This window comes from Pelobates fuscus, chromosome 2 (assembly GCF_036172605.1).
Source record: "Pelobates fuscus isolate aPelFus1 chromosome 2, aPelFus1.pri, whole genome shotgun sequence".
Lineage (NCBI taxonomy): Eukaryota > Metazoa > Chordata > Amphibia > Anura > Pelobatidae > Pelobates > Pelobates fuscus.
Window position 1 is genome coordinate 56,126,097 of NC_086318.1, and position 72,089 is coordinate 56,198,185.

At 39.4% G+C, this 72,089-nt stretch overlaps 1 protein-coding gene across 2 annotated transcripts; it reads right to left on the reverse strand.

Moving 5' to 3' along the window:
- Window positions 1-19,629: 19,629 nt before the first annotated feature.
- Window positions 19,630-54,670, reverse strand: GRHL1 (grainyhead like transcription factor 1). 2 transcript variants are annotated; one of them, XM_063442183.1, is made up of 16 exons: window positions 54,553-54,670; window positions 47,882-48,068; window positions 47,368-47,438; window positions 45,896-46,283; window positions 44,906-44,982; window positions 43,912-44,068; window positions 43,267-43,378; window positions 42,083-42,177; window positions 30,894-31,052; window positions 29,151-29,202; window positions 27,246-27,385; window positions 26,412-26,446; window positions 26,199-26,287; window positions 23,923-24,008; window positions 21,866-21,930; window positions 19,630-20,244 (listed from the first exon to the last, which is right to left on the reverse strand). In XM_063442183.1, the coding sequence occupies exons 1-16, from the start codon at window positions 54,570-54,572 to the stop codon at window positions 20,130-20,132; spliced, it is 1,848 nt and encodes a 615-aa protein (XP_063298253.1). In that variant the 5' UTR covers window positions 54,573-54,670; the 3' UTR covers window positions 19,630-20,129. The 2 variants fall into 2 exon arrangements, with proteins under 2 accessions (XP_063298253.1, XP_063298252.1); XM_063442182.1 differs by having other exon boundaries at window positions 29,115-29,202.
- Window positions 54,671-72,089: the final 17,419 nt, after the last annotated feature.

Sequence of the window (72,089 nt, forward strand, 5' to 3'; positions counted from 1 at the left end):
GGAACGAGTTTGATTTTTTTGTTTTCAGACGGTTCCATTTAGAGTGTATATACCAGAAAGGTATGTGCTAAAGCCAAGCTAGAGCCCACAGTATTGAAATAAAAAAACGGAACTTTACCCCTAAATAGCTGAACTCATATTGACACCAATGAACTTACATAATAGCAGACTCCTACTGGCTGACCAATGGCATATTGGCTGAAAAGAGCACGTTCTACTGGGACAATGAGATGTTCCACAGAATAAGTCAGGATATGCCAAACGCTATTGGAATAAAGTAAGTACTTTGACATCTAATTAATAAGGGGGTGTTGTATTAAATAGTAACAAACACAGTTTGCATGTATATAGCATATTAAAGTGGAACTATTGCATTGCTGTTTTTACCATTTTATAGTTTATTCAGCTCAATAAACATAACTGAAATGTTTAATTTTTGAGATAGGAGGTAGAAGCTAAGTAAAACATACTTGCCATTGGTGCCTAAACCCACTAGTAGAGAGAGACATTTTTTATTTTTTTTTATTTTGTATTTTTGCAGTGCATAAAATTATTACAGGCAGGCATGAGGTACCCCAAAGGCATTCCTCATGCGTATTGTCATTCTTACAATAGGGGTATCTGGTATTACATGCACCATTTTCTATTTTATAGCGAAGAAGGAAACAAGTTGCAGGTTAGGTAGATGAACATTTAAAGATATAAACAGGCTTATGGTAGGGTTCTTTTCTAACCTATGTGCGGATTTGTAGACATATGTGGTGGTTATCAGGTTGGAACAAGGCTTAGGTGTACTGTATATGTATGCAGTGTGAGATGTGTGAGATGTCTGCTGGTTTGGAGAGTTTGTTATGGTTAGTGCTGTAACGCTATTGCCTTTAGGAGCAGGGGATTGGATAGGTGGATATAAAGATGAGGGAAAACATTTGAGTTGAGTACTGAACATACTGGACAGGGTTCATATGCAATCAAAAACATTTCTAAGTCCCCAGAGATTACAGTGCCCGTTTGTGGCATCAAGACACTTTGAGGGTGCAAGTCCAGGGCTGTGTATTGCTATGTTATGGAGTCATAGTGCGAGGAAAATCTCCAGTTCCGGGTCGGTTGTTTGGGGCTGTATGTGGTTCCGTGTGGATCTGGGCCCGAGCATGGATGCTTGTTTTCAACCCATTCCGCAGGGTGGGAAAGCATGGAGGCCCCGGGAGATCTGGTCATCCAGTCGCGTGGGGGGGCTGTGTCTGACCCGTGTGTGAGTATGGGTCAGCGGTGTTTCTCCAGACAGTCCTTCCGTGGCAGGGGATCTGTTAGCTGACCTGGGTGTTGGTCTTTTCCAGTTGTTCCCGGCCCCGCGGTGTCTGCGTGCTACACACCTTCGGCCTGAAGCCTTAAGGGGCACTTGTGCCGTCCTGCCATCAGTCCCCTTTGGAGGGTCGGGGGCCCAGAGTTTCTCCCGCTTGCGGATATCTCCCCGGGTGTTTGGCTGGCTTAGGAGAGGTGTCTCCAGATGAGTGCCCGCTCAGAAGAAGGGATGGTTGCTGTCTGTAGCTGCAAGGTAGGGGTGGTATGCGGTTGCGTCTGCTCTGCGCGGGCTGCAATCCTGCGCCAGAACGCTGCACATATCCTATCGAATTAGGCGTTAAAGTTGGTTTCCCAGGTTGCTGCATCGTGTTTCCCTGCTCCGTCAGCCATGTTGGTTGCGGCCCGGGAGTGGGAAGCAGCGGTGTGGCTAGATGGGTTGCTCTCTGCTGCTGTTTCCCCAGCAGGGACCGGGATGACCCCCACCGGTCCAGAGGGGGGGGAACGGGTCGCTTGCATTAGCCCGGTGGCCCCAGGTTGGGGGATCGGCCGTTTCCTCCCCCCGGGAGCCCCTCCGTACGTGTAGGCCTCAGACGCATATCTTGGCTCCAGTTCGGCGGGCGAGTTTCTGGAGTAGTCTGTGGGTGACCCCCATCGCATAGGTACAGTGTGCCGACCGTTTGGTTGCTGTTTTTGGGGTTGCATCCCATTTTGCTTTAGTTTAAGCTTGGTTTGTGAGAGGAGCTCTCTGCATACACGTCTGTCGGCCATGCTGGTCAGGCCCCGCTCCCGAGAGAGCCATTTTGAGTGGAAGTTACAATTACAAACCGGCTCATCAATGAAGTCAATGGAGAGTCAAAATGTAATCTAACTTGTGGGAACTCAGGTTAGATTATCTGTCTGCACACAACTAAACACTTGCTTTTGGTTGTGAATGCAAAAATTCCCCAATCACAGAGGCTGATTTGCCATGACGGCATGATACACAATAACGATAAGTCTTAACATTTTAGATGCATAGGTTTATTTTGGTTTTGAATTAAAATAAGAAAAAAAAAGACAGCTTTGTGACCTCTACTATGCAAGAAAGCAATTTGTTGGACGGAAGCAACGAGTCTTTATTGTACAACCGACAACGCGCGTATATACTCACAGATATTGTACGATGTTTTAATCCATTGCCTTATGTTCCTTATTGATCATTGACTCTATATGTCAAATGTCTTACCTGTATACCATCTGTTATTTTGAAATAAATAAAGAATTTACGTTAAAAAAAAGTTTTTTTTAAATGCCCTAATCACAAAAAAAGCAGTTTCTTTTTAAATTAGCAATAAAGAAGTTCAAAAAGCAAGAAACAAAAGTATCCTAGACCACAATAAATACACACGTGAATCAGCAAATCCATTTCAACCAACTGTTCTTGCAAACAAACAGAACTAAAGGCCATGTACAAATGCAATGTGCTGGAACGCGTGCTGTTACTCTAAATGCCCTAGTCTCAGCCTCTTTTACCATTTAATCTTCCTCTGCAAATATGCGGGATTCTGTGAAAGGCCTGATAGGGTGCAATGTGTTCGTTTTCCTTTGTTATCTGTTTGCATTCCTAGAATACAGGTTTACCTTTTATCAGTGAAGGTTACAGTTTAACAGTGAATTTATTTCTTTTTTTCTTTTTTTTTGGGCATAGTGCATTTTTTTTCTGAGATGTCACAACCTTGTGATGTGGAAGTTGAGATAAAGAAATTCAGGGGTAGATTCACTAAATCGCACCTGAACGGCAGGTGAATGCTGTTTGGCTTTATCATTTTGGCTTTTTTTTTTTTTTTTTAACTAAATGAATTCCATGAATATATTCACACAAAATGCTAATTCACTTATTTCAACAAAATTAGCATCTCCTTTCGGCAGTTTGATTGTTTGTTGAGATGTATAACTTGGCACGGTTTTCTATTCACAACCAGCCAAATTGCAACAAAATGAGCTTTATTGAGCGGATTCAATTCCCCAGGAGAATTGCAACATTTGCATCCACCCCAGCATTTCAAATGGTCAAAAAGTGACACTTTCATTTCACGGGTGTGAGTGGGGGTGTGGCTAGGGGTCAGGCTTTTCTGAGAAGTTTTATGTAACTTATTAATAACAATGTATGCAATTAACCTGCACTGACTGCAGACCACACATTGGTAACTTTACAAGTTGCTACTTTTGGACGAGTTGGTCTTGCAAGAAACGCAAGATTTAGGTACTTTAAGGAAAATGCCTCAGACGAGGTAGAGCTTCTTGTTTCCTGGAAAGCCCCTGAATGCATCCTTAGGGGCCATGCTTTAGAAGACATGACCAGCCATGATTCAGTCCTAAATAGGCAATACGCAAAGTGAAATCAGCTCATGACTCCAACCACTTTCTAAGATGAGCTATGTCTAACTATTGAACGCCGCATACTACAAGGTCCACCTTGCATTAAAATCCCTTTTCCATGTTAACAGCCTTACTGGCGCAAATGATCGAGAAGAAGCAATCGTTCACTTACAAAACTAAGATGCGAGATAGTCTGGATATAATTCACCAACTCTCTACTGTGATTGCGGAGGTGTTGTGACAATATTTCTCTTACCTTTACATTTTGTTGTGGACTGACTCTTCGATTGACCTGGGGGCATACGGCTTGGGGATCCTTGTCGTAGCATGTTTATAATCGACTGTTGGTAGAAGACACGAGAGGCTCGAGAGGCCCATATCAGAGGAGGAGTTGGCCCTAGCAGTTACATATATAAAGGCTGAATATTATAATCATTTTAGTAAAAACCAAAGAAAAAAAGTTACCTGCACTCTCTCCTTAATCCCTATGTATATGTAAACAAATGGAGGTCATTTAGTTACTCCAATGGCCATTGGAGGGAATGCCCGCCTGCCAACGTCAAGGCAGACCTCCCTAGACGGGTCCTACTCTCATCCTTCAACTTGCTTCCTTGAGCTTCTGGCAAAAATATCTCTAATGAGACAGAGAGGGGTATTTTTTATATACATCCCTACATGCTTATTAACCCTTAATAGGGAACACATGGGATGGGTGGCAGCATTGTAACCTAAGTGTGTGATACAAAAAGTGAATACAAATACAAAAAGAAAAGTCCTGCGCTCACTCCCATCACTCCTGGGCAGCCGCAATGACTATAGTACACATCAGCTCCAATTTTGTATTTGTATTCACTTTTTGTATCACACAGCCTGGTTACAATGCTGCCGCCCATCCCATGTGTTCCCTATTAAGGGTTAATAAGTATATAGGGGTGTATATAAAAAATACCCCTCTCTGTCTCATTAGAGATATCTTTGCCAGAAGCTCAAGGAAGCAAGTCGAAGGGTGAGAGTAGGACCCGTCTAGGGAGGTCTGCCTTGACGTTAGCAGGCGGGCATTCCCTCCAGTGGCCATTGGAGTAAATATACATAGGGATTAAGGAGAGAGTGCATGTAACTTTTTTTCTTTGGTTTTTACTATATGTATTAGTTGATGTGTACTGTAGTCGTTGCTGCCACCCAGGAGTGATGGGAGTGAGCGCAGGACTTTTCTTTTTGTATTATAATCATTTTGCTCAAATTCTTTACCCGCCTTACGTTAAAGGCATACGTAAGGAAGGTATCATCCCCAGCCAGACTCTCTTTGCCAATATAACAATACTACCAAAGGAAGGCAAAGATGCTTTTCAATTGTGACCTTAAATTATTAGCGAAAATTAATGCAATGAGACTACAAAAATTCCTCCAGGATGGAGAACTTCAGGGCAAGGATTGCACACTTGGACCTCTGATAGACAGCCACTAGAGGTGGACTTGACCCTTCAATGTAAACAATGCAGTTTCTCTGAATCTACAATGTTTTACATTGCAGGGTTAAGAGGCAGGAGCACTGCACCGGGATCACTTCAATGAGATGAACTGGTATGGGTGCCTATAGTGTCCCTTTAAGGAATGAGTTACTGAGCTAATGGTATTATTAAAAATGGGTGACCACTGATTTTCTGACACATCCGTTCCCCACTTCCTCTACTGCTATGGTACTGACCTCATCTTTGACTATGAACAGTTTATATGTTGAGTTGAAGTCTTACCAACCATTGTTTATTGTTTTACTACCTTGTTTACTCTGTGAGTCATTCTTCGGTAAAACATGAAATATTCAACATTTTACGTCTATGCTTGACTTATACCTCAATTAAAAATGATGAAAAAGCATGTCCCCTCCTCACTACTTCCCACAATATAACTGCCATTGGCAGTATGAGAGTAGTTCCATCATAGCTTATTCAGATGTTCCTCATGGTCATTGGAAACACCACTCTATTCACTATACGGGAAAATGCTGATCTTTAATTATGCCCCTTGAGGTGTGACACATGTTTATCAATCATGCCACCAAAGATGCTCGATGAAATTATCTGATCTACAATAATTCTTTAACTAACCACCAGTCTTAAAGTTCTCATATCTTCACATTAAAGCTCTTTTCACACATACAACAGAAAACAAAGGAATTACAAAGGTCTCACAATTTGGGAAGAGATGACTCCACTGACTACAATTGTCTTTATGTCATAACTATGTGAATCAATAAACGCCCACTCCTCGATAGGGGTTTGTCCAGGCCTTGCACAAAGATCTGGGACACTCCATTAAACCAGCAAACTGGTCACATGCCTATAAAGCTCCTAAAGGTTGCCCACCATGTGCTACACATTTAGAATAATTCAGAACATTCTTTACAGATGGTACTCAGTACCAGCAAAATTAGCACATATGTTCCCTACTTCTAGGAATCTCTGTTAGAAATGACGCACAGACGTAGGAACTATGCTCCATGACTGGTGGTATTGCCATTCAATAACCTCTTTCAGGAAAGATGTCGCTAAACTGATTACAGCAGTAGTGAAGATCCCGAACCATCAGTAGAAATGAAATCATGGTGGCATACTCCAGGCTGTTAGTGCGGAGTCGTAGGAACGCAAAGCCATATATAAGCCCTGAAGATCAATCTCAGGCAACTCCTTTTCAGAATGTGAGTCAAACTTATTTGTTTTATTTCAATAAATTAATATTATTAAACCTACTATGCAATGAACAATTCTATTTTCTACTCTCTTCCCCTTTTTTGCCTTTTTATATTTATGAATTAGATCCAACACAGAGGATTGGAGATACCAACCAGTGTTTTAGCTATTATAACCTATTGGCTATATAGGGGTAACCTAGTGGCTATATAGGGGTTGTTCCAATTCCTGATTTATTTTACAGTATGTATTTTTTTCACCCGCAGCGCGCTTTCCATTTGTCACTAGTGTTTTGCATTATAGTAATAGGTTTGAGGTCTAATCATAACACAGAATGCTGCCCCTAGTGGATTTATAAAGAACACCGTGTCTGGATCTTTCCTGTTATCCTGTTTTTTTATAGACATTTTGCAGGCTTTTTATTTTAAATAGTTTTTTTTTATTACTATAAATCCTAGTGGTGGTTTGAGGTTTAGAATGTAAAATTTAGTGACTTTTATCAACTGTTTTCCCCACTTATAACCTGCACTCCTATGTTTTTAAGGTATCTCTACACTGCAAGGAAACAAGTAGCAAAGTTTGAATAGATAGATCCAGCTGGCATGAGAATGTCTGTTTCAATAATCAGACTGGGAAATGGTTCCAGTGAATTAAACTTTACGTTTGGTCAAAGTCCAAATAAAACCTTTCCTGCAACACACAGTAATACTCCTATTAATACTTTGCAGGGATGGACAAACCGGTGTGCTTTTCAAACTGATGGTTAACGTTCTAATTAATTTGAGATTTTGGAGGTAATTCACTAAGCAGTGAGCTGCAGAAACTCGACAGACAACTTCCTAAAGTTTCCTAAAGTTTGACCAAAAGAGTCAGGATGGAAAATTCTCCAAGTTTTGGTCTTGATTTGATTGATTGTCCACCGGGAATAAAAAAAAATCAAAACTGTCCAGCAGAGTTTCGCTAGCACAAAGACATATTAGGATTGTTCTAAATTAAATTTTCTGTTCCGTTAGCCACTACACTACAGGACTCATGTATACACAAACAATTCCCAAGGTGTGCACCTATACTCCAGAATCATGTAAACACGGTTTTTAATATTGCAATTGCAATTTGTCATTTGTGGTCCCAGACAGCAGAGCCTGTTATAGCTTTAGCTCTCCAGAGCCACCTTGCAGCTGATTTATAGATCTCCTTGCCCTGCTCTGCTCACCTCCGGCTGAGTGCAGCCCTCTTGCTCTCTCCTGAGACTGAAAGGGAGCATTCAGATGGGTCTGCACTGAGCCAGAGGTGCAGACTTGCTTCGAGGCTCACCAGACAACCAGGCAGCCCACTGAACAAGCAAAAATAAACAGTTGCACCCCTTCCATACCTAAAAGACAATCAAGGGGCAGGCAACAAAAAAAACTGCTGGTCAGTGTTTGGAAATTCTGGACACAGAAACTCTGCCTTCTCACACACAGTTACCCACCCAACCCTCTATCACTCATCCCCTACAGCATTTCTCTGTTATATGCCTGAGTGTGCATGCACTCACTGAAGGAATCAAGGGGCAATTGAGAACTCACACTGACCAATCAGGGCCAGATTTACATGTCAGGCACCTATAGGCATAATAATCTGTGAGTGCAGTGAGTGTATGCAGCTGTGTAAATTAATGCAGGGTTAAAGGAACACTATAGTCACCTAAATTACTTTAGCTAAATAAAGCAGTTTTAGTGTATAGATCATTCCCCTGCAATTTCACTGCTCAATTCACTGTCATTTAGGAGTTAAATCACTTTGTTTCTGTTTATGCAGCACTAGCCACACCTCCCCTGGCTATGATTGACAGAGCCTGCATGGAAAAAAACTGGTTTCACTTTCAAACAGATGTAATTTACCTTAAATAATTGTATCTCAATCTCTAAATTGAACTTTAATCACATACAGGAGGCTCTTGCAGGGTCTAGCAAGCTATTAACATAGCAGGGGATAAGAAAATCTTAATTAAACAGAACTTGGAATAAAGAAAGCCTAAATAGGGCTCTCTTTACAAGAAGTGTTTATGGAAAATGCAGGGAGGTGTGACTAGGGTTCATAAACAAAGAGATTTAACTCCTAAATGGCAGAGGATTGAGCAGTGAGGCTGCAGGGGCAAGTTCTATACACCAAAACTGCTTCATTAAGCTAAAGTTGTTCAGGTGACTATAGCGTCCCTTTAAAGAATATCAGAAGTATATTGGGTGCACTGGGTGTGCCAGGGGTGCCCACACCCTAATGAAGCCGGAGTGCTGGCTTTAGCACAAATGGTTCCTTTGACCTTTCTTTTTCATTTAGCTTGGCCCGATCGGATGTGAGCTGCCAGTGAGATTTTTTTAAAACATTTGGCTCTTTAAAACTCCATCCCTAGTGGCCAGTGGTGCCGCACCTCGTTGTTCTGTGAGGGAGTCAGAACGTAGGCTCCAGGTTTCCCAATCTGCACTCTGACATCATCACAGAGCTCCAGACTGGGAGGATTGCAGTCGCACAAGCTGCCCATTGGTTGCTAAGTTAATGTTACAATTAGATTGCATGGGGTGTTTAGTGTTAAGAAATGAACAGCTCGAGAGGGGTTGAAGTTGTACTATTAAGGACATGTATGGTTATTGAGTTTAGGGCTAGAGTTCGGTTAAATTTAGTATTGGGGTACATGAGGTTTTTAGTTTTTAAGAGGAATTAAAAATAGTATTGAGGTAAAGGGTTTAATTTCATGTTTAGGCTTTGAGTGCTGGAGATTGAAGGGTTATTTGCAAAGTACTCCCCTCCTATGTCTTCTGTAGACCAGTCAGATTGATGATATCAGAGCTGCAGGAGTGGTTATACAGTGTGTATCATATAAAGCTTCCCCCTTCTCCTCCTTTAAGGCATTTCTTGTGTGAAAGGCCGCTGGTCTGAAGATGAGGAGAAATTCTTTCCTTTTCCATTCTAGCCCCCCACAGACATACACTGGAGGAGCTGGGACTAGGGTTGCCCCCTGGCTGGTATTCAATGCTGTGTGGCCGTATAGCAAAAGTACTGACAATGCAAATACTTTGTGTAGCTAACTGGACTGAAGAGCACACCGTCCAAGACTCAAACCATAAGCTCAAAACAGGGTCCATTATGAGTGCTAAAATCAGGGGCCCCCTAGTGGTCAGGCACCTGTATGCATGTGCCTACTCTGCCTAATGGAAAATCCGACCCGATAACCAACTTTATTTTCTCTTTGTGGAGGTTTTACATCATCAGTTTTTAACCAGGGCTTCAGGGATAAAGAATGAGGAGAAAGAAAATAGGAACTGTTCTGTTGGATTTCGATATAATTTCTTGAACACTTGATTAATCTAAACTAGCCCAGGGATCTTCCCATCATCTTAATGAGTACAGTGCGTTTTAATTGTTTCATAAGTTCTCCAGAAAACAGGTGTAACCAAAATACATCTGGCGTAATAAGTTCCATGGAAGACGGACTAAACTCTGGCAAACTCCATCCCAGATGTTGTGAAAAAAAAAAGCTTTGTGCAGGTGTACACATAGGTTATACTGCACGCAGAGTGATACAACCCAAATGCATTGAAGAATTTAAGAATACTTATATTAGACCCAACCGTGAAACGTTTATATTACTGTAGAAGCTCTGCATTTTTAGTGACTATAGAATATTTTTTTTTAAACAAATACCGTACTTTAACCTCTAGGATCACATAATACATATTTTGAACAGGGTAACAATACATCATAAAATCAGTTTATTTAAAGGCGTACTCTATGGAAAACTATTGTGACAGGATTCTCCTAGAGTTCTGCTCTGTTTATGCACTTGACTGGTTTGGCACATACTAAGGGTCATAGGTGGAGGCTGGGGGGGGGGGGGGGGGGTCGCTAGGTCCCCCTTGAAGGGTCTTTTATGAAACAGCCACCACACACTGGCCATGGGTGGGGGCAGGGATATGATGTGGTATGGGAACCCCCCTTATTATTTTTTTTAAAGTCTCCCACCCTATATCAACCTGTACAGACATGTGGTGGGGACAATATCCAACCTGTTATTTTACATGTTGCCCAGTTGCTAGTTTCAAACACATATATATATATATATATATATATATAAACAAATCCAAGAGGGCTGCACTCACCTGAACATGCATACATTATAGGGTGCTGCTGGGGCCAAAATATACAAAATACAGAATCCAGCGCACTCGCTTATTCACTAAACAATGATTTTAAATCTTAGAGATTGTAGTAGTTTTATTTAAAAACACCTCACCTAGGCAAAAAACAATAGTTACGTTATATGATCATATATTGCATAAGCCTTCCACACCGTCAATGTACCCCATTGTTGGCAGGTCCTATCCTAGCAGCCTAATGCTTGCATTTTGCTTGGCTGCTACCATTGTCACCATTGTACAGTGCTACGGAATCTGATGGCGCTAAATAAATAATAAAATAATAATAATAATATTAATAATCAAACATTCTAAGAAGATTCTACTTCTGTAAACAAGCTACTCAATTTTTCTAGGAGGTTATATTATTGTATATAATGTAAATATCTGCCATGGATGTTATATTATTATCAAGTTATCTCCATTGTGTAAGGGGTAAAGTGGGATTGTCACCGGATATATTACATGCGCGATAAAGTAAACCATTACACTTACTGCTTAAACAGCTATGTCCTCTAATTATTGGCAATATTACACAGGAATCATGAAACACTGATAATAAATGTATGTATGTACATGAATGATGTAAACGGTGCAGCAACGCGTGCAGCCCATCAACATGAATATATTATATATGTCCAGGAATACCGGTGGATCTGGTAATTCTCATATTGTCTGAAGATGATTTGTGTAATTGAATTTCTCATTATAGATATCATCAGTGAAGCAAGAATCAACATGTCCCAGTATATATCGCAAGCAAATAAGCTTGTCAAAATAACCACACTCGCACGTTACAGCACAGAAAAACATGGCTTGAAAACATATTACCCAAAAAACATGTTTATAGAAATTACACAAGATTCAAGTTAATTAGACGCACAGATTTCCAGTAAAAGAACAGAACCACAACAGTAATCTTACGAGCCACATATAATACATAATTAATTATCCATAACACCTGCTGAAATCAGGAGAAAGCTGATGTGCTCGTCTTGTGAAATCATTGTATCTTTAAAGTTTAACTTTGTAGATCACCTGTAAGAACTCACCTAGCATATAGGGGGTATAGAAAGATGATAAAAGATGATAAAAGGGATCACGGCTGCTTTTTAGGTTTTAGTGCGTTTCTCAATTGCGCCAGCTTATTTCCTGTCTTGCACTATAATTTTCCTATTTTTTTTCTTGTTCAATTTTTGCTAATTTTTAGGTTTACAAATGTGTCCATTCCAATGCATTAAAAAGAAAAAGTTGTAAATGTGTGAAATTTTTTTTGTCAACAAAGTTTTCTGGCACTGCCAGAGTGGGGGTTCTGTGCGACGGGTAAGCAGTTTTCACGTTATTTTTGTTTAATGTATAAAACATACTTACATTTCATTACATAAATATCGCTCGTTTGTCTTCTCATTTTATGAATGTAATCAATAGTAAAAAAAAAAAATTAGTAAGGAAAGGAGCAAAAATCAAAAAGAGGAATAAAATGTGGCAAAAGATTGAACGCTACTGTGACTGAACGCTTTGACAACTGAGTAACAGTAACCGTTAGTTGACCTTAGGCTGCCACCAAGGGCACAAGGGGTCAGACAGAAGTCCACAAAGCCATGGATTTTCTTGGCCCCATTCACCATCCCTCTGTGAAGTACAGAGGGAGGCCCCAAACTGGCCAGTTGTCTGGCCCTGTGGGTTCTAAATCCTTCCCTCTGTGACCGTAAAGTAGTCTATAAACGAAATAAACAAATGGCAACCAGGTGTCTTACTGCAATTTCCTAAAATACGTCAACCATGGCACTTTTACACGTTAGAACCCCAGCTGTGTGCACAATCAGTTCTTCGGGGATTAACTCAGGTAGGGCTCCTGCCATTTGGGAGAGACACAGTTTGGGACTGAATAGTCAAAGCTATTGTTTCAAACCTGCACTGTGGATTTTTATAAAATTTTTGCTTGATATGCCTCGTTAATTTGTATTACTGGGAAATCACAGTCATTGGCAAATTATGATATTGCACGGCTGAATCTAGACGTACATTCATTGCACTCTTCCTAATGGCCTTGACAGTGAATCAATGCGGCAAACATAGAACCCTTTTGATTTTTACACTGATCGATCAGTCTAAAAAACAAATCAAATGGGGTTCTATGCCAGAAGAATCAATTCATCATTAAATTTATTGATTAGTTAATTAATGGATTAGTTAAAGAGTATATCGAATGTACGTGTCTAGCTGAATCTGCTTAGTGCAAGTAGAGCCAAGTGGTATATTTCTGGATGCAGTAGCTCTAAAACACCCACAAGGCTTTACCTCCTTGTTTCTCAATGTGCACCAAAGTCAGGGAGTACGCAAGGAGCTGGCTGCCCCACCCAGGAGTGTCCGGTTATGTGCTAAGGCAGAGTAGGCACCTGCTTACCTGGTGTACATACACAACATTCACTTTAACCAGGCTTGTTCTCCAGTACGGATATATTAACTTAAATATCAGTGTCTACATGTTTTATTTGGAATTTAAATCAATAGAAATTACTTTCTCGAGGTAGAGTTACTTTTTTTTTTCAGACCCATAAGCAGTGGCGTACACATGACCCATGGGGCTCCGGTGCGAAAATTGATCCGTGGGACCCCCCCGCGCAGGCTGGGGCCGCAACACATGGCGACAGGCACCTGGTCGCAGGGGTTGCAGGGCTGCGACCCGGTATGTACGCCAGTGCATGCAGATGCACAAACTTAAAGGACCACTACAGACACCCAGATCACATTAGCTCAATGAAGTGGTCTGGGTGCCAGGTCCCTCTATTTTAACCCTGCAGCTGAAAACATAGCAGTTTCAGAGAAACTGCTATGTTTCACTGAGGGTTAATTCAGCCTCTAGTGGCTGTCTCATTGACAACCGCTAGAGGAGCTTCCGCGATTCTCACTGTGAAAATAACAGTGAGAAGACACTAAGCGTCCATAGGAAAGCATTGAGTAATGCTTTCCTATGGGCGGTTTGAGTGCGCGCGCGGCTCTTTCCGCGCATGCGCATTCGGAGCTGAGAGGCGGAGGGATCTCCAGCGCCAAGGGAGTCCGGCGCTGGAGAAAGGTAAGTGCTGAAGACACACACACACTGTCACGAACAGACGCATACACTCTAGCTAACAGACACACACATTTCCTGACAGACACACTCAGCGACAGATATACATACACACTCACAAAACATACACTCTCACTGACAAACACACACTCACTAACAGACACACACACTAACACACACTCACTGACACACACAAACACACTCAGTAACAGACACACACAGTAACACACTCACTGACACTCACTAGCAGACACACTCAATAACAGACACACTCACTGACACTCACTAGCAGACACACACTCAATAACAGACACACTAACACACACTAACACACACACATGATTTTTTTTAAAATTTAATCCCCCCAGCCTCCTTACCTTTTGGAAAGCTGAGGGGATTCCCTGGGGTCCAGTGGTGCTGCTGGGCTCCTGGGCGGCCGGTCACTGGGCGGGCAGGCAGTCTGGCGGGCGCGCGAGGGAGCACTCTCTCTGGCTGAGTGCTTCCTGTTCAGCTCCCTCGCGCGCCACATACTGATGCCGGGGCCGACTCCGGTATCAGTGCGGTGCGCGAGGGAGCTGAAGAGGGAGCACTCAGCCAGAGAGAGTGCTCCCTCACGCGCCCGCAGGACCGGCCGTCCGGTGACAGCAGGGATACATACCGGATACATACCGGCTCGCAGGGGTCGCGGCTGCGTACATACCCCGGTATGTACGCCACTGCCCATAAGGATACTTCTCCATGAAAGGTTGAGAAACACTGCTTTACCCAACTATAACATCAAGAGGTGGACAATTGGATCGATCCCTGAATCTACTGTATCAATACCAATACATGTTAAAGTAGTTTTGTCATGACAACCGTGTCTCCCTCTCCCTCCACCTGACCCTCCCACAACTTTTATAGGCCCTGGGACTGGTGCAACCTTGATGTGAGTCTCCTTCTAGCACAATTCACGTGTCTCTTTCTTTCCCTTCCTTAGTCCCTCTGTTTCTCTTTCTTTTCCCAGCCTGTGTCTCTGTCTTTTTTCCCCTTCCCCAGCCCCTTTGTGTCTCTCTTCATCCCCCAGCCCTCTGTGTGTCAAGTTGTCCCCTCCAGCCTCCCTGTGTCTCTTTTTCAAGCCAAACATTCTGTGCCTATCCCCCCGCAGCCTCTCCATTTGTCTCATTAACCTCCCACAGCCATCTCTTTAACCCACCCCACCCTCCCTTGTGCCAGCTTACCTCTATCATGTAGCATTGCTGAGCTGCGGACCAGGGTAGAGGAGACAGTTTCCCTGTATCCTGACTGACAAGAAGCAGTTCGGTACTTACTATGAGCACTTCCTGTCAGACTGGGTAGAGGGAAACAAGTTCCTCTATTGTGGTCTGCGGCTCGGCCTAGCTACAAGAAATGTCCATCAGGACTGGAACACTGAGCGCTTCCATACTGCCGGTTACCCAGGGCCACCTAATCCATCTAGCAGTCTCCCCGGCCCTGATTGGAGTACCTGGGGAATTTCAGTCTTTTTCAAATGCTAAGGGACTAAATTTATGCTTTAGAATATTCCAGTTTATTTTTGAAAGAAATCAAGAGCCAGCCGATCATGTTAGCTTATTACTGACTCGTCAGAGCATTTGTATTCACTGCATATGTGGCCTCAGATTTTTGTTCCTAATGGTTTTGTGTCCTAGGCTATTCAGCTAAGGCTAAGTAGAAATCTTGTCCATCAGCCTTGTTTATTCCTGGTGTTATTCATGAACTTTGTATAGGATGGTTTTTCATATACCGGCTGCAAATGTCTTACTTGGAGTAATAAAACTAAAAACCAAAACTGGATTGTACTCTGGACAAACATATTTATCAATGAAGGTAGCATCATTGAGAGAGATGTAATACAGACATAAATGGTTATGGTTACCATATACTTATCTCTTTAGATTTTCCAGTATCAGACCGTTCCAACATTCTTACCTGTTCATTCAACATCAGACTTCCCATCCAACTAGAGATCGGTTATGACCTCTTTATGAACATGAGCACCTGTGCTTTCTATTGGTCAATTGGTTCCATTTGTATCACAGTACCCGCCACATAGTCCTAAGCCCTTCTCTTCCTCATATTGATCAGAATACCTATTTGCATTTTATTGTTAGATGAAAATTTTATTGACATTAACCTCTCTTTTCTAGTCTACTCTGTAGTTAGCCATAGATTAAGAGTAGTTTCTTATTACACATAATATTTTGTAAGCATTATTTGAGAAAAGATAAACTAAGAAGTCCTATTGTGTATTTATACCCCCACCTCCTCTAGATTGTAAGCTTTTTTGAGCAGGGTCCTCATCAACCTATTCTTCATGTAATATTTTGTAATTGTCTACTTTATTATTACTACATTTCCCCTTTATAATATTGTAAAGTACTGCGGAATTAGCTTGCGATATAGATAAAATATATATTTCATCATTAATAATAATAATAGGGACAATAGGACTTTCCTTGCATCAAAGCGAATTGTCTGCGGTGCATATTCTCCATCCAAACTTCCGTAAACACTGGAGAATTCTGGAAATCCAGTCACATAGTTGAATAATTATTACACAGTCGTTTACTTTAGTAATTACGCTTCAACTGTCAATATTATGCTACTACATGTCAGATGACAATGCTGGTGTAGATCATCAGTTCTACAGAGGTCCTCATGTAAGTGTTTACTTTATTTATATAGAACACCAGTATTTCATCTTGCTAAATGTATCTTTCTAATCTACCTGCACCTTGAGAAAATACATTTCCTAGAGTCAATGTAAGCAGTAACATGATTCTTTAGGACGTTAATATTCTCTAGTTCCCCGGAGTTCGTAAATCACGAGGAAGGAATCAATCCATTCCCAACAGATTACAAAAGTATCAATGTGTCGTTTCATTATCATTTAATTCTAGGTGTGGGCATGAATGGAAAGATTGTCAGGTTTAACCAGATCAGCGATAATGCATTTATATCACCACCTTGATGTAGCTAGAGAGAGACTACACACTTGCATAGACAAAACAGACTAAAGACAACAAAAAATTATAACTAGATAATGAGAATTCACTGCGCTGATATTTAAATATGAAATCTCACATTTCAGATTTGGGTGGTTAGATTCCATCATAAAAATTTTTAGCTATGAAGTCATGTTAGATTTAAGTGTACGGATGCAGGTTCCAATTAATTCATTGTAAATAAAAATTCCAATACTGCGATCTCAAATCATAGAAACAGAATGTGACAGCAGATAAGAACCATTCGGACCATCTAGTCTGCCCAGTTTTCTAAATACTTTCATTAGTCCCTGGCCTTTTCTTATAGTTAGGATAGCCTTATGCCTATCCCATGCATGCTTAAACTCCTTTACTGTGTTAACCTCTACCACTTCAGCTGCAAGGCTATTCCATGCATCCACTACCCTCTCAGTAAAGTAATACTTCCTGATATTATTGTTAAACCTTTGCCCCTCTAATTTAAGACTTTGTCCTCTTGTGGTAGTTTTTCTTCTTTTAAATATAGTCTCCTCCTTTACTGTGTTGATTCCCTTTATGTATTTAAATGTTTCTATCATATCCCCCCCTGTCTCGTCTTTCCTCCAGGCTACACGTGTTAAGATCCTTTAACCTTTCCTGGTAAGTTTTATCTTGCAATATGCACTGAAAGGCAAAATTATGCAAATTCCTAACATTGCCCATTATTCCTTACAAATTTGAAGGGATGCGTTTTGTTTGTTGCAAGTTTAAAATAAGATGGGGGGGGGGGGGGGGGGGGGGGGAAACAGAGGGGCAGGGAAGTCCAAAGACAAGGAGAATTACAAACCTTACAATTTACAGTCTCGTCAAAATGCTACCGCTCACTAGTTTGTATAAGCACACGTGATTACCTGATTAGAATGTTGCTCCCTAGTCAACAGACTATTATTGGGACAAACTGAAGCCCATCTAATGCAGGAGAGAAAGGGTACAGTAAGCATGTGGAGCCCACCTTGAAAGACCCCAAGAGCTGCAACTGTTCATGCGGTCATAAGCAGAAATTTAAATATGGGGTAGTAGCGGCCTTCCTAGCAAGGCATGAAATCAATTTGAAGGAATAATATTTGTAGCATCTATAATTCTTAGTCTGGGATGAGAACTTGGCAGACAAAAATAAAACCAACACAACCCACAAACAAATAAAAAATAATTTCCAACTCAGAAAAGTCATATATAAAAACAGTTTTATATTTTGTAAAGTAGAATACAGAAAAGTATTTCAGTGTGGAATGATGCCTTATTTAAGATATAAAACTTAATATACTAACTCCATACACTGTCTGGATTTGACCATCACAGCCTTGATCGTTTTACCATGCTGTAGCACATATACAAAAAATTAATTAAATTTGTACAGTGGATTCTTAAATTATATCCCTGAAGCTGTAAAAAATAAAATAAAAAAATCCCTTTTCCCTATTCCTCTGTTGAATACAATATAAACATACATTAAAAATGAACCAAAAACATCTATACAAAAAAAGTTCCAGAATTTGTACATCGTCCGTTAAAAAAATATTTTTAAAAAAATTGGTGGAAGCCCCGGTAATGAATTCGTAACAACTCAACATCATCAGTAGTAACAGTAACATCAGTAGTAACAATCTATCTTAAACAAAAGATTTAAAAACAGACTCCGCACAAAATGGCCGGATAACCATTTAATTGTGATTACGTGGCCAATTTTTTTTTAGAGAGGATAAACAGTGTTAGTAATTCCTACTCTCCTCCCTTTAAATTTACAATGGGTCTGTTGACAATGACATAAAACCATGACATTTCATTAGATGGTATCACTTCGCTTAAGAAATTAATGGCCAAAGAGCAATTTAGGTAATGTTGTCAATGCACAAGAAATAAAAAATGAGAAGGATAGCTAACCTCTTGTGCATCATCGGTCAAATGAAAGATTTCCAAAATGTGAACAGTCTTCTAAAAGGATTATTGCAATGCAGCATCGATGTTTGAGTTAGACTTTGCTAAGACTCCTAGTAATGGTAGGTTTAACGCAATCACAGGAATGGGCTACTCCTGGTTTACACATATCATCCCCTAAATAAAATCACATTCATGCAGTAAAAGATTTAATGCCAATAGATCTTTAATTTACTCCCTTTGTCTCTATATACTGGTGAGGTCAAGGCAACGTAAATGGCCAAGTATATAGATAAACCCCCATTAATAGATTTTAAAGAAAATAAATTGTGTTGGACAAAAGTTTCTATCCTCTCCCACAACTTTTCTCTTTTCTCTACATCTATACTTCAATGTCTCCCCCCCCCCCCCATTTCTCTAACATTAGTGCAACATATTTTGCATTGTCATGGATATGAAGATATTTTACTCTTCTTATATTCATTCCATTGTAAATAATAAAAAAAAAAATTCTATAAAAATTTCATAAAAACTCTTTCCCAAAATACACTGTAGCAGGAAGTGATCATATGAGCAGGCACTTTTTTTTTTAATGGAAATTGATGAGGACTCCTTCCTATAGAGGAAGAATACAATGAAACCGGTGAGGTTAGTAACAGCCAACGACGCCGCAGCCCTATGGTCTCAATCATCTAGGTCCATTCCCTTTAGAAATTGTTTTATCAAGAGAAAACAAATGGAGGTATAAAGGAGACATAACCTTATATCCCCCCCAAACATAGCAAATCTCACTCCAGTAAAAAGAAAGGCACTTAATAATACAGGCACAGTATCATACATATATTTTTCTCTTGAATACAATTCTAAGGTTTTCAAAAAGTGTAATTGTAGCCTGGCTGGTAGAAACTGGTTTGGCATCATTCTCTAAACTAAAAACAAAAATGACCATATTAATACATATTCTGGAACACTATATATTATATATGTGCTTGTGTATGTACACATTTACAAAGAAAAACACTACAAAATATATTGCACTTTATATACACAATGCAGCTTTTTGGGCACTGGATTCTGTCACAGAATCCATGTTTCCTTTTTGTATTTTTATTTATATATATATATTTATTTTTTTTTAAAATGTCGGTGAAGATCTTCACGTTAATCAGTTTTTAAGTGTCCGTTTATCATTTAGGGATATCCCCTTTTGAGACATTGCAGCCCCCCCTCCCAAGTTTCCTAGACAAGGAAGGTGGATCTTTATGGCACAGGTGTCCAGTAAAACATTTTGGAAAACACAGTACGCTGATAATTATATTTTTCCGTCACTGAATTGGATTTTCAGTTCTGCCGCGGGGGCCTGCAATGCATTTCAGAGATGGTATAGCGGAACAAGGATTCCATTTTATCTTCTGCAAGGAATGTCCACCAGAATGAGAATATGCAGTATACCCACAACTCTAATGCTGTCATGTGCCTAACATTCCTCCCAGCAGGAAAGCTTGACTCCAGAAAAAGTATCCAAGATCTGGTTCCACCTAAGATTGTTGACCTATAAACTTGCAGAACAAGCTGGAAATGTGAAGTCTTCCTGTGAAGTTCTTTTTGGCAAATCGCTGTATTTTTAAATTTCTGTGAGCGTGAGCTTGTAGGAACCTCCTGTCTCCTCAATCTGGAGCTGGAATGTGTCTTCATTGGAGTAATGTTTGATTATGTTGTCATCCATGTTAACAAGGATTCTGCGGAGAGACCATTGCAAAAGGAGGAAATTATAAAAACTGTGCCCGTAAAATAAGAGTTTTTTTCCCCTTTAAAAATTCACCACCATTGTTAATAGAAGCAAAAAACAAAGTTAAAACACAAAGATATTATCTCGCAAGAGCATAAAACTGCATGTGCTTTTTATGGTGGATGCTATTTTATATATAGCAGAAAGCATCCTTGATAAAGTGTGAAGCATGGCCCAAAACAATCTGCCAATCACTGGAACATACAGGAATACCTAATTTCTATATGATTCTACAGATTAGACCCTGGCTAGGTCACCTGTACAGATTTTACAGCACAACAAACCCCACATTTACTGCATTAGCACTAAGGGAATGTCATAAGTCATATTACTCGGCTGGGACCCTGCCGATAGGCAGCACGTGCCAAGAACAACAGCGAACAATCCAATCCAGTCTGCAAGGCAGAAGGAGCACAAAACCGTATAAAATAAATGGCGGAAACGTTTTCCCATTATTTATCCAGCAAAATAATATTAGCATTTGCTTTTATTGACGTAGCTAAAATCACTTTAAATGTCACTAATGTACAAAACCTAAAGGTTCAATGGAAATAAACCAAAAACAACAGGTAAGACTATCCCCCACTCAGGTGAAAAAACAGTAGTATACCAACTAGACTTAATTAATCAATCTGCTAAATTGAAGGGGTTCCAGGTGAACCTCACTAACACCCAAAGTGATAAACCAGAGAAAAAAAGTGGAAAACACCTTCAAAGGAGCATGTAATCAATACAACCTGGAGAATATATCCAGAATATGAATATTCAATATAGGAATATAGTGCAATCTGAAATAATAAAAATATATATCATAGCGTAATATAGTTTAAATAAAATAGTAGGAGTGTAAAGCTAAATATTAAACTCACAAACGAAAATGCAAATCAGGCCTCTCACCCCCCTGGGGTATTTTCGTTTGTGATTTGCATTTTCGTTTGTGAGTTTAATATTTAGCTTTACACTCCTACTATTTTATTTAAACTATATTACGCTATGATATATATTTTTATTATTTCAGATTGTACTATATTCCTATATTGAATATTCATATTCTGGATATATTCTCCAGGTTGTATTGATTACATGCTCCTTTGAAGGTGTTTTCCACTTTTTTTTTCTCTGGTTTATCCCCCACTCAGAACTGGCCGACTTGAATCCATTCTGGATTTTAAAAGGGAGGTTCCCAGAAATTATTAAAATGGTTGATTTAATAGAATGGAACCCATAGCACTGATCGAAAACTAAATGGTGGCCAGTTTAACGCAATGGCCCAAGTGAAAAGCTATAATTTTACACTTTGAGAAAACCTCCGGCTGAAACGCGTTTAACATAATTAGGGTGTAAACAGGGGCAGGGACAGTGCTTAGAAATCTAATTAGCAGGTGCTAAGAGGTTCATGGGAACACCCTTACACTCCTATGTACAGGGGCATTCAGTTTGAGAGACATAACTCATAAAGTTGAGTTTTTGCGTAGCACAAATACAGACACTCTGCTTAAAGAGATTGTTTTATCGAGTTAAGTTAATTTAAGGTCTTGGAAAAAAAGAAAAATAAAAGTAATAATACTTACCCTTTTTTACATTTCTTAAAGATCTTTCCAATTTTTTCAAGAGGAACTTCATATTTCTCAGATATCTACAAAAAGATAAAAATGACAATTAAAAAAATTAAAAGAAGTTAGTCTGACAATGTATTTTATGTATTGGTCTTCTCCAGTCATTAATCTTGCGCTGTGTTGCCCTGCAAGGTTGATTTAAGATTGTAAAAACATCACTAAAGTTGACTTTGTAGTCGCAAACTTTTACAAATCATAACCAACACAGCCTAGTTTTACATTTTTGTTAGCTACTTAAAACAAGAAAGTCGGTGCTCTATAATGATCGGTTTAAATTATCAAAGTGATTCATCATGTGTTGCATTACGTTCATATTTCCAAGATTAGAATTGTAAAGAATAATCAACATACAAATCCTTTTCACCAGTGACAAATTTATAAGATTCTTGTTAATCTATACCTGAACGAATTGAACAGTTTTGCAAATTCCATATGGACGGATTTGTTTGGACATAGAATCAAATTCCTGTTATTCTTTCGGCGCAGGTTAAAATAATTTGTACATTAGTCTAATCATAGCATAGTCTATGATTTCAGGGTGTAAACCCACTATGGCCACCTTGAAACTAAGCCAATATAGAATTCAGCGGAAAAAAACACAAAGACAATTGTGTCCAAATAGCCCCAAATTTTAGTTTTTTTTTTTTTTTGTTTTGTTTTTTAAACGTTTTACCCATCTCTGTGGTGCCAGTTAAGAGTGTAGTAAGCTAAATTGGTGCATTAGATCATGCTCACTAAGCGGATACCACAACGCCTTGGATTATAGAAGAAAAAGTGCGTATATTGGATTAAAATACAATAAATTAGAGTGCTTCAATCACCTGTGGGGTCACTCCACCACACATAAAATCAGTGAAAGTAAAATAATAAACGGTGAGAGCACACACAAATAGTAGGTTTTTACCCTTATATTCAATTAAAATCCTGTAAATATAAAATCAGGAAAAAGACATAGGGTAATAACGTCAAAATAAATTTTTAATTGTGAATAATTTAACAAACTCACATATTACTGAGTCACTTAAAAGCTGACTCAGACTAGGAGCGTTGAATGGATAAGAAGTAGTGGTGGCTGGAATCCATCCTAGCGGTTATAGTTAGCCGGTTGCGTCGAGAAAGGGGAGGGGCCAAAAACTCAAGCGGAAAAAGGGCGCGAAAGGACTCCTATTTAAAGCAAGTTTGAACTGAATGGATTTACACTTTGAGAAAAGCTCCGGCTGAAACGCGTCAGTGTGTGGAGAGTGAGATTGCTGTTTTCTAATTTTTGCTGCTGTTTTACTTTGCAATAAAACCTTTTTAAAAGAACCTGCATCCTGGGCATTTTAAAGAAGGAATAAGCAAACAGTTGGCATCTGATTCCAGCCACCACTACTTCTTATCCATTCAACGCTCCTAGTCTGAGTCAGCTTTTAAGTGACTCCGTAATATGTGAGTTTGTTAAATTATTCACAATTTAAAATGTATGTTGACGTTATTACCCCATGTCTTTTTCCTGATTTTATATTTACAGGATATTAATTGAATATAAGGGTAAAAACCTACTATTTGTGTGTGCTCTCACCGTTTATTATTTTACTTGCCTTGGATTATAGGTTTATACCGCAAGAAAATAAAAAAAATGTCACCTTTTGTGTGTTCTCTCTGGCCTCTATAAAGTCTTAATCTAAAACATCAGCATAACTAGTCAACTAAATTAAAGACAATTTAAAAATGTTGTGTCTAACTGTGATAGTGTTGCTCAATTCACAAATAATGCTCAACATTTTAATGTGTGGTTTATGGTGCTTTTTAAAATACGTATTGCCAGGAGAACTGGACTATGACCCACCATATCTCTGTGTGTGTTATATTCACCCCCAACATACTTTGTTATTTTAGGACTAACTGTAAGTTTGTTTTATTTACCAGGGATTATAGTAGCAAACAGTGGATATGGCATGCCAAGTGCAATAGGTTAGGTCAACAGAGAGAAGTCATAAAAAAAAAGATAACCAATATAGTGTAGTACTTACTGCTTCCATTAGACCTTTCAGGGTTGGTGCTTTGAGCATGAGTGCGTCAAATACTTCTTCAGTTTCCCTCCTCACATAGAGCAAAACTGCAAATTAAGGAGGAATAGAACAGTGAGACTCTCCATTGTTTAAACTTACTGGTCAGCCCAGATTTCATAATGTAAAGTAGCAAATAGTATTACTATAGGAACAACATTTTAAAGGTTCTCTGTTGCATTTAGTGTATCTTTACTGTGTAGATTACAAACATCCCAAAACTTTGATGTTTCATCATTATTGGATAGCCATTAAAAAGAATTATGTTCCTCTGATAAAGGTAAAAAAAAAAAAAAAAAAAACCCATGTAAGAGCAGTGCACTCCTTCCTAACATGATCATGAGTCATGAATTCACCTGTACTGGCCTACTTTATGTGCCAACGTATTTTTTTTTTTGTAGTCCACAATAAAAAAAAAGGAAGCCACACTCCTATAAACAGTATTAGGGTGCTCTTGAGGAAGGGCTGGCAATCCCTCAATGTCATATAGTATGAAAAAAAAGGGAGGTCCAGGCACTCCATCAATTCAAACAGCTTTATTGGACATAAACAGACATTACAACAATTTGGCCCACGATGAGGCCTTTGCAAAGTTTCAGCCCACAAAGGGGCCTTTGTCAAGCTTGACAAAGGGCCCGTTGTGGGCCGAAATGTTGCAATGTTCACGTCCAATAAAGCTGCTCGAATTGATTGAGTGCCTGGACCACCTTTTTCTTCTAACTAATGTATTTTTTTGGGTGATTTGATTGTGGCTTTAAGCTTAAAATGCATTGTCTTGTCACAAATGTATAAAAACGCACTGTATTTCCTCTTCTCTTTAAATCTTACTAAAAAGATATATTAAACCAAAAATATATAAATAAAATAATAAATATAAATAATAATAAAACTGCTGCAATTTAATCACAAATGATGAACAGTCACAAATTAATCTTGCTATAACAGAAATAAGTGACAATATCTTAAAGTTCACCTGCAAGTTATTTTTAAACTTCACTTATTCTCTAAAAATTGAATTGTGGCGAGTGAATTGATGGGGAGTGTAACAGTTTAGGTTGAAATAGCCGAATTGTAAAAAACAAAACAGCGGATCATATCTTGATGTCACCTGGCCCAGTGATTGCAGCATGTGGTACCACTGCAATACTTTGATTAATAACAAGTGTATTTAAATTCCATTTAGGTATCGTGGGCTTCTCTAAATCCTTGTACAAACAAAATCTGGGTGTTGGCTCCAGTAGACACATATTTAAACTCAACGTTTTTTTATTTTTATTTTAAAATCAGGTGAAAGTAGCAGGAAATGTTAAGCTTTGCAGAACATTCAGAGATTGTCATGGTGAGAACAAAGCGAGACAACGAGTCTCAGAGCTAGAGGTGAGCATGTGATCATGTGCTTTTTGTGGCTTAGAGGCATACAGTGACAGGAACCGACTCCCACTGACTGAATATTAATATGTATTTCACAAAGGGTTAGGAAGCCAGTCACGTTATTTCAAGAACAATCTAGCCCAGCAACATGACTTCACCACATTAAACATTTAATGGGGACTAAACACTGCAAAAAAAAAAACAGAAACCACCCCCCAAACAGTCAAACACACAGGTAAATGTCAGGATTGTCTCATTTGTTACTTTTTGTATCAGCTCTTCTCTAACACTGGTACGTAATTAAATGGTTTATATAATGCAATGGCTCATTTATGCTCATTTTAGATGTTTGAAGTTGTAGACTTTGTGGTGGACTGCTGTTCGTAATTACCCCTTTCCCTTCGGGACATATTTGTTGACAGATGTCAACAGGCGGTGACAATAAAGTGAGTTTAAAGTGAACTGAAAGTGAATTTAAAATTTGAGACCAATATAGCTGGACTAGTGACTCTATTTTGGTCTAATATTTGAAACTTCGCTTTGAATTTCTGACCATATACAGATTAGTGAATAATCATGAGAGAGTTACAGTATCTAGTTTAGGAGGAGCTACTCATTCTCCGAATCAATCTGAAACTGAAAGAATTTTGAACGAAAGCAGACACTAAATGGGGTTTAAAGGAACAGGGCAACGGAAATCCCAGCATAACAAAGTAAGCCCTAATAGTATTACTTTGTCTGCAATGGTTAGTGTGAATAATGTACAATACTGTACATTGTTATACTATAGCTTGCTCTGCAGAGAACACAGGATTCTGCTGCATTACATGGCCGAAGTGTTGATGGTTTAAAACTGTGAAATAACAAACCTCTCTTTGGTTCTTCCGGTCTTGGTATTTTTACAGGAGGTGCAGGAAAGTCGTCATCAGGAGAGAACGACATCCTCTTCATTCCAGAACTAAAAAAAAATAAAAAATAAAAATAGTTTTAGTTTTTTGTTTTTAAATACAATATAATCTCATTACACAACATAAATTGATGTCTTTAACCAATTCATTTACAAACGTTAAATAAATAAATACCTTTCTCCTTCCATTTCCTCTGTAATAGGAAGCACCTATGTAAAACAAACAGAAAACCATGAGTAAATTGGTAAATGAGATTTAACTACTACTTTAGATTGTTAGCTCACGGGCCATCTAGCCAAGCACTTTGTATAAAAGAGCTCCAATGGCTAGATAACAGCTTACGGGCAGGGCTCTCTCTACCTCTTGTATTTGTCTGAGTATATTGTATGTTTCTCCACTAATTGTACAGCGCTGCGGAATCTGTTGGCGCTTTATAAATAGCAGTAATAAAATAACTATATAAGCTCCATAAATATCGCTTCCTTTCCATGTAAAAGACACAGCTTGCTTTGATGATCTAACCAACATATACGGCTTTCTCTCTGATATCAAAATGAAGGTGTCACGGAATTTTATAACATATATGTCCACTCAAAATATCCACTAGCCATTGACAAGTGAAAATTTAGCCCGGGCTAGTAGCTTGTATCTACACATTTTAAGTCCTGTATAAAATATATATATATATATATATATATATATATATATATATATATATATATATATATATATATATATATATATATATATATATATATATATATATATATATATATATATATATATATTTTATACAGGACTTAAAATGTGTAGATACAAGCTACTAGCTACTATATATATATCATTACACACACCTACTATACCATTTCTACCTTAATTTAAAGTATGCCTGTTCGTGCTGTGTGTTCTATAAATAAAATGTACACAGTCACACTATTCAGAATATTAAAAATGACGAATATAAAAAGCATATAAAGAAGTTAACATTTGTTTCGAAGCATGCCTTACATGTGTGGTGCGCTGGAGATTTGCAAAGTGCACGTCGGGGATAAATAGCACTGGCTGAGTGTCCGTATCCGACATGGGCTTGAACACCGTGATATCGGTTCTCTTGTGTGATGGCAGCAGACCCCCTTTAACATCTGGAACTGCACAACATAAAAGGAAGGAGACGGTCATTATTAATGTTTGTACCAGCTACAGAGAGAGGCAGAAGGCTGGCTGGACCATGGGACCTTATTCATTAAACCATGACCTCTATGGAGTTCAAAAGCATCTCAAAATCTGGGCCAAAATTGCAGAGTTAGAAGAACACTAACACACACACACACAATTTTGCCTCAAATTCTTGAATTCCCTATTTCACAGTTTTAGGAATACACATGGCAAAAGCGGTTTATGTTTATCCCCATGAGTACCAGAACGATGAGACTGTTTGATTTGATTAGACGCTTGTATTTAGGTGCAGACAATCGCAAGATGTAAGTGTGTGCTGCCCTCTGTCAGAAAATCAGCAGCATTGCATCACACATCGAACCGTTTGACATCAACATAAAGAAAAATCTATTTCTCCAGTACTACAGACACTTTGTATATGTAATAACACGCTAGAGTGTAATTACAACTTGTGAGCTGAAATAAATGGGAGAGTAACTATCAGCAGAAATGAATATGAACCAGTTTACCAAAAATAACAAAAATATTCTAATTGATGGATTCTATTTACGTGTTATTCCTACCATTGACCCCTTAAAGTCTCTGGTGCGTTCGTGAAATGTAGATAAAAACTTGCTCTGTATGAAGGATGGCCTTTAGCTTTGTCATTACGTTGCAATTTGCCACTTGACAGATTGCTCCCACTGATATCTATGCAAGGATGGTTCTTGAACATGTGTGTATTAAAAACAACATTTAACATTGGAAACTGAAGAATGTAAAAAGATTTGAGAAAAGTGATTGTTGGAGTTTTTATGGAGTTTTGGGACAAAGCCATACATTTTGAGAATATAATTTTAAAAAAGTTAGCATGACCAGTTAATTGCCCAATAATCATGAATGCAATTAATTACTGTCTACTTTTTATCATAACTCTTTATTGAGAAAAAAAAAAACACCTCAAAATAAAAAAAACAAAAAATGTTGTTGAAACGATTCCTATTAATATGTGAAAATTGTTGAATTTAAATGAAAAATACAGACATCAGCAAATTAATTAAAAATAAGTCCCTTACACTAGAGTGGAGGAAATACATTTAGAGAAGAGCTTATTTCGTCCTGTCCAAACAACCTCCAGAAATACAATTCAATCTGGTTTTACTAGACTCATTGGATGTCCTCAGGGACCATTACCCCAGTCACAGGGACACAGGAGCACAGAGAGAGAGACACCTCTACTACATCCCCAACAGAGACGTGCGGGCCTTTGATTAAAGGGACACTATAGTCACCAGAACCAGTACAGCTTAAAGTAGTGGTTTTGGCATCTATAGCCAGTTCTGGCAGGCTGAGCAATGTTTTCAGAGAAAAGGCAGTGTTTACATTGCTGCCTGGAAAAAGCTCTTAATGGCAGTCACTCAGAATGCAACTAAAGCTTCTTCTTCGTCTTACGTACCAACATTCAGCGTCTCCACGTTCTGCATGGAGGCGATGAACATTACTCATAGAGATGCAGTGATTGAATGCATCTCTATAAGGAGATGCTGATTGGCTAGAGAATGTGCGTCAGCCTCCCAATGCTTTTCTATAGGAAAGCACAGGATTATTCAAGATCGTCAAGACGGATTCATTTTTCCACACACAGACACACAAACGTTCCAATACACACACACATACTCTGTAAGTGAAATGATTTCGGAGACCTGAATCATTTTTACTTACAAGTAGTGATGTGGGAGATGGGCACAGAAAACTTGCCTTTTCGTTTGCTCTGCTTACGTTCCTCATCCCTTATTTTACGTTCAGCCCCCTGGAAAACAAAGAACACAAAGACGCGTTATTAGAAAACAAGACAATGCTATTGAAGCAGCAAGTCAAAAGACACTCAAAAAGAAATAAAATTAAAAAAAATGTATATTTCATAAATCGGTGTATGTTTCCAAACATCAAACATATCAGGACTGTAAAAGTAATAAAAATGTAGACTTGTGTTGGACCTGTACATTTTCCTATAACTTTATCATTAAATGGCTTGAATACCATATTCCTACGAATGCAAAGTTATAATGCAACCAATTTCATCACTAGCCACTAGGTGGTGCTGCTTAACTTTAAGAATATGGCAAGCAGCCCATAGGTTACATCATCTGATATTGCTAGTTCATACATTTGCTGAACAGTTTGCCAGGGTTGTATTAGGGCCAGCTCAGGACACTGTGCAGCCCCATCACCGACTTCCAAAATCCTATCTCCTGACGTCCTAATATCCCCTCTATCTCCCAACTTTCACATTACTAGTGTATTCTTTACGCCGAAGTGCATAACTTTGAATTTTTAAACATTAAATTGAATCTGCCATTTGAGTGCCCGGGGGACTCTGCAGCAAAGTAATATCTTGCTCACATTGTATTATTTTACAGAGGTTTGTGTCATCTGCAAACACTGAAACATGACTTTCAAATTTTTTTTTTAAGATCATTTATAAACATGTTAAATAGAAGGGGTCCCAGAACAGAACCCTGAGGGACACCACTTGCCACCTCTGTCCAGCTTGAAAATTTACCATTAATGACAACTCTTTATACTCTAGTTTTAGGCCAATGTTCTACCCAAGAACAAGCATTTTCATCTAGACCAATTTCCTTGAGTTTGAACACTAATCTATTGTGTGGAACTGTATCAAATGCCTTGGCAAAATCCAAATAGATCACATCCACTGCAAAACCTTGATCTATACTTCTACTTACTTCTTCGTAGAACACAATCAAATTAGTTTGACATGACCTGTGCTTCATAAAACCGTGCTGATTATTGCTGATAACCATATTCTTCTCAAGGAATTCTTGAATATTATCCCTTAATAACTTTTCAAATATTTTCCCAGCCACAGAAGTTAAGCTCACAGGTCTATAATTTCCAGGCAAGGATTTTGAACCCTTTTTGAATATAGGAACCACATCTGCCTTCCTCCAATCATCCAATTTTTTTTAACACGTTTTAGAATACTGCAGAAAATGTTGGCGTTTCACAAAGTATTACAACAAGTCTCCCATCTGTACCGAATCCTGACATGGGCCCCTGTCCGATCGTCCAGGATTTGTTCTCCAGTGTACCACTTTTGAGGGCACCAGAGAGCTGTTACCAGAAAGCATAGCACGAGGATATCATTAGAGACTCACTCATGCTAAGGGCACTAGAACGATGCAGAAAGGGCTGTAACATGGCTCCGAGCACAGTCCACCCTTAATGGGAATGCCAGCAAGAGAACCGCTTTTACACGAGACAAACACCTACCTTCTTCGGACGGGCTTGAACATTGGCATATCGCTGCTTTGGCACAGGAGAGTGAATTGGTGGCTCTGTCCAATTCATTAAGACACCTGTTCAACCTTAATGTCTCCTCAGCCTGTGCTTTTGTTGAGTTCTGATGAGGATGCCAGCGATTTACCCCACCCATAAAGTCAGCACCAGTTACATCATGGGGCACAGAGCCGGGCTCACCTTATCGCAGAAGACTTTGATCTGACAGAATGCGCGATGGACGGGCTTGTTACTCCTGTTGTTGTAGCTGTATGTGTCTATCTGCAGGTTCAGTGGAAGACCTTTCACACCTTTCTGAGAGGAGAAGTCTGTGCTCAGGCAGTTGACAGATATGAAGACCTACAAAATATGGTAAAAGGAACATAAATAAGACAACACCACAACCAGCCAGGTATCCAACCAGAGAGAACGAGGAGAGACAACCCAGATGCAGTAATAGTTCTAAAACATTGCGATTTTCATAAAAACGTAAAATGAGCAGCCAGGTAGGAGTCAGAACAAACTGCATCCTCGTAACCAAGTTCAGAAAGCTGGTAGGTAGCGGAGGTAGTTATTAACATTTTAAAACACTGCAGGACAGCTTTAAATAACTAAGATAAGCATCACGTTTTAATTTTAATCTAGTAAGGTTTTAAGTTTTTTTCATATCTGGAAGTCAACCGCTCATTCATAAGTAGAAGGGTAAGCTTGAGTGCACACTTTCAGCAGTTTAGGGTTATAAGACTGCCCCCTAGAGGCTGTACATTGGGAATTTACAAGAGTGACACAAAACAGCCAAACTGCACTATATTAAAATGATTCTGGAATAAAAGAAATACAAACACAAGTCACCATTGATATGTTTGCCAACAATTGTGGTACAAGCATTTATAAATATAATAAAATTACTTAAAAAAAAATAAAGCAAACCAGAAAAACGCCCACAACCTTATCAAAGAAAACACAAACAGATTTGTAAAACCTGTGAGGCTCAAACTTGATCACGATACCTCTGACACTTAGAATACTGCACAGTGCATTCATTATTTGGGAAGTCCAGCAGTTGTTTTTCCAGGCAGCTACGGTTATTTTTAAAATCTCTCCAACAAATATTACCTTTTGCACAGTCAGCAAGTAATAAGGAAAATTTAAATAAAAACTAAATGAAATGAAAACTAATGTGACTTCTGTTCAATTTAAAATCTATGAGTTTGTGTATCTGCTGTAAGAAAGTGAGCCAGCAGACTGGATGAGATCATGGATTAGAAGGCAGTCAGATGCACTGCCTGTTTTGCAAGCGGTCTAAAATAGTACAACTCTGGACGTTTGTAGTACTAATTAAGATCACCAGAACGCTGGCAGGAGGAGGCACGAGACATGCTGAGAGTTTTAGTCTAAATTCACACTTATTAGCTGGAACTCCTACTCCCATCAGTGGGATGCAGGCATGTGCCCTGAGGTGGAGGTACAGCTCCGCAGAATATGTTGGCGTTATATAAACAGTAGAAATTGTGGCAATTGCATCTCAAGGGAGACTGTGTCCCAAGTCTTTGGCAACAAATTTCCTTCAAACTCTGCACACTTAGGGAAATCTCTCTGGTTCCATTAACCCCTTAATTTCATCATTGTAGTGTGCGCTGTCCAGCATTACGCGAGTTCAAAGTTAATTTAAAATTTTAAACCAAAATAGCGATATTCAAAATACAGTTGACGAAGAATTTCCCCACAGGTCACACTTCGATATTTCTTGGTGTTCATGGTTATTCTTTTATCACTGCGTCCAATTTTATTAAAACTATTTAGCGCATATTAAGAAGGGGAGAATTTACGAAAGGAGGCGCGATTAAAACATTTCCATCAAACCACCAGAACTAGTTCCCAGTGTGTTCACATGACTACAGCAGGATCAGCCAAAGAGTCTGAGCTCCGATTGACACCAACGAGACAACTCCAACAGGGTTATTTACTTGAGTGAGAATTCAAAGAGAATGTTAAAATATTAGGCAAAAGTAGCCAAACTGGAAGCATACCTGACTATTTCCAGTTCGACTATTTTGGTCTTAAGTTTGAAATGAACTGACTTTTCACTCTAGCGATTAACCCTGCAAGTCTGCAAAGTTAGAATTTATTTGAATAGCCCATATTGGGAAAATGTACAATAATTCTCAATCAATGCAGGTCACTACCTTAACACAGCTCAAGACCATATTCTCCGAGATCTAAAGTCTACCTAATATAGAATAAAATAAATCTGATCTAGAATCACGATTCTAAGAAATGTGGAGATACCAATCTGTCCTTTGTATTACATTCAAAAAGTGGTTGGACTGGTTAGTGGAGTCATCTGGAAGTGACATTTACAGGTGTAGCGCCATTGGCCTAATGAAGGCCCAACCCTAAATAACAATGCTGCAAGCATCTTCAGCTCGTTTAACAAGATTCTTTGTTGGATGCCCAACAAAAGCAAAAAGAAAAATCAAAATAACCTGGTTCTTCTTCATTCCTTTTTTCCCTGTAACAAACTATACAGAACTCATCAGCGTGTTCACGATCTGGATGACAGCACAAACAAAAACAAAACTTGGCGCTGAAAACATTATAAATAGAGATTATATATATATATATATATATGATTTTATTAAACACTTGCTCTTTTGATCCAGAGGAAAGTCCCACATGTGGACTGAAATGTTGATCTTGTTTAAAATAAAATGTTCACAATTAAGTATTTTTGGATTTCATGAAGACCGTGAGTGCAACCTTATCTTTGGACAGTGGCATACCTACAATGGCCGCAGGGGTCGCAGCTGTGTCTATGAGTGCGCATGTGTATGTGTATGTATGTATGTCTGTATGTCTGCATGTGTATGTGTGTGGGGGGAGGAGAGGGCGGCAGGGGGGCCCAGGGCAATTTTCGCACCGAGACCCTGTGGTTTCTAGTTACACCTCTGTCTTTGGAGATATATATTTAATTTTTATTAAACAAACTATCGCTATATTTTATGAGTGGTCACATGATCCCTTCAACCAGAAATGTACCTTAAGTACAGATCAGTCCTATATCGCTGGCCAAACAATGAAAACTAAAGTACACCAAGGTTCTCAGTCTCAGCCCACTTGCCATAGTTGTAGGACCTCCAAAGAGTGTACTTGCATGTGGTTGCAGACTGTATACATCTCATACATGCTTAAAAGACAGATTCCGCAAAACAAGGACTGTCAAAACTGATACCCAGCATCTTGTACAATACTTCCCAAGTGTCCCTATTTAGGAGGGACAGTCATTATTGTGGGCCAAAATCTCAGTCCTTCTTTTCTATCCTAATTTCCCTCTTTTCTATGAGCTCCACATTATTGGTGTGTCTGAGTAATACAGAGCTCTACAGCAATAATACTCCCAGTAATGTGTCTTTAACTACAATAAAGGTGTTTAGAAATCAGTCTGTGTAAATTAGATACATTGTTATTGTTCTAAATTACATGTTAGTTGCATAAATTGTGATTAGTAAGTCAACTAAAATCTCAGGACTGTCCCACCCCTGGCCAGTGTGGCCACACCCCTAAAATTAAAGTGTCCCTCTTTGTCTATTTAAAACATTGGGAGGTACGAACAGTGAAACGTATGGGTACTCTGTGACCTATTCATACTGAACAATCCACCTGCTGAGCTCAAGTGATTACATTAAATTCTGAATATCGATCATTTTGGAGAGTTCCAGAGACACAGAACATCTTCTAGTATCTTAAGCAGATGAAAGCATGCAATTAAGAGTATTCATCCCTGAGTGATAGAATACTGAAACTCCATTAAGTCATTTTGATAATAAGACTGAGCAATAACCAAACAAATTAACTGGCAAACCTGCTCACGTCACAAGTTGTACTTGCTTTTCTCGGCAGGGAAACTGCGCCTTTAATCTTTCTGATGATTATTATGTGAGTAACGCTAGTTAACATCTATTCCAGGAGAAAACATCTCAATAAAACCCTCCCAGTAAAGTAATGTTCTTTAAAATATCCTCAAGAAATGAATAAAATCAAATCAGGAGCTGCGGTCATCTATAGTCAGAAGCAGATTAAAGCCATGTAAGATTACATTTGAACCAAACTCAGCAGCCAATCGGTTAACTGGAAATATAGTTTCTGCAATGAAACCATAAATTCATCTTATAACTTCAGGGAAGTTTCTGTTTAATTCTAGATGGGTTTGTGCATAATAGGAAAATTAATAAGAGTTATATTTCACGTAGATACTACAGAGGGATCGAGAGAATCACATTTCATCAACACAAGGAAATGTAAGCATTCCGTAGAAACACAATAATGGTGGGTACTTTTATTCGCAATTCCATTTATATGATCTGCAGCTTAAGGGAATAACAATGCCGTCCCCTGGATGAATATGTATTTCAAAATTTAACTTGATATGAAAGGAGTTTGTATAGAAAGCTGGGAAGATGGATTTAAAAGCTGTAAAAAAATAAAATAAAAATAAAGCACACCTCTCCCTATTCCAGCAGCACAGATTGAAGAGGTCACTTTAACCCCTTAAGGACACATGACATGTGTGACATGTCATGATTCCCTTTTATTCCAGAAGTTTGCTCCTTAAGGGGTTAAACAGTCAGTTAAAGGTGCTGGGGTGCTTTAATAGTTTAGGATCCCCAAAGAACTGAAATGTTGTACACCCTACGTAACCCAAGTGACTTAATAAATCTGTGGTCATTTAATTAATCAACCAGTGCCGAATTAGAAAAGTATAGAAAATTTGAAGTTTTGCATGTTGAAGACTAAAGTAAAGGAAAATTATTTAAACATCAAGCTGGGCAAAAAAAAAGTTCTAAAAAGGGGAATAAAAAGCAATAAAACTGTTTCCAAGATGATTGCACTAAAGTGCTGCAGAATTTCCTCCCCCCCTCCAGAGTTGAACTTTATATCTGACCTCATAGAGAGATTATCTGGAATCATTCAAGAGTTTACAAACCGATCTAAAATGATCCGCACATATGACTAGAATAGAATATAACAACATCACTTGTTACACAGCCTTCCAATCCCGTAACCAATGCTGTCCTCTTGCCTCTCCCTTGCAATTTCTCAATAGAAGCCACATACCTACACCTTTAATACCACAAAAACAGACAACGCCTTGCTTTAAAATTGGGTGTTTCATTACTGTGGTATCCCTTTAAATACAGTCCTTGATGTACACAGTCACGGTAACAAGCCAATTAGCTGCTAATATAGGAGGCAACGAGTAGGCGACACGCAGTGCCAGGAGTTAACCTTTTCACGGTCAAAATATTAAGGTTAATAAACATTTTTTTTTTTAAAGAAACAATTAGGTATTAAAAAAAAAGTTACAAAAATGATAGATATAAAAGACTTGGAAAAATGTTTTTTTTGATCAGCACACAAATCTCACTTCCTGCTAATCACTGCTATTTTATACGGGACTAGGAAAATCTATTTTGATAGGCTTCTAAAAGCAGCCTCCGTTTATTTCTTTCATATTACATATTATAGCATTTACTGAATGTGTCCTGTGCTGCAGAGTATGTCGGTGATATAAAAGGTGATGATCCAATGGCTTACTTACTAAATAAAAGGTAATAAAATTAAAAAATATATAAAAAAAATTTAAAATGCAGTTTGTTTCAGGTCATTTCAGGTCTCTAACATCCACCAGCTCCGTGATGTCGTCATGGAGGGGAGGAAGAGGAATCCAGTGGCAACCTATGAAGCTCTGGTGAACTCCATGCCCTTGACAGTGCTGGTGGCCACACAAAATATTGACACTTTGGGCCCGATTTGGTCATTTTCACTTAGGGGTGTGCTCACTTGTGTTGCCAACGTTTTAGACATTAATGGCTGTGCGTGGAGTTTTTTGTTGAGGGGGACTGCAAATTTACACTGTTATACGGGCTATACACTTACTAGTTTACATTGTAGTAGAGTGTCATTTCTTTAGTGTTGTCAAATGAAATATTTACAAAAATGTGAGGGGTGTACTCACTTTTGAGATACGGTGTGCTACTATAGACTAGTGGTGTATTAGCCATCTGAGCTTCTAATATATTAAATTATACCTTTAAGAACAAAACTGATGCCTAATTATCCCAAGCCATGCAACGTTCCCATGGTAAACATTAATATTATTTTTATAACGCCAGAAAACTTCATAGCGCTGTACAATATCACTGGCGCTTTACTTAGTTCATTAAAAATAGAAATATTAACCACAAAAGGATGAATTGAGGGGGTGGGGTTATCTTACACATTGCTATATTGGGCTAAAAATTTCCAATCCCGTGTTGGCTCTATGCAACAAAAAAATATGCATATCATTAATCCCTGTATTCTAAGCTGCATTTAAAACTCACCGATAAACAGTCACAGCTAACTATGGCACTAGCATGTTAACGTTACCCACAAAAGGTTGAAAAGACAATATAAGAGACTTGGCGAGGGTGGCCAAAAACAATCTGACTTCGAGCCTGTAAATACCAAGGTTACCATTAAATACCAAGGTTACCATGTAATACCAGGTACCATATAACAAGCCCCCCTAGATTGCAAACATCTCCCCTCCTCAGCAGCTAATTAAATGACTAGTGCAACATTATATACTGTATGCCAGTCTGGGCAGAGACTCAGCCAAACTTGCATATCGTAAAATGAGATACACCTAGCTCCCAGCATTTCAAATGGACAAAGAAGACACCTTCGTTTTTAAGGGTGTAAGTGGGGTGTGGTCAGAGTCAGGCTGTTCTGTGAAATTTTAGGTGACTTATTCATAACAATGTATACAACTAAAACGCAATATAGAATGGGGACAATGTATCTGATTTACAAAAACTGATTTCCAAACATGCTTATTGCAGCTTTAAAGGACAAGACATGCACCATAACAACTTAATTGAAATTAAGGTGTTATGGTTCCAAGATGTCTCTGGCGCAACTTTAGGTGTTAAACAGTTCACAAGCTATTTCATTTTAAAGTCTGTGCCTTAGTGACGATTATTTCTCCCCCCTTCCATTTGCTCAAAAGTTTCAAAATAGAAGCTTAAAGGCAGCCACTGACAGGGGAACACTTGATTGGCTCAGAGCAGTCAGCCGACACTCTCAGCCAATCTGTGGCGCACCATTCTTAAATGGCTTTAGAAATATACATACCGGTAGCTGTTTTTGTGAATTGAAACCTGACTACTCTCAGCCAATCTGCATTGCCCCTGTCTACAACAGCCCTAACCTTCCCTTTTGAAGATTTTCAGCAAACAGAAGAATAGGGGGGCAGCAAGATCCATCGCTGGAGCACATATTTTGGGTTTAAACCATTTGTGAACAGTTTAACGTCTAAAGAGGAGCCTGCACCAAGGACCTCGTGGCACCATAACAACTTAATTTGAATGAAGTTGTTAAAGGTGTCGGTCATGTTCCTTTAAAGAAAAACAACATGATCTCCTAAAAAAAGAAGGATATTCGGATAGAAATGTGGACTTTGGGCCACAAATGAGGACTGTCCTGCTTAAAGAGGGACAGTTGGAAGGTATGGATACGTATCAAAGGTTTAATGTAGCACGCCAGCCAGGCCCAAAACAGTATGGAGTCTACTCTGCATTGCACAGGGAAAGATCTGTGTTTACTTGTTTAAACTAATCCTTCAGACATCGTCTTCTGGCAGACTTTCCTTGTGCAGGTGTAAATTTACTGCTCATTAACCATTTCTTATGAAGGAGTGCTCCTCGTTAATTTAAAAACCAAGATTATTTACATAAATTGCAACATAATGGAAGATAATAAGATGGCAAACATGATTGAGCAGAGTCGGCAGGAAAATGCACATCAGGAGCAAATTAAGGATATGTAACTTGCTGTAGAGAAGAATTATGGGAAAAAGAAATTCAAATACATAAAGTACATAAAATACACATTTCACTGGCACAGAATGACTAGAACATTGTCGTATATAAAGGAAGAGAGGAATATTGGTGGGGTAGTGGGGAGAATACATAGAAAAACATTAAACAATCTGCCAGCAGACACGGTAAGGGCAAGACTTCACAAAGCAACGCGACACCAGTGTGACATTTTAATAGTGCAGAGGTATATTTGTTTTTAACACACAAAGGGTTAAAAAGTAGGCCCTACCCATCGGAACGTCTCATCAAGCAGGGTGGATGCCAAAAGATACACATCAAGCACAATGGCATTTCACAAGATATTTATCCTCCCCAAATTAGTGTTGGCATCGCTGGACAATTTAAGGCAGATTGTGAATACAGGTTACAGAATGCTTGCATGAGGTGCTCTATTTCCAGGACATACTATACTATACTAATAAAAACCATAGGTGGCAATCTACAGGTTAAAAAAAAACAAAAAAACAAAACAAAAAAAAAAACCCAACAATTGTGGCAACTACCTCCATTTAACTTGTGTTAGAAGGGCACAAGTTAAAATGTACCCATTCCTGCGACACACAGAAAGGGTAGATCCCCAAGTGTTGTAGAGGTAAACTTTGCAGAAAGTGGCAAGGTGGGAGATCTTTTTTTAACCACCCTTTCCTGTTCTGATTTTTTTTGGCAGGGGTAGGGTTAACAATCCCAGAGCCCTAGAAGCAGTATTTGATCCATAGGATTTAGCCGATTTTCTTTTCATTCCTCTGTACTGAGTGAAACTCTGGGAAAATACGTTTAACAATTCGCCGCTCTGTTTGTTTATGAATTCTCCCAGACGTTCAGCCTTATAGGCTCCTTATAGGTACGATGTGAGGGCCTGTTCACATCACGCTGCCATCATCACCAATTGTAAAGGCCTTTTCTTGCAGTTCACTAAAGAAGTGCAACAATTCACCTGGGGAGGGGGAGAGGAGTGGAGGGAGGGGGAAGAAAAGAGCTTTCTTTTCGCCAACCCTGAATCCTGCGTATGCCTTTATCTAAGCCATTGTCAGGAGAATTCCGAGCCATACTAGCCAGGTCATCTTGATTCATGGAGAGTGAAAACACAAATTATAGAGCTGTGTACACAATCGGCTTGGAATAATGTGCATTATTCCTCAAACAAAAGATTTCCATGAGAAAAAAAGAAAAACAAACAATAAAACGGGAGTCCTGAAAGACTCTGGTGAAACTTTCCATCCTGCAGCCAGAGCTGGAAGTGTTTACCTGCAAGCGGTGGGGTTACAGTGCCCGGCTACGACAAGTCACCTGCTCAAACACAGAAGCCACTCTTTGGCAGAGGCTAGCCATGTACAGCACTCCAGCTGTTACAGTGCCAAGCGTTCGTTGTCACTGCTACAAGTTTAATGCTTGAGCATACATTAGTAGATAGTTTGAGTCTTCCACTGTCGGAACGAAAGCAATTAACAAAAAAAAAAAAATAAAATATTTAAAGGGAAACTTTAGACCCCTAAAGCGCTGTATGCTGCCTCCCCCCCCCCCCCCCCTTTAAATTTTATAAAAAGTGCAGGTGTCAACAGAAATTGGCACTTTTATAAATTAACCTTGTTACCCCCTCATGGCTATCAGACAATTTGCCCTGTTACTTGATCCCTGGATTGTTTAGCTCAGTCGAACTAAACTCAAGAGGCAGTAATTGCCCACAGCTCCTGCCCTGCAAAGACTTCTCATCGAGCCACATTAGGAAGTCTGATTGGCCAGCAACAGAAAGCCTGGGCAGAGTTAGAAGTGGAGGGCTTGCAAAGGCAGCAAAGAGAACGGCAGCTTTTGCAAGGGGTTTTGAGACATCAAGACATCCCTTTAGCCCATTTTTTTTTCCTAATCAAAATATCAGTAATGTAAGAATCACAATCATCAGCAATCTTATAGCTGGTTTCTCTTCAGACATAAGGGACAAGTGAACACACAGAAATAAGCCCTATATTCAAACTCCCACTACTATTGGGCCACATCAATGGCTATAGTATGTAGGTAAACCAAACTATGTAAACAAAAACAGGGGGGTGAGGGGGGTAGAATTGTTGATCTAATGTTACACTTTATTGTGTATTGCATCCTCTGTTTACTTTAGAGTTTCGTATCTCCTGCTGTTTTAATAGCTTGCTAGATATTGCAGGAGCCTCCTGCATACGAGGAGAGTTCAATATAAAGAGCAGGAGATAAAACTTCTAAAGTAACATCTGATTGAAAAGACAAAAAAAAAAAAACACACCCAAAAACCAAAAACAAAACAAAAATAAAATAAAAAATAACCACCTAGAATCACAACATTGCCATCTCTTAGAACCATAGAATGTGACGGCAGATAAGAACCATTCGGCCCATCTAGTCTGCCCAATTTTCTAAATACTTCCATTAGTCCCTGGCCTTATCTTATAGCTAGGATAGCCTTATGCCTATTCCATGCATGATTAAACTCCTTCAAGACAAAGTAAAGCAAAACCACAAAAGAAAGGTTTTCCAGAAGCATAATAGAAATTTCCATTAGAAAAAGTGTTCACCAGCAAGGAGAGCCAAGCTTTTGCATGACAGTGCACACCTGCTTGCAGTGCATCGATGATGGCCAGAGTAACTCCCCTGGTCTATGGGGTGTTTATCAGGATGTAAAGCAAGTTGAAGATAACAGACATTTGAGAATGCTCATGGGAAATAAAGAAACTACAACTGCTCAGTTCTAGCAGTTATTCTCATGAGAACCTGAATGCTCTAGAACAAAGCTACATATAATAATACTGTTTATACTATAGACCTCTATTTATTCCTTTAATTATTTTAGCCATTATGATGAATAAAAACCACACAGTCTATGTGTACAATTTACCCAATTACATTTGTTTCCCCAGCACAATTACTGAAAAAGGATTACCCCCCCCCCTATTTATATTAACCCAATATACCAGTTCTAATTAATCTCACCATACGATGCCCAATATTTTTCAAATTAACCAAAAAAAAAAAAAAAAAACACACAGAGAGAGTGTCTGAATTATTTCAAGTTTTAGGCCCAAAATAGCCAAATTGGAAATATTCTCCCCCGCCCCCCCCCCCCCCCCCCAAAAAAACCTAAACTATTTTAGTCTAAATCTAGAATTCACAATGAACTCCCATAACAATGCACAGTTTAGTAAATAACCTGTGTCAGCATTCACAGAACATTAGCATGTAGCATTCCGTAACTCTGGAGTGCAATACTTCGGATCACATTTCTTTGATCACAACCACAAAGTGTTTTGCAGCGCCGTAAAGTGGCACTCTAAAGATCTATTGTTTTTGGCGAACTGATTGTTAGCAAGTCATTTTAATAATAAATCTGATTATACATTGATGAAGGAGAGCAAAGATAATTACAGAGCAGAGGCATCATGAATGCTACACACCCTCATATTACAAAAGTTAAAATGAGGCAATATAAATGCTTGTAAGCCATACCTTTCCTTCATCATTCAGGTCCCATGTGAAAGAAATGGCGTTATATGCGATCTCTTCAATATTACTGATGGTGTTAAAACTCTCTTTGTAGTCAGCTGTAAAAACAATAGCGGAGATTAACATGGAACACAATCCATTCATCACAAAATGTTAATAATGTCCTCTAGTAAAAAAAAAAAAAAAAAATTAAGCCAAAAATAATTTTAAAGACTATACTGGTTCTATCTTAACGGGACACTAAAGGCACCATAACCGCTACAGCCAAATGTAAAAGTTCTTGGGCAAAGAGACTGTCTGCAGACTGAACAGTGTAAATGCTGCCTTTTCTTAGAAAAAGCAGTGTTTACATTACTGCTTGAAGTAATGTCTAGCTGCCATTACTCTGACAGCCACTAGAGGGACTTCCTGGATCCTTTAGAAGGAGATGCTGATGGATGGACACCGCATGGATATTTTCATTCATGCGTACCAGTCCCCTCAATGCTTCCCAGAGGATGCATGGCGGCTGCTGGAGGTAAACAGGTAAATCTGTGAATTACTTGGGGGTGAAGGGCGGCAATATTCTAAATAGCTAGGATAACATGAATGTTCCTTTAACCTGCAGATTTAAAGGGGAACTGTCACTTCCAATAACTTATTATATTTATGTATTCTCATAGTTAAGAAATCTGAATTTGCAAGGTGTGAAAATGTATATTAAATGTAGAGATTCACACCTCTTTACCCGGCAATCGAGTGCCTCCATCTTAGCAACCTGACAAGAATGGATATAAGCTCTGTCCTTTGCACCTTGCGTAGAGAAAATAAGAATAAAAAAATAAGGGAAACAACATTTCCACTTCTACTCCCCATTTGCAAGGTTTGTCCTAACTTTGTTAATGCTAAAAAAAATGATTTTATTTTTAATATAATTTAAAATTTATCAGTGCATCTAATGAGAAAAAGTGTTAAAACAAATTATAGTTGATTTTCAAAGTTTTATTCAGTGGCATAAATTCCAGAGAAATGACAGCTCTCCTTTAAAACAACTGCAATCTCAGGGCTATTTCTCTGTTCTTGCCCCCAAGCTAAAAGTTGCCCCATCTCCCCAGTCATGAATACAGTGACTGGTGTATGACAGATCATGGAGTCGTGTTCCTTGCTCACATAATATTATATACACACAGTATTCGTGTTGGACTGACCGATATCGATGCACCTCTGTTTAGCTGTGTGCTGTCGGGAGTGCCAGTATTTCCAGTGACGAAGCTGGTCTTCTCGACTTTTATCATCAGCAAACACAACCATAATCACACTCTGAAACACGAAGGAGAGAATAGAAAACAATGATCAAACTGGTGGTGGGAGTCCACAGATTAATACAGGAAAAAAAAAAAAAAACACACACCACAGTAAAAACAATGAACACAAGGATTTAGCTGACAGAATGCTACATTACACAATAGATAATATTACTATTTATACATCAGTTCGTGGCTTGGTTTCAAAAGCAGCATTAAAAATACCGCTTTATATCGACATGCACCTGGAGAAATGAGGGATAGAGTCTAAAATATAATGCCGGCTGTCGGTGCTCATTTGCATATTTAACAAGGCATTCTGGGAGATCCCTCAGAACTACTAAGTAAGAGACAGACTTGTAGGTGTTGCATACAAGTAAATATTATTTTAATATACAGAAGCAATTCTGAATCACAGCTCTAAAAGTGGAGTGGGGTATTTGCTCTTTGTAGACAAACACTCTAGTTTGCATTAATCCTTAATATTCCATGGAAGGTGTGTGTGTTGGTGTATAAGAAAAAAAACATTCTAAGAGGAATACACCTTACCCGGACTTTGCTGATTGGTTGGTGAACTCCTTTGTTCCCACTGATTTCTTTTAGTGTAATGGGATAAAACTGGCCTTTGTTCAGATAGGTCATTGTGCTGTCTCCAGGCTTTGGTCGGAGGCTTTTTGAGGCTTCAAGTGTATATTCAAAATTATTCCTAAAAAAATTGTAACAAAAGAAGTCAGGGTCAGGTCTATACAATAACACTATATTACAGTATGTTACCTGGAAGGGCATATTCCGTTTTGACCAACTTCTCCTTGGGTGCATCTATCACCCAACTCAAAGATTGCAAGGTAAGGCAGTTGGGGCATTAACCACGGACCTAGTAACAGTGACTAATTTCCCTTTCCAGCTGGTCAAGAAGTGTAGGAGGCATGGCTGTTTGGTAAATGGACAACTTCATACATCAATGTGTATAAGTCTACCATATAGGTGACTTTTGTACAAAAACGCTTTCACTGATAAGGCACCAACAGATTTGGGCCGAGATCATTATGGAGGTGGGGAATCTCGGAAAAATAAAAATAAAAAAAAAACAGAAGCCCCTATCCATTAGGGATAAGTGATCTATAAAAGAACCATGAAACACCTGGTCATTTTGTGTCATATTATATATATTATAATAATATAAAAAATATTTTTTGAATTGTGTTTAGGCTTTTAAGCTGTAAGTTTTATTTCAGGGGCTCGTGAATTATTATAATGCCGTGCATCAACGTCTCAATTGTAAACTTAAGGTCAATAGTATCCAATTTAAAAATTAACCATATTTCACCAAACATCACCAACTTTAGCCTTAAACTTTGCAGGTTGGTCATTAATTCACTATATGTTTATCACTTACTGAAATACGGAGTCAGTAAGTGACAGTAATGAATAGTAAATGTATGGTATGAAAATATAATCATCAGGATTTTAAAATGTAAAACTAGTAGTCTTTTTTTATTAAACAACTACAAAAAATATATATATATTATTTTTTTTTAATTACCCGGCAACAGAATCGAAAACATAGTCTTCAGAGTTTATACCGTTCATTCGGATGTTGAGGTCAGATGGAAAGAACACCTTAAACAAAAAAAAACAAAAAAATAGGGCTCAACAAAAGATAAATGAAAAGCAAATAAGGCAGAGATTAGTTATCTTTGTGTTTGCTTTGGCGCAGCAAATGGCTTGTGCTGAGGTTCCCCGCTCAGTACTGGCACAGAGATTTCCATCACAGGGCGAGCTCAGCCTGTGCAGATATGTTTTAATACACAAGCTCGTAAAATGTGCTAGCAGTGTTTACAAGAAAATATAAAAATGACATGTTTGTTTTTTCTACATTAATGTACCTTTACTTTAACCTGAGCTGTGACAGTACAAACTCAAGAATAGTTTTGTTAGAACAAACAATATAAAACCTGGAAAACTGAGTGGCGAAGCATACCCAGGTATACAAAAAAAAACAAAAAAAAAAATACAAAAAAAAAAAAAAACTACACACTTTTCTAACAATAATTTAATAGAAAGCCATGTTCTTAAACTTTGTTCTTTTGTAGCATCACTAGTGCATGTTTATTATATTAAGACTGCAAGCTCAACTTATTATTCCTGCCCATATTTGTTAATGTCTTCTTATTTGTTGTTAAATTCTCCTTTTGATAACACTGTAAATCTCTGCAGAATAAGCTGGCGCTATATAAATGCCAACAATAATACCCAATTAACTAGTTCTCTTAACAACACATTCAGGTTAACTAGGAGCATGCAGCCGCTGTCATCTCACTTGCCATTGTCACCCAACACATACCATCTTACTCAAAGGTTGGCACCCAAATCTTACCGATTGTTATCGTTCCATTGATTGAATTTACCTTATTGATCTAAGCGTTTTTGAATTACAGATTATTATATTATATAATTACGTCTTGGTGATCAGCAACTAGCACACGATAACATCACAAATGAAGATCTTAGGAAGTCTAAAACGTTCCATTACCTCTTGCACGTCTTCTTTAAAAGACTCAGAGAATGTAGAATCCGGTGTTCTCCTTTGAGAACTTGGTGGCTGGCTGCTGGAGCTATAGTGATCGGGGGTAACGTTGCGGTCATAGGTAATAATGCGTTCTGTTGGCTCAGAGTGATAGACATTTGGTGGGATGCCCACTGTAAAACCATGGCTCTGTGATTCAGTTTTGATAGCATGGGTTGGCATGGAAGTTATGGAGACCGTGCCAGTGGTGTCTGGGGAGCTCAGGTGGACTCGCTTGTCATGTTGGCTATTCAAAGGAACCAGAAGATTGAAAGGCACTCCTGTTTTCAGAACTTGAACTCTGTTTTCTCCAGCAGAAATTAAGTGTTGTTCAGGCAATTGCGACAGCACACTCCTTTGTATAAAAAGAAAGATTAATAGAAAATTAATGTAAACAAAACAAAAAAAACCTCCTGCATCTTCTAGTGAGAGGGGGAAAAAAGTGGGGTTTAGATAGAAACATAGAATGTTGCGGCAGATAAGAACCATTCGGCCCATCTAGTCTGCCCAATTTTCTAAATACTTTCATTAGTCTCTGGCCTTATCTTATAGTTAGGATAGCCTTATACCTATCCCACGCATGCTTAAACTCCTTAACTGTTAACCTCTACCACTTCAGCTGGAAGGCTATTCCATGCATCCACTACCCTCTCAGTAAAGTAATACTTCCTGATATTATTGTTAAACCTTTGTCCCTCTAATTTAAGATTATGTCCTCTTGTTGTGGTAGTTTTTCTTCTTTTAAATATAGTCTCCTCCTTTACTGTGTTGATTCCCTTTATGTATTTAAATGTTTCTATCATATCCCCTCTGACTCATCTTTCCTCCAAGCTATACAGATAGGTTGTTTTGAGCTGAAGGACTGGTGTTGTAGTAATTTAAAAAAATATGGATGTGTTTGGAACTGCTTTATCTAGAGTAGTTGAAAGGGTGAAGTGTTAAAGTACACTTGCTTGGGGAGGAGAAGCTTGTGATGGGAAAGATCAGAGGATGAAGATCAGAGAAGATTTGTTGCAGAACCAAAGTTGGTTCTAGGGCCAGCTGGATTACTTGATTGGAAATGGGAAGAACGTGACTAAACGTTCAGCAGATAATGATCCAAATAAGTGGCGATCAAGTTATAAAAATATTTTATGGTAAACGGAAAACATTATTCCCTTATGGTTAAAAAAAAAAAAAAAAAAAAATCTTTACCACCATAGAAAATATGCTAATTTAAAAAAAATAAAATAAAAAAAAACCTTCTTAAGACTAAAAGGTTGTAATTTAGTAATCTAGATCCTTATAATACTGTGGATGGTAAAATATGCAGAATGTTTAATTCTAGCACACTGATTTTTGTTTGTGCTGTATAGAGCACAACAGGTCAATAAAGAGGTTACACATATAAATAAATGATTGTGTTGCATTTAAAGTTATTCTTCCTGGAGGAAACAAACCTTTTATGGTGTTCTACTTCTGTGTGATCATGGTCTGTTTTTGCAGATGACGGTCTCCGATCTCTAGGAACCTGGTGGGTTTCAAATTAAACGTAAATAAATACATACTTTTTTTATGCAAAACTGTGCATGCAAAAATAGGCCCAGACAGCTACATGCAAATCAGGGATTTTTTTTTTTTATTTTTTTTAACCGCTATAACGGAGCTTTCATTAAAAGATTTTTTTTTTTTTTTTAAATATACTTGAAAAAGGTTTCATTTTTAAAATCCTTGCATGCATTGCACAATCATCTTCGCTATGAAGGAGATGTTCTACTTTGACAGGTGTTTAACCCCTTTTTTTTTCCCCAAGGTTGCTAGTCCAGACATGCATTACCAATACTACCCTACAAAGTGTTTTGAAAGCCATGACTCATTCAATTCTATTGTGTTTGCGTTAAATCCAAGGTTTCAAAAAAATGATCAATTATTTCTGTAACACATATAGTATCGTCAGTTCCTTATCTCGAGCACCTTATAGTAGTCGTAGAGAAGACTCAGGGCTGCTGCACTGTCCTCATCTCCATTGATGCTCATCATGGCTTTGGTGGCCGCAGTCAGCGGGTTTTCTAGAAAAGACTTCCAGGCCTCGTCTTCAGTAGTGTAGGATCGCCTCTGTTGATACATTGCCTCATTCTGGAGTACTAATACAGGCCTTTTGCTACAAGAAATAAATAATTGCACTTTTTACTATTAGTTTGACAACTAGAGCCTAGAGTCCATTATACAGGGCAATACATAAATAATTTACTAAAGATGGGGAAATGTAACTAAGAGGGGATAAAAGGAGGGTTGGGGGGGACGGGGACTGGTAATGTTACTATGGAAACCATATTAGTCCTATTAGAAATAGAGTAGAACCATGGAAAGCTCATGACAAGTTTGTTAAACTTTTATTTTTTTAACCATTTAATGTGTAAACTATGCACTTTTTTCAATGAGCAAGCATCTCTTCGATTTATTGACAGCTATGTATGAAAGTGCACTAATCAAATATAGCTTAAAGAGACTCTGTAAGCACCATAGCCACTTCTCATTAAAGTGGTTGTGGTGCCTGAAGTCCCCTGTGCATTTGTTCTTAAATGTTTAATATTAAACAACTAATCCCATCAGTGCAAGTAGGAATCATTATGGCTACATGGAAGCTAATCATTTCTATGTATATAAAACTTGTATTTTTATTTTTATTAATTAGTTACGATTACTGTGCCTACTTAGAAGTTTTGATTTTTATTTGTTAGGGAAAAAAACAAACACAAAAAAATTCAAGAATGCTACTAAATCTTAAATGGAGAGAGAGAAAAAGAAAATTCCCTTTTCAATGTTTAACAGTTTCTAAAGTTCCATGCAGATATTGTCCCATTGAAGCATTGCACTTAAACCAATTAGCACATCAAAAACATAGCCGTGCTCAGAACAATAAAAGTCAGCCAACTGAAAGATGTTGTTCTCTGATAATGAAATTAATATAAAATCCATCAAGAATTTCAACCTACAGTACAGGCAAAACACAAAACAGTTACAGTTATTCAAAACGTTTTCTAGCACACAAAAAATAACGTAAAGGCATTTGAAACATTCAATTTAAATAACTAAAAAGCTAATTTTTTTTAGAATGCAAAATAAAATTAACTTCTAGATAGTCGATAATGAACAAAGGATCATTCATAACCTCAGTTAAATGATGTATATAATAAAACTCTCGTACAAATATATATTACACACACACACACACTCCCCCAATTTGCTCACATGCTTTTTTGTATTCCTAGTGTGTGTGTGTTGGTGGTAGAGGGGGTTGCATATAATTGTCTAATTGTCGCAAATCCAGCAATGACTGCAATAGAGTTCTCAGTCACTCCCAGTTATAAGATTAGCATTAGTCATAGCATGGTGAATTATAGTCCCAGAGGTAGCAGTGAAACAATACACAGGTCAACTGTTTTGAGATAGTCTTTATTTTGATTTTCATGCAAATGAAAGGACTATGAGAAATTAGAACATAGAAGTTTCCTTTTTCCCAGGAAGGTATGCTGGTACAAATAGAAATCGATACACTTTTGCATTCATATGTTATTTTCTAGAATAATATATTTTCCTTGCTTAAAATTTAAAGCAAAAAAACCTCACACACAAATAACCAACACTACAAAATGTATAATCAAGTATGTTGGAAGACAAATTGGAATATGTGTAGAAGGGTCACTTGACATATGAAAAATTATATAACGTGCGGAGATGTAGTCAAACTGTGATTTAAGAAAAAAAGACATAAGCTTTTAATCTCAAAACAAGTATTTAATGTAGGGGTTATCACTTGGGTGACTTTCCTTATTGCCTTATATAAACAAACAATAGCTGTAATCTCTTACATGGCGGCCTACTTGGGCATTGGGAGAGTTAGAGCTAACCCAACAGACAGGCTGCTCCACTGAGCTGCTATAAAGATAATAAACAGAAAATTTTGCGTTCAGATATAGATATATAGGTTTTTTTGTTTTTTTTAATTTCAAACAGCAAATTCTGAAACCTTTTTGCTGGCTGCAAGTGTCTAGTAGAACAACCAGTAGACACCATGGGGGAAATGAATCAAAGTGTTCTGTTCTAAAAAGTAGTAAGTGGGTCAATCACCATGGAAACCAACAATTACATTCTGATTCCTCCCCCGTTATATTTTTACCACTATTTAGAATAAAAAAAACCTGACAATTCTCCCAATATTACACTGAGCAAAATCACTGCCACTACACTGCCAGCTGTTGATAGTGACAATGGGCAGTGATATTGCAAGGTGACAAACTCTCTCTGTTAACCCTGCAAGAGACTGTATTTTTTATCATCTTTGGCTTCATAAAAAAAACGACAAACAAAGTTTAGGTAAAAAGGTAGATTCTCAACTGTTGTCAGCCTACAGGCAGTTGACATTCTACAACAATGATGGGAGTTGTCATTCAGCAACATCTGGGGAGCCACCTTTTCTCCACCCGTTTGTTCTACTGGTACTTTAAATTAGGACATTTTCCAATTTGCTGTTTGGACTTTTTTTATTTTACGCTGTTGCGAATACATAAATCACCATTTAGTGAACAGACCTTTTACTCTGCACTCATGATCTGCTGCAATTCTGACGCCCAACTGATTGCAGCTACACAACCTCCCTACCCCGTACAACACATTCCACCTCCGTGAGCACAATAGCAACATAACCCAACAGCTATTGATGAAGAACATAAAGAAACGTAAGGCATAAACTTACAGGCGAGGAAAGTGATCTTAGCAAAAACATGCAAGTTTTGTTCTATAGTTAATGTCCCAGGGCACTGCTGATGTAATGCTGGATTTTAGTTGTACGTCCAATACATACAGACAGGGGAGGGGGTGAAATACAACATTATACTGGCATTCTATAGGCCTAGAGAGCCAAAAAAATATATATATAAATGGTGTTTTGTTTGTTGTTAACTAACCTCCCAAGGAACAATGATATTCTGTCAGTGTAACAATCTATTATGCAAAGACATTACGAGGACATGGAATGCAAAACTACTTTAAAAAGGTCTGTAGTCCCTTAAAAAACTGCTGTAGATTAATAAGAAAAACCTTTTAATTTGGCCTAGGGTTTGCTTGGACCATTCCTTGATGGCAAGGTCTGTGACGGGTCGTTGGAAAATTTAAAAAGTGTCAATGCTGTGAATTTTCTTGACGTCCTTTATAAAAAGCAATAAAAAAAAAAAAATGGTAATATCCTACACCTCTGTAAAAATGTATTCCCCATCGGGCTGTGACAATATAGGGAAAACAACTAGATTTCCTAATTCTTGTTATGCAACAATATGGCAGTCATCAATCTAAAAATAAATCTAAAAATAATTATTTGCTTCCTCCTTGAATAATTACATTTGATAACTAAGGGAGAGCAAAAAGCAGGGCACAAGAGTGTCTTGAGAACGGACAGCAGCTGAAATAGCCTGCCCTTCGGTGGGTCCCCTCAGATCTCAAGCTGGTTTTAGCTCATCTTTTGCCATTACAGAGGGAACATATCTGAACCATATCAGACAGGCCCCACCCATTCAGGCAGTCCAGATCCGAAACGTCAGCAAGTACCCTCTCCACGAGAGATACGGCAACCCCAGACGATCGTTTCAACCTTGTTAGGCATCATCAGTGAGGCATAGCTGATATCTCTCTAGACACCGTGAGCAAGGGGTCCACGTCTGGATTATCCTTTAAAAACTTATGGAGAGCAAAAAGCAAGGCGCAAGAGTGTACGGAGGACAGACAACAGTTCAATTAGCCTGCCCTTCGGTGGGTCCCTGCTCAGATCACTGATAATATGAATAACATCTAATAATTTTGATAACATTTGGTAACTAGCTTTTATTTGTCTGTGTAATATATGCAAATTTGTATAGAAAATACACACACCATAAAGAAATCAGTCTTTGTGGCCAAACAGGGACAAAAAGTGGGATCACCTTAGCAGTCAGTTACTGTCCTACTTTACTTTTTAGAATAGTGTTATTCCACAGGTAAGGTCTTATACGCTATTAAAGCAACAGGTGCTTGTAGAGTGCCACTCCCATTGGAGCATACAGTTAAAAATGCACAAATGCCTGGAAGGTAATCTGTTGTCTTAAAAGGCACGCAAGGAGCCAGAATGATATTTTACAGAACAGTACGCCATCCATGATTTGGCATCAGTTAATTTCACACACAACTTGAAGGAAGATTGTGAAATTTTGGCTTAATATGATGTTAAAACAACAATAAATGAACTGGAAAGGAAAATAAGAAAAAAAAAAAAGGGAAACTATTTGCATGAAACATTTGAGTTTATTCATTGAACCAGGCTCATGGAGAAATTTTATGCAAACGAAGAGCAAAGCTGGAAAAGTTGCTAAGTTAGAGTGAGTTTTTTTTTTTTAAACTCCAATTTGGCTATATTATCGCGGGATTTGTGATTTCCTTATTATTTCCCCACGTATCCTGGTTTAATAAACCAAAAAAAAAAAAAAACACAATAAGACCAATTTAATTTGAATTTACAAAAAAAAAAAAAAAAATTATGCACGCATTCAAAACCCCTATGTACTATCATAAATACCAACACAGTCAAGACCTCATATACTATGCTGACTAATGCATTGCTGGCTCAGAAAGGACAAATTACCTGCTACTCTATAATCATGTTGCCAATAATGTTTAGCTGACAGTTGTAAGACTAAAAGAGAGAGAGACGAAAAAAAAAAAAAAAAAAAAGAAGTGTTTGCCTTTTTATTCGTTTGGCTTGTTTTTTGGGTGTTTGATGTTTATTACAAAGCTGTGATGTACCAGTTAGAACCCATTAGATATTTATTTACAACCACTTAGTCATTTTATAAAAGCAGCCTTATTTCCCCCTCTAATGCAGTGTTCACAAGCAGACAGCCATTTTGTGTAAATAAGCCTCAAATATTGAAGGCATTAGTATAAAGACTAGGTGTGTCATGTGACTTAATGATGCCTTGTTAATGCTCTGTCTCCATCACAGACTATGTACCTTTTTAATCTCACAGCATGGAAAAGAAAGCTGTTGGCTTCATTTATAGCATGCATTAGAAAAGGCTATGTAAACACTCAGCTGGAGGGGAGCTTTAGGGATATAAACTCCCCTGTCTTCCCAGCCAGTGTTTGTCAGTGTCTAAGGATTTGGGGGCAATGACAGCTAATAGATAGAGATAATCATGCTAAATCTATTCTTTTTAGTCTGACCAACGCCTAACAGGTATCACATTACATCTCAGCCTGTGTCCCCAAATAGAAATTTACTGCAACCCAAGAAAATGTCACAGGACTAGGCTGGCTGAGAAATAGACTCCAGATGTTGCATAACTACAACTCCCATCATGCTTAGCCGGTCTTAAGTATCTTGAGAATTGTAGTTCACATAGGGGGGGGGTCTACCTTATGACCACCCTGCCCTAGACACCTACTGTGAGATAATGAGGGTATGTCTGCCTTAATCAATAAGGAACAGTTGATGTAAAAAAAAAAATATATATATATATATATATGTACAATTTTTTATAAAAAAAAAAAAAAAAGTTTCGCTGTAGTTTATATACATTTCCATCCAGCAGTTATTTCCACATTGTGGCTATTATTTACACTATTGTGTATACACATACATTATTTCCATGCGATAGTATATGTACACATTTCACACTATACTATGTATACATTATTGCAATGCTTGGCTCATTTATCTCTATAACAGAGCAGATCATACACTCACTAACAGGCCTTATACAAACAGACTCGGCAAGCTATTGTACAGAGCGCAGTGAGCGCGCCAGGGATCCTTTAACAGACAGTTTATATGCATTGAGCAGCGATACTGCCACTAAGGAGCCATTTCAATGCACCTGCCCTCGTTAACTGAATACAAGAAGCCTCTATTCTCAGGATAAGTCAGATGAAACTTCAGGTGATCCTGTTTGCATAGGGCTTGCTGTCTGGTGGGAGTTTACTGAGATTTCTTGTTATTAGCGACAGATCACAGAACAAGGTCCAACAAAAAATACATACATAAAAATAAACATAACAAAAAAGAACCCCAACAAAACCGATCTTCCATAAAGGGGAGTGTTTACTATAGTTAAGCTAATTTCAGCAAGTTGGCTGAGGGTGATGAGAAAGTCAGTTATACAATGTAGCACTATACACGGTGTATTGGAACCCAGTCCGTGTCAGACAGAGCTATTGGGACTGAAACAGGTGCAGCAATAGCACCTGTTCCATAGTAGGGTGCAGGGTTTGCCCCATCACAAACAAATATCCCCACAATCCAGCACCCCATCCAGGGTTAATCAGTATAAATAAATAGAAATAAAACCCATCCCAATCTGGGATCCAGGAACCAGATGGGGAATTAATCTGTACATCAAACAGCTCCCAGTCTGGCTACACCAAGTCCCATAATAAGAAAATAAAAAAAATAAAATATAATAAAAATCAGATCAGTAAAAGCCAGCTGATGCAGGTGGGTTGGGGAGTAGGGGTGAGTGGAAGGGGTGTCAGGTGAGGAACCCGGATTGCACTCAGTGGATTCTCCTGCTCAGGATAAACACACCGGTTCTACTGGACTCTCAGCCAGGTTCACTTACTTGTCGTAGTCTTGTGTCATCTCGCCCTGTGTCGGTGGAACTGGACTTTCTAGTTGGGACAGTAAATCCGATCTGTCCTCCTGTGTATTGGGGAGCCCGGGCGAACAAACGGGTTTAGTCGGCTTTTCTCGCTTTTTGAGCTTGGCTACGAGTGAGAGGGAGGTTCAGCAACTGGAACACTTGTGATTGGCTGGTGGAGTTCTACAGGTAAAGGGAGGGGGACCCGTTCTTAGCGCTGATTGGTCCTCCTGGGGGATAGAACGTTGCGGATTTCTAAAGGGGATCGAGTTTCTTCAGACGATGTCACAACGTTCTAAGAGTGTTCCTGGGAACTGACTGGCACGGGGACTGGCACTGGAGAACCTGGCATCACATCATCTCACTGGCACCTGGGCAAAGTCTGGACTGGCACCAACTCACTGGGTATGGGACAGTTCGAAGGAGGGTGTTTCTACTCTCACTGGACCCCACAGAAACCATGGAGCTTGACATCAATGGCTTAATTCCAGAGATATCCTAAGGCTTAGGAGGGGATCAGACATATCTCAGGGGTCAGTCCATCACTGGGATACTGGAGCACCCATGGCTGGGATAAAGTGAATTTAGTGCTCCTAGCATCCCTGAGACGCTGTGGTGGGAATGGGTAGTTTTATTGACTAACTTTTTTTTTTGTGAAATGCTTTTATTATGTGCCACATGAATGGGTATTTAAACTGGAACCATGAGCTGGATGGAGAGGGCAGTCATTTTCAGAACTTCCTAGAACCAAACCTAGAGGCAAAGCAGAGAGGAGTATTTCAAGCCATGTTTACGTTTGAACATATATATAGATACTTGCACTATTTTAATTCTCTGTTTTACAGAAGGAGTATTCATGTTTGTTTTTCTGGGTCACGGTTCTTTCATGCTTTAAGATTGCATTAAAATCCAACTGGGCTGTGCCAACGCACACATAAGCTTTATAGTCATCGCTGACTAACGCCAGACTTGGCTTAACTACACATTACAAGTCTTAATAGCATAAATATTCTTACACATATGCTATAATAGATTTTACAACATCTTTTTTTCAAGTGCTTGAAAATGCTAATTTTAATGACATTACATCCAGAAATTTCATATTTTTACTGTGATTTACTTAATTGCAACGCAAAGACGGCTGAAAAAGATGCACATTAAGAGTAATTAATTTTGTTGATATATACAATAACCGTAAGCCTTTTAGATATTTTGTTACTTGTAGTCTAATGCAGTTTTTTTCACCCAAAGCTGTCCATGGGACCCACCACCAGTCCAGGCCAGAAGACATTCAAACTAGTTATCAGGTGTTTTAAAATGGAAAAAGGCAAAAATAAACTCCGCTTTGTAAGCATATATACTGACATCCTTGAGACAGATTTATAAAGCATTGGTTTAATGACCCCATCTAGTTCCTTGTTGCTTTCTAGGTGGATGTAATGTTGCCAGTTAAGTAGCGCATTAATATATGTCAGTGGGGGCACAGCTCTCCTCCATCCAATAGTCAACGATAGTCATAGGGCCATACTATCAGCCGAGGGACGATAGTCATAGGGCCATACTAGCAGCCAAGGGACGATAGTCATAGGGCCATACTAGCAGCCGAGGGACGATAGTCATAGGGCCATACTATCAGCCGAGGGACGATAGTCATAGGGCCATACTATCAGCTGAGGGACGATAGTCATAGGGCCATACTATCAGCTGAGGGACTTGAAATAGTAATTTAATAACTTGTAACAAGCATGTATATTTATCCTGTTTCATGTGAAAAAGATGCTTATCACATACAGTCCCTTGTATAATTATGCAATTAAATAATCCAAAGTCTCAATTGTCATATTTTATTCTCCCCCAGTTTTAATATTCCTAATTTTCTCTCCATTCAAGACCCCGTCTCTCTAATCTCTCTCCAAGATTCATAGATCAGTGATCGAACGCATGCCGGATTTATTCCCTAAACTGGTTGATACTTGGTTATTGAATAACCCTGCTAGAGTTTCAGATAGGGATGTCCAACATTGGCTTTACATTTGTTGTAATCCATTAATCCAACAACACTTCGGGGGCAATTTTGGACAATGCTGGTTTAGTATAAATATATAGTATATGGATAGGTTTTGGGGAATTATTCCATTAACAATCAACGGTGTTCCCTCAATTGTGAACTGTTAAGAACTGACAAAAGAATTTCAAATTTTAGGCCAAAATAGCTCGATTTGGAAAATTTCCTTTATTTGGTTATTTTTCCATCTCTCCAGCTATTATCTTCTCTAAAATATGAAATCACTGGTCACTTCCTGGTTTAGTGACTAATCTTGTAGAGATGGGAAACAAATATTATAAAATAAAAATAACTCCTATTTATTTATTAATATTCCATTAGGTGCAATCAATATTTGAATAATTATTTTGAGAGAACTGATTACATGTATATTCATGAGTTTATTTTTGTGAATGGCATACTGATACAACTACAACAACTTTATTTACAAGTCTGTTCGCTAGAATTCAAGTTGTAGTAATACTGTAAAGAGAGGTACTGGTTAACCAGAAAGTATCTATATACACTTACATTGCAGGATATATATATATATATATATATATATATATATATATAAAATAACAAAACCACCAATAATTCAAAATATTACCAGTGAAGGGAGAGGGAGCACACAGCTATGTAAATTTAAAACCCACAAAAATCTCCAGAAACACTGTTCTTACCAAAGGTAAAAGCAATTTATTGGTATTAACATAATAACTTTTTGGTCATCATACCTTCATCAGACTTAATCGTTACTCTGTTAATATCTTCTAATGATTTGATACCAATTATCTGTTTGGCTGGTTTATACGAATTGCTGTATATTCATATTATCTACTTCCTGATGTAAAATATCTTAAAATAAAACATTTGCAAATAGGCAATACATTCGTATGACAGTTGCAACTCGTACCGTCTTTGTTGTGTTGGGTATCTTATTGTCAATGAATTTTCTCTTCTTTTATCTTTTAGCCTAGACAAGAACTACAAGACAAGGAAAACACAAACATTCAGTTAGTTGCCTTAGATCTCCTCTGTCTCCACTAGGAAAGATGTGTTTGTGTTCACCTTGAAGATTCCAATGCAAACTCTATAGCTGGATTGCCCAAGGCATCCCTTGGGGAAAGGGTGGCTTGTTTTGCTCACATTATCTAGTTGTTCTGCACATCAAGATTCCACTGGTTGACCAGTGACCGAGAAAGTATTTCAGTTAACTGACCTTTACAAAGAGAATGTTCCAAAGCTTCAATTTTCTTTCCTTGCTGTCTTTTAACACACAGTAAAATACAGAAACATTACACCAAAAATGTGAATAATGTACAGGGGAGTAATTATGCAATAATGTATATTTTTTCCTGTTTTACTGACATGGTTGAGGTGGACGTGGTGGAAGGTCTGACCACAATCTAGATTTTAGAATGAAGTACCTGTCATGTTTAGTTTTCATTAGCTAGACTTAATGTTCAGCCATAGTAATCACAGACACACACATGTCCACCCAGTCCATAATTTGGTACAAAGCTACCTTACCTACTTCTGAACAAATTGCATTACATAACGTTGTCGGTCAAAAATGGATCAACCTAGAAAATGTAGGCAAAGTGTCAGAGATGGAAATAAATTTGGCTAGCCTGCTAAGGCTTGAAACTTGTTAATTCTTTCTGGGCTATTTACTAAATGGTGAATAATAAGCAAGTAGAACACGGAGGGCAAAATAGTTCAACCGGAATTTTAAAACTCTATGTCTTGAAGATTTTATTTTGGGTTAAAACTTGCAATCTCTTTGCCAGTTTTACACAATTTCCAGTTGAGGGAATGCACCTAGCTGTTCAGTGTAAAATTAATTCCTGAAATCTGTCTATTGACCTATTCAATAAGACAGCCTAATCGCACATTATGCTTTGTGTAATTACGTAATAATATCCCCAGTCAGTCCACCTTCTCCCTTTCTGTTCATTCTTATTTTCTCCTCTTTTTTTCTTTCTCAATCTCTTTGCATTCTAACTGCCATCTGAGTTTTCTTATTTTACACTCGCCAAGTTTCAATGTTCCTGATTTCCTCTCTTTACAATCCCCTTTCCCTAATCTCTTTCCACAATTCATAGTTTACTGGATAAACACTTACTGTTTCACTAAAAGAGAATTATTAAGAATAGACAAGGACCTTTCAAACCAGCTATATTTTCTACTCCGTTTCTTTTTGTGCCTTGCCTTTTTAACTCCCAGTCCAAATCATTCCATTATTTATAACAGTCTCTTTCCCCATTCTCCAATTTCTCTACCCCATGTCTCTATCCAATCTTTCCTTTCTTTTCCCAGTTTCCTCATGTCACCATTTTCTGTTTATCCCAGCTCTATAATCTTCACGGTCTCGTCCCACCTTTATTGTATTTGTATTCCACTTATTTATTATCTCCTCATCCTCTATTTCCCTTACCTCCATGTACTCTATTACCACCCAGGTGTTAAACCCATGTTGCTGTGCCATCCGTCTTTTCTCAATGCCTTCATTACATTCTCAAACTTCCATTCCACCGTCACAATTCCTCTCACTAGACTTGTGCACTGTAAGAAAATTCAGCTTGGCTGAACCATTTTTCCTGAAAGCGGAACATTTTACAGTATGCCTAAATTTTAGTCAAAATTGAATGAATTAGACTCCTGGAGACTCCTGGCTGCTCTGGCAGGCTTAGGCGGCAAGGACATATAACAGCTGATACTGAGGTTATTAGTCCACCTAAACATTTTAATAAAGAGGGTTTGAAGGTTCTGATTAAATCTCCCGGAATGGTATACTGAAAAGTTGGTAAGACTAGTGGGCGCTTATGCTCGTGGGGGCCCGGACAACTGCCCAGCGTGCCCATGCATTAAGACTGCTCTGACCATGACATTACTCATACCATATCACCCTCACATTGCAGCCATGTTGACACATTGGCACAAACATACACACCCTGATACATGCACGCATATATACACTTTTTGATACAAGGAGATAAATACACTGCATACATGTATACACATACACACTCTAATACAAGCATAAACACACTGATGTACATAGACACACAGGCACACATACATGACAGATACAGTCACACAACGACAGTGTGTGCCTGGTAGTGTGTACTGGTACCTGTGTGTGCAGGTCTGGCATGTAGCGTATATGTGCCTGAGAGTGTGTGTCTGGCAGTGAGTATTCTTGTGCATCTGTGAATGTATATCTGTGTGTATGTGTATCCATGACTGTAGCTGCAATGCAGATCTAGGTCTGTGATTGTCTGTGGGCTGTGGTGGAGTTTAGTATAATTGACGCTTAAAAGGTAGCGCCGGCACTGTTATCAGCAAAATAATTGCAAACTAAATTACACACCATATCGTAAACAACAATAGTTTGCAATTAATTAATGTAATTTGCAAAGCTTGTAATCGTGTATACACAATTGCGGGGTATGGATGCAGACCCTGGAAATTATGTATACATGATAACCTAAATGAAGTTGGTAAAAACACTCATAAACTGCTTTTACACAAATCAGTATAAAATTTATTGTAAACGAATTAGACTCTTACACTGATACTTAGTAGCACTACCATGTTGTACCAGAGCCGCTTTTGGCTGTCCAATAGTTGGAAGTCAGCTTATCGAGGCTGTGGCTCTCTCCCAGGGCCGGCGCTTCCTATAAGGCGAACTAGGCAGCCATATAGGAGGGGGCGCCCTGCGCCCCCATCGCCGGCCCTTTAAATGCTGCAGCCGCCTGAGCGCTCTATAGAGAGCGCTCAGGCGGCTGCCGCACTCCCTCACCTCCCCTTCCCTGTAGCGTGGCCGAGCTCCACTCCGGTCCGCGACCCGGCCGGACTGACAGGAAGTGCACTCTCAGTGTGCACTTCCTATCAGTCCGGCCGGGTCACGGACCGGAGAGGAGCTCGGCCACGCTACAGGGAAGGGGAGGGTAGGGAGAAGATTACAGGGAGGGAGGGGGAGTGAAGAAAATTACAGGGAGGGAGGGGGGAGTGAAGACATTTACAGGGAAGGAGGTGGGGAGAAGATGGGAGGGAGGGGGAGTGAAGAAAATTACAGGGAGGGAGGGGGGAGAAAATGGGAGGGAGGGAGGGAGGGGGGAGAAGATGGGAGGGAGGGAGGGAGGGGGGGAGAAGATGGGAGGGAGGGGGGAGTGAAGAAAATTACAGGGAAGGAGGGGGTGGAGATTACAGGGAGAGAGGGGGGAGTGAAGAAAATGACAGAGAGGGAGGGGGAGAAGATTACAGGGAGGGAGGGGGGAGTGGAGAAGATTGGAGGGAGGAGGGAGAAGAAGAGAAGATTACAGGGAGGGAGGGGGAGTGAAGAAAATTACAGGGAGGGAGGGGGAGTGAATAAAATTACAGGGAGGGAGGGGGGAGTGAAGACAATTACAGGGAAGGAGGGGGGAGAAAATTACAGGGAAGGATGGGGGAGAAGATTACAGGGGGGGAGATTACAGGGAGGGGGGGAGAAGATTACAGGGAGGGAGGGGGAGTGAAGAAAAATACAGGGAGGGAGGGGGAGTGAAGAAAATTACAGGGAAGGAGGGGGGGAGAAGATTACAGGGAGGGAGGGAGTGAAGAAAATTACAGGGAAAGAGGGGTAGTGAAGAAAATTACAGGGAAGTAGGGGGGGAAGAAGATTACAGGGAGGGGGGGAGAAGATTACGGGGAGGGGGGAAGATTACAGGGAGGGAGGGGGGATTGGAGAAGATTGGAGGGAGGGGGAGAAGAAGAGAAGATTACATGGAGGGAGGGAGGGAGGGAGGGAGGGAGGGGGGAGTGGAGAAAATTACAGGGGGGGAGAAGAAGAGAAGATAAAAGGAGACCATTAAGGGAGGTGGGGGGGAGAGGAGAGACCACTAAGGGGCAGGGGAGATCTCTAAGGGATGGAAGGCAGAGCTCTATAGGACAGGGAGCTCTTTCACGCTACGCACACACACAATGCATACCTATACACACAGAAACACAACATGCTTCCCTTACACACACACACACACAATGCAACCCTTACACATAAAGACAATGCATCCTTTGCACATATACACAGAAACACACAATGCATCCCTTACACACACATGCAAACACACACTGCTTCTCTTACACACACACAGAAACACAATGCATCTCTTACACACACTACATTCCATAAGCACACACATTAGATACTCTACTGTAACACATAACACATCCCCTTCACACTCCACTCCCTGTGAGCGAACTCATGGGTGGAACATGTAGGTGGACTTATGGGCGGTCCTTATGGGCCCTGGGGCCCAGACCTTGAGCTGTGTAAGGGCCCCCAAAAAATGGAGCTGCTTGCCGTTCTCCCAGAACATTGAATTTTGTGACCACAGTTACAAACAGCCTCCAGAGATCCTGTTCTACGCCAGACCAGTGGAGCCAAACTGCAGCCAGAGCCCATCACCATCCTCATCTGATTGTAAGTAGGCAATCTAGTATATTATTAGTGACACTAATCTATAATTTACCTCACATTAAAGGGACACTATAGTCCCCAGAACCACTGCAGCTTAATAAAGTGGTTCTGGTGTCTATAGTCCCTGCAGGCTTTTTAATGTAAACACACACTGTGTGCAGCACTGGCGTTAGTTCATATGGCAGATCATATGGATGGGGCATTGCGATGTCACTGGGGGGTGGGTGGGAGCAATCTTTCTTTTGCCTAGGGCGGCAAAAATCCTTGCACCGGCCCTGGCTCCATATTTACACTAACACACACTCTGCTTTCACTACACTAACACACACACACTCTGATTTCACTACACTAACGCACAATCTGCATTCACTATACTAACGAAGACTATGCATTCACTACACCAACACACACAATAGGTGAGAGCTTTCTCAAATGATATACTACCACTAAGGTATCCAGGGTAGTAAATACATCCACTAGTAATCTGCAATAAAACATAAAATACAGATAATAGTGTAGTATATTAAAATGATAAAATAAATGTAAGCCAACTGGTTAAACTCACATATCGATGAGCCTATTGGTAGCAGGCTCAGACGTTTAGCGCTCTTCAACAAATATAACCTCAATATAACTGCTCCCAAATCCTGCTTCACCTCAGAAATCTTGATCCAGACTTGGTAAGGTGTAAATCAATTTATTGGGAAATTTCCAAAAGATTAAAAATAACCAGGCATATAGTTAATAGCACAACGCGTTTCAACTACACATTAGTCTTTATCAAGTGCATAATATCAACTAGTTCCAGTTTTCTTTTATACCAGTTTTCGCGCGGTTTGTTTCTTCCTATTTCGCGTGCTTTTGTGGACTTCGGAGGATCTCCTTCCGTCATTTCGTGTGACGGCGTCCTCGTGTCCATGGCGTTATCTGTTCCATATTTCAATAAGGCAAATCTAAGAATTCTGCCCTCAATACTTTCTTGTAATGTATAATTGAAAGTCCATAAAAGAAAAACGTTGGGAAACCTACTAACAGAAAAGAACATAAAGAAACATAGAAATAGAAATTTGAACAGCTTCACTTAAGAATACAAAGGAAATGTAAGAGATTAATGGGGAGAGTAAAATGGTAATAAATAGGATTGGAGAAATAAGTTTATTTAATTTAAAAAATTTAAAAAAATATATATATGTATAATAAAAGAATTTTAAAATAATATTAACAAAACAAGTATAAAAAACAAGTTTTATAAAACATTATATAAAATAAATTATTAGATAAAAGGGATAATTTTGAATTCTACATTAAGTCTATTGGGGGTTATGGCATCTAAATAAAAAATCCATTCCATTTCCTTTTTTTTTTTTTATTCTTTATTTTTGTAGTGCATATAGCTGGAACAGACGTGCATGTGGTACCCCAACGGCAATCCACACGCTTATTTCAACAACAATAGAGACAGTAGGGAAAGATTGAACAATGCACATTTTTGAGTATGTTATAGAATGATGCGTAATTCCGATAAAGCCACAATAATAGATAGGGCAACGTAAAATAAAATAACGTAAGATTAGGTCTAGAGGTTAGAGCTTATCCACGCAGGCGTATAGTATAAACATTGCTTGGGTGAGCAGTCAGTCTAGCGTGACCTCACGTTCGGTATGCTTTAAATAAAGCTGCACCCGTTTGCATCTGCCTTGATATTGCTTTTCAGGCACCTTCTCCCTGTTATCAGGACAATAGAGGTACACGCTTAGATAGGACAAAGTGCCATACTACAACATTCGATCTGCGCTACAAGTTATGGTCATCTATGCTGTGGTGTCAGGGATATAGGGAAATTGTTGCCTAGGAGTACTTGCTAGGGAGGTGAGCGCCAGTATGTTACTCGTCGCTTAATACACAACATATGGAGCTCAGTATAAATTCTCACTTTAAAGAAGCAAACAGAGGCTGCAGAGTACATAACATTGCTTTTCATGCTAAAGAGGATGCCGTTATACTCAATTCAGTAATGAGTAAACCATCAGTGTTATGCCATATATAAGCAGGCTTGGATTGCTGCCTCAAGTTATGTTGGCAAGTGTCTTAATGCAATGCTAGGTTATCACATCAGTGTTATGCCATATATAAGCAGGCTTGGAGTGCTGCCTCATGTTATGTTGGCAATTGGCTTAATGCAATGTTAGGTTATCACATAGAAAAACAAAACAAACAAAAAAAAAAATACAATAACAAAGGCAAAGGCTCTATAGGAATTAAAGTAAAATAAAATAACAGCAGGTTAAAGACTATCGCTGTACACCTATCTAGCATATAAATGCAGGTCCCATGTTATGGGGTATGGTGAGGGAGTCCATTTGTAGCGAGGTGTATGCCCAGCAGGCTCCGTTCGTGTGTCTACGTTCAGACGATCCCCTGTGAGTGAGGTCCTAGTACAGTCCCTGGGAGTTGTGGATGTCGCAATTCTTGCCTGGTTAGTGCGTGTCCCGGTGGGCTGTTCAGCCAGTGCCCCTTAGTGGGAGGCCGCCGCTGTTTAACTGCCACAGTCCAGTTGTGTTGTCTCCCTTGTTGCAGGTAAGTACAGCAGCATGGCTGAGGGGGAGGTGAAGGTTATGGAGTGGGTCCAGAGGAGGCCTGGAGCGCGCTGCCTGAGCCTCTTTGCTGGTGCCAGTCCTCCGATGTGCTGGTCCACCGTTGGGCTAGGGCTTTTTGTGGCAGCCGCTGCGTGTTGTGCACAGGATGGGTGCTGGACGGCCATCTTGGGATCCTATGTACGGACCTCGGTGCTCGGTGTGGCTGGAGCGAAGGCGGTATGGTTTGCGGTGGCCGCTGCCCATGGATACCGGGATGACCCCCCCGGTCCAGAGGGGGGGGGGAGCAGCCGACCGCCGGCCAGAGAACCGGGAGAGCGGCCGTCTCTCTCGGCTCAAGCTCGTAGGCCTCAGGCCTCGGCCGGGTTACTGTGGCGCCTTTGTCGGTCCTGTTGGGTATCCCCTGGATCGCAACCGTCTTGGTGGTGCAGTGAGCACGGTGTCAGGTCGGTTTCCCACAGTTGGCTCCGGTATTCCAGCTCAGAGGCCGGAGCTCAGACAAAACGTGTCTGATCCGACCGGCGGTCAGGCCCCGCCCCCCCTCCATTTCCTTTTTTATTAAAATTAAAATCAATATTACCCCCTCTCCAATGTGTGGACACCTTTTCAATTGCACAAAACCTCAAGCCCTTTGTGTCACCATTATAGAAATCTGCAAAATGTTTGGATACGTTCTGATTTAGAAATTTCCTTCTGATGTTACCAACATGCTCTCTAATTCTAACTTTTAACTTCCTTGATGTTTTCCCTACATATTGCTAACCGCATGGGTAGGGCAAACGTTATATTACATATTTAGTTTTACATGTAATCAGATTATTAATTTTATATTCTTTATTTGTCCTAAAGCATTTAAAGTTTTGGAATTTTTTTGCCCCTTTCCATGGTTTTACACCCCATGCAATTGCCGCAATAATAAAATCCATTTGTGTGCATAAAATTATCTTAAACATTATTCGGTTTGTCTAAAAAACTTGAAGTTAAAAGTTGTTTAAAATTCCTCGCCCCTCTAAGAAGCAATCTTGGTTTTGGTCCTATAAAATCGTTTACTTCCACATCCTGCTGCAAAATATACCAACTTTTATTCACTATTTTGCGTAATTCATTATGTCTGGAATTATAATAAAAAATTAATGGGATCTTACAATCTTCTTTAATTTCTTTCCTACAATTTTTGTATTGTATTAATTATTTTCGATCAAGTTCTTGGATGTTCTGACATATTTAGTCTAAAGCATTCTCATCATATCCTTTATAGTAAAACTGTCTTTTTTAGTTTTTTGCCTGGTTATTACATTCTTCAATATCACTGCAATTACTTTTTAGCCAAAGGAATTGCCCTTTTGGTATGTTAGACAACCAGGGTTTAAAATTGCAGCTTTTTAGGTCAATGTAAATATTCACATCGACCGGTTTAAAAAATGTTTTGCTTTTAATCATATTATTATCAATAACAATTTCCAGATCTAAAAAATTTAGAATTTTATCACTTATCTCATAAGACAGTAAAATGTTCCAAGTATTTTTAATTAAGAGCCATTAAAAATTCTAAAAAACTTTCTACTCCACCTTTCCATAAAATAAAAACATCATCGATATACCTCTTATAGAGGACCAAGTTTGCTCTAAATGTATCTCCCTTGAAGACAAAATGTTCCTCCCATAGGACACAAATAAATTGGCATAACTCATGGTCCCCATAGCTGTACCGATGAGTTGAAGGGAGAAGTCGTTGTTAAACCAAAATAAATTATTTGTAAAAATCATACCAATCCCTTCAACAATAAAAACGATTTGTTTATTAGGTACATCTCCACATTTTTCAAGAAAGTACCTTACTGCTTTGCAGCCTTTATCATGTGGAATACTCGTATAAAGGCTGCTTACATCCCAGCTTACCATAAGATATCCATCCTGCCACTTAAAGGTGTCTAAAATTTGTAATAGGCTGATGGAATCTTTTAAGTAAGCCGGACATTCTTTAACATATGTCTGTAAGAATGTATCTATGTATTGAGATAAGGGTGATAGGAGTGATCCTATACCCAAGACGATTGGACGTCCCAGAGGTTTGTTTGGATCTTTATGTATCTTTGGTAAAGTATATTGTGACGAGACCAATCTCGCCACATTGCATTGGAGGAGCCTGGTTGCCCGCCTGTTGCCTCTGGACTATGGCCCTGGGAGATTGGGCCCTTTAAAAACAGTATTCGGCCATACCAGAGTGTATGTCACTCATTCTGGCCCTTTAAATACTGTGTGGAAGGTTTGGCACTTTTTATATGGCACTTCGGATGCAGCCGAAGTGCTGAAGTCGTCGAAGTGGCCGCCATTCGACAAAGGAACACGTGGCGGCGGCCATTTTAATTTAGTCGAACGCTTTAGTCACCGCTGACCCTTACCGTCGCCTCCACTTTGACACTTCGGTTAAAGTCGAAGTACGTTCGACAATTCGAACATCCTGTTACAATGTGCTATTTGCACGAACGGACCCGTTTGTGCATTCGAAGGGGACTTAGCCGTTTTTCTGCAGGAAATTGACCGAGCGCACAGCCCAAATCTATGGAACTGTTTTGGGCAGGTGTCAGGATCGGGACAGGGATCCAACACGCAGAGTACAAAGAGTGGAAAGGTACGTATACCGGGCCTTAGAATGGCCGGACTAACGTACCGAGAGTAAAGAATAGTCAGAGACAAGCCGAGGTCGAGGGAACGAGAAGACAGATAAGCGAGAGACAAGCCGGGTCAAGGGATAACAGAGAAACAGGGTAGTACAACGAGCCGAGTCAAAACCAAAAGAGCAAACTAGAATACCAGAGCACTGAGTGACTAGACAAGCTAGAACCACGACAGGGCAATGAGCTGAAGTAAGGAGTAAGCTTAAATACCCTGGCTCTGGATGGAAATCACGCCTCTGACAAGTACCGATTGGATATCGGACACTAGAGTGACAGATTGCTCGTGCTAGCGTCATGACGTCACGTATTGAGCGTCCTGCTAGAAAAGGACGTGGATTCCTCGCGGCCGGTGTTTAAGTGACTGGATGAACCGCGAGGAACGGAGGAAACAGCTCGCCTGGACGGATACACCACCAAGTCTCTACCTCCCTTAGAGGTAGAGGCCTCAGGTACCCTGACAGTACCCCCCCTCTCAGATACGCCCACCGGGCGGAATGAACCGGGGCGAGATGGGAAGCGGAGGTGAAATGCTCTGCGAAGGCGAGAAGCATGGACGTCCTCCTGAGGTACCCAACTCCTCTCCTCAGGACCATATCCCCTCCAGTTGACCAGATATTGCAATTTTCCCCTTGAAATTCTGGAGTCAATGATGGAGCTGACCTCGTACTCCTCCCGACCCTCCACCTGAACAGGACGAGGCGAGGGGACCTTAGAGGAGAATTTGTTGCAAATGAGGGGTTTCAACAAGGAGACATGAAAAGAGTTAGGAATGCGTAAGGCAGGTGGCAGAGCAAGGCGATACGCAACCGGATTGATACGAGTGAGAACCCTGTAAGGGCCTATGTAGCGAGGAGCAAATTTCATGGACGGAACTTTTAGGCGAATATTCTTAGTACTCAACCATACCCTATCCCCAGGAACAAAAACAGGAGCCGCTCTTCTATGTTTGTCAGCGTGTTTCTTGAACAGCGAGGAACTATGTAATAGAATTTGTCGAGTCTGATCCCATAATTTCTTCAGGTTGGCGACATGATCATCAACCGACGGTATCCCCTGAGAAGAGGAAACCGAAGGAAAAATCGAAGGATGAAAGCCATAGTTCATGAAGAAAGGGCTAGAGCGAGTTGAATCGCAAACAAGGTTATTGTGTGCGAACTCCGCCCAAGGAATCAGACCGACCCAATCGTCCTGGTGTTCGGAAACAAAGCAACGCAGATACTGTTCGATCTTTTGATTAGTACGTTCAGCAGCTCCGTTAGACTGAGGGTGATAGGCAGAGGAAAAGTTCAATTTGATGCCCATTTGAGAACAAAAGGATCTCCAGAAACGTGAGACAAATTGAGAGCCTCTATCAGAAACAATCTCTGAAGGAATCCCATGTAGGCGAAAAACTTCTCTCGCAAAAATCTCCGCCAATTCAGGAGAAGTCGGAAGTTTAGGTAATGGCACGAAATGGGCCATCTTAGTAAATCTATCCACCACCGTGAGAATAACAGTCTGTCTTTTGGAAGCAGGCAAATCAACGATAAAGTCTATGGACAAACAGGACCAAGGTTTCTCAGGAATGTCCAAGGGGTGTAACAGGCCACATGGGAATGCATGAGGTAGTTTAGTCTTGGCACAAGTCTCACAAGCTGCGACGAACTCCTCAATATCCTTTCGAAGTGAAGGCCACCAGAAATCCTTGGATATCAGAGAGTATGTCTTGCGAATACCAGGATGACCAGCTATTTTACTTTCATGAAAACATTGTAAGAGCTCCAGTTGAAGTTCAGGAGGAACAAAGTTTCTTCCCTCAGGAGTGTTTCCGGGAGCTAGATGTTGTGACTTCAAGATCTGGTCAAGTAGCGGAGAATGAATTTTGAGACTGGTATTAGCAATAATATTGCATTTGGGTACAATGGAAGACAAAAGTGGTTCAACTGAAGCAGAGGGTTCATATTGGCGAGATAGCGCATCGGCTTTAGAATTCTTTGACCCAGGTCTGTAAGTCAGAACGTAATTGAAATGGGTAAGAAACAACGACCAACGAGCCTGCCTGGAGGACAGACGCTTGGCCTCTCCGATATAGGACAAGTTTTTGTGGTCTGTCAGGATGGTAACAGGATGTAACGTACCTTCCAATAAATGTCTCCATTCTTTCAAAGCCTTGATAACCGCTAGTAATTCTCTGTCACCAATGTCATACCTGCTTTCAGTACCGGTCAATTTTTTAGAGAAAAATCCACATGGATGTAATGGTTTATCAACACCCAACCTTTGAGATAGAACAGCACCTAAACCAGTCTCTGATGCGTCTACCTCGAGCAAAAAAGGCAGAGAAGTGTCAGGGTGAACTAAAATTGGAGCGGAAGCGAAAAGCTCCTTGAGAGTCTTGAACGCAAGGAGAGCTTCAGTAGTCCAATTCTTAGTGTCAGCCCCCTGTTTGGTCATGTTAGTGATAGGTGCAATAATGGAAGAATAGCCCTTAATAAAGCGCCTATAATAATTGGAAAAACCAATAAATCTCTGTATGGCTTTAAGACCTGTGGGTAAAGGCCACTCTAGAATGGATTGGAGCTTATCCGGATCCATCTTAAATCCCTCCCCAGAGATCACATAGCCGAGAAAGGTTACCTGGGTTTGATCAAAGCTACATTTCTCCAACTTGCAGTACAAGCCATGCTGGAGAAGCTTGTGCAAAACCCTCCTGACTTGCTTGTGATGAATCTCAATGTCACTAGAATGAATGAGTATATCATCTAGGTATACAATGACGCACTCTTGCTGAAATTCCCTAAGAACCTCATTAATCAGATCTTGGAATACCGCTGGCGCATTGCATAACCCAAAAGGCATGACAGTATATTCATAGTGGCCATATCGAGTATTGAATGCCGTCATCCACTCATGTCCCTGCTGGATTCTCACCAAGTTATATGCCCCTCTGAGGTCTAACTTGGTGAAAATTGTAGAGCCCTTCAAACGATCGAAGAGTTCGGTGATCAAGGGAATCGGGTAGGCATTTTTAATGGTTATCTTATTCAAGCCTCGATAATCAATACAAGGTCTCAAAGAACCATCTTTCTTTTTAACAAAAAAAAATCCAGCCCCGGCAGGGGAGGAGGACCTCCTGATGAATCCCTTGTCTAAATTCTCGTGAATATATTCCTCTAGGACTGAGTTCTCCTTTATAGATAATGGGTATACATGACCTCTGGGAGGCATGGTACCAGGGAGTAGGTTAATTTTGCAATCAAAGGACCTGTGTGGGGGTAAGGTATCGGCTTTCTTTTTGTCAAATACTGCCTTTAAATCTAGATACTGAGGCGGAATTTGTGTCTCTGTAGGATTGTCAGAGGTATTCGATGTATTAGTTAATCCAAGAGGTAAGACCTTCCGCAAGCATTTTTCTTGACAATTCTCTCCCCACGAAACTATCTCCCCTGATTCCCAATTAATAATAGGGTTGTGTCTCCTCAGCCAGGAGTACCCCAGGACTATGGGAATAGACGGAGAAGAAATGAGCATTAAGGATATATCCTCTTTATGCAGGATGCCAACAGTCAAGTTAATCGGTATGGTCTCATGGAAAATAACAGGCTCAAGTAACGGTCTACCATCGATGGCCTCGACAGCCAGAGGTGTCTCTTTTAACTGGGATGGAATAGCATGCTTGGCAGCAAAACCCTGATCTATAAAGCTCTCAGCAGCTCCAGAATCGATTAGTGCCATAGTCTTAACTACTCCCTTCTCCCACTTTAAAGAAACGGGTAACACAAGCCTGAGCTCCTTGTAGTTGTGAATAGAGGACAAAGTAGAAACACCCAAGGCCTGTCCTCTAGAGGAACTTAGGTGCGAGCGTTTCCCGAACGATTGGGACAATTTAGGCGTAAATGACCCCTGACTCCACAATACATACATAAACCCTCCCTTCTCCTGTACTGTCTCTCCCTTTCAGTGAGATGAGTACTGCCTATCTGCATAGGTTCAGGAATACGTAAGTCTTCGAACTCAGAGATTTGAAAGGTAGGTGCTAGTTTAAAGGAGGGTCTACGGGTCCTATCTCGAGTGTTCTGCCTCTCTCTTAAGCGTTCATCAATACGAGATATAAAAGAAATTAAATCCTCCAAATTTTCAGGGAGTTCTCTAGTAGCGACCTCGTCAAGAATTACATCTGATAACCCATTCAGAAACACATCTATATAAGCCTGTTCGTTCCACTTAACTTCTGCCGCCAAGGATCTGAACTCTAGTGCATAATCCACAAGTGTTCGATTGTCCTGTTTAAGGCGCAACATTAATCTAGCTGCATTGACCTTTCTGCCAGGAGGGTCAAAAGTTCTTCTAAACGCAGCTACAAAGGCATTATAATTATAGACTAGTGGATTATCATTCTCCCATAAAGGATTGGCCCATCTCAAAGCTTTTTCAATGAGCAGAGTAATAATAAATCCAACCTTTGCTCTATCTGTAGGATAAGAGCGGGGTAGTAATTCGAAATGGATGCTAATCTGGTTTAGAAAGCCACGACACTTCTCCGGTGACCCGCCATAACGTACTGGTGGGGTAATACGGGAAGAAGCACCTACAGTGGCTACCTCTAGACCTGAGACTGCAGGAGAGATAGAAGGAGTACGTGTCTCCTCAGGTGGATTACTAGCACGAGACAAAAGTGCCTGTAGTGCCAAAGCCATCTGATCCATCCTATGTTCCATGACGTCAAACCTGGGATCCGAAGAACCAAGCTGACTGTTTGT

Excerpts from the sequence above, each read along its gene's own strand:
- GRHL1 (XM_063442182.1), bottom strand. The coding sequence starts at position 54,572 with ATGACACAAGACTACGACAA. Across the intron at positions 48,069-54,552 it reads ATGACACAAGACTACGACAA|CAAAAGGCCTGTATTAGTAC; the intron begins GTAAGTGAACCT and ends TATTTCTTGTAG. Across the intron at positions 26,288-26,411 it reads GAGGAAATGGAAGGAGAAAG|TTCTGGAATGAAGAGGATGT; the intron begins GTATTTATTTAT and ends ATTTTTTTTTAG.